Genomic DNA, 71,636 nt, shown 5'->3' on the forward strand with positions numbered 1-71,636 from the left:
GCAACGTGAGCCCACCGATACGGTACTCGCAACTGTAGAGCATGCTAGTCCTTCGGCTGCTCCAAAGGTGTCGTTCGATCTTTCTCACGTAAAATCCAGGGAGAGGGAGGCTCTGGCTGGTTTGCTGAACGACTACTCGGAGGTATTCGCCGCGTCCAACTTGGATTTGGGCTGCTGTGGCGTTATAAAGCACAGGATAGAAACCGGCACTTCATCGCCCGTTTACCAGCGTGCGTACAGGATTCCTTACTCCCAACGTGAGGAGATGGAGCGGCAGGTGCAGGACCTGATTGATCGCGGCATTGTCGAACACTCAAAGTCACCCTGGGGAGCACCAGCACTATTGGTGGAAAAGCCAGATGGCTCGTATCGATTGGTAGTGGACTACCGCAAACTAAATGCCGTAACTCGCATCGATCCATACCCCATCCCCAATATACAGGAGACGCTTTCTCAGCTGGGCTCTGCCAGGTACTTCACGGTAGTGGACATGGCGGCGGGATTCTGGCAGATAGCAATGGATCCGGCAGATGCCGAGAAAACGGCATTCAACACGCCCTCAGGGCACTATGAATGGAAAAGAATGCCGATGGGTCTGGCCAACAGCCCTGCTGTCTGGCAGAGAACCGCTGATGTTATCCTGGCAGGTCTTCTGGGGAGGCTGTGCTTCGTGTATATGGATGACATTATCATATACAGTGACAGTTTTGAGAACCATTTGCGCGATATTGAGCAGGTTTTGGTGCGACTAAGAGGAGCGGGTCTCAAGCTGAAGCCCTCCAAGTGCCAATTCCTCAAAAACGAGGTGAAATACCTCGGGCACGTTGTTTCAGCTGACGGCGTGCGACCGGACCCTGAGAAACTAAGGTGTGTCTCGGATTTTCCATCCCCGACTAGCGTCCGCCAGGTCCGGCAGTTTCTCGGCCTGATCGGTTACTACCGAAGGCACATAGAGGAGTTCGCCAAGCTCGCTAAGCCGCTCACCGCCTTAACAGCCAAAAATGTCGCCTTTCGCTGGGACGAAAACGCGGAGAATGCTTTTGGGGCCCTGAAAAGGAAGCTAATGAGTGCACCGCTGTTGCGCCACCCGGATTTTAATTTGCCCTTCGTTATGGCCACAGATGCGTCAAAGTTCGCAGTGGGTGCCGTGCTATCTCAGGTTATCGAGGGCAAAGAACATCCCGTTGCTTTTGCTAGCCGACAGCTGAGCCCCACAGAGCAAAAGTACGGAGCTACGGAAAGGGAGTGCTTCGCCGTTGTCTGGGCAGTAAAGCACTTCAGATGCTACCTTTACGGCCGCAAATTCAAGCTAGTCACAGACTGCCATCCTCTGAAATGGGTGATGAGTGTCAGGAACCCTAGCTCGCGACTCGCTAGATGGAATCTACACCTGCAGGAATACTGCTTTGAAGTTGAGCACAAGTCAGGAAAGACGCATCTGAATGCTGATGCACTCAGCCGCACAGCTGCCGTGGCAGCTATAGATGAGTTTGTCCCCGTAGTCGACCCCGCCGAATTACGCACAGAGCAGTGCAAAGATCCGGACCTGAAGCGAATAATCGAAAGCTTAGAGGACGCACCGTCTCACCCCGAACAGCTAGGTTATTTCATTGGCAAAGACGGCACCCTGTGTCGGCGCACGAGGCCAACCAGGAAAGGGAGACCAGAGAAAACCGCTTGGGAGAGAGTCGTCATACCTCGGTCGTGGACAGAAAGGGTTCTTCGCGCGTTTCACGATGCGCCATGCGCCGGTCATTTTGGCGTAGCGAAGACACGCAGGCGTGTGGAGCGTTTGTACTTTTGGAGTGGCATGCGACAGGATGTTAGAGACTACTGTGCGAAGTGTCATTCCTGTCTCGAAAGAAAAACACCCAAGGGACGAAGACCAGCTCCAATTCAGCCGTTCCCTGAGGTTTCGGCTCCCTTCGAGCGGACAGGTATGGACATAATGGGCCCATTGCCCACGACCACTTCCGGAAACAAGTACATTTTAGTATTTGTCGATCACCTTTCAAAATACGCGGAAGCGGTAGCACTCCCAGATCAGAAGGCAGACACGGTTGCAAGAGCATTTGTCGAACAGATCGTGCTCCGACATGGACCCCCGAGGCAACTCTTGACAGATCGGGGAACGAACTTCGTGTCGCAGCTAATGAGGAGAGTTTGCGAGCTGCTTAAGATCGCTAAGAAGCAGACAACACCGTACCATCCGGCTTGCAACGGCGCGGTGGAGCGACTGAACCAAACCGTGGCCGGGTTCCTGTCGCATTTTGTTTCGCGCGACCAGCGGGACTGGGACTTGTGGCTCCCGTATGCAATGTTTGCCTACAATTCCGCAGCACACGAGAGCACGGGCGAATCGCCATTCTTTCTTCTCTACGGCCGAGACCCGGACCAGCCTAGTGAAGTGCCAGAGGGCCCCCGTCGTGTCCCATACGCTTCACTGGACGACTATAAGGTTGAGCTAGAATCGCGCTTGCAAGTGGCGAGGGACATCGCAAAGGTGTCCTTAAAGAAAGCGGCGAAGCGCAGGAAGGAGGTGCACGATCGCAGTGCTAGAGACGCGCCGTTTGATGTGGGGGACAGCGTGTACATTGAAAACTGCCAAAGGCAGATTGGGCTAGCTCGTAAGTTCCAGACGAAGTGGAGAGGACCGTGCGAGGTTGTCGAGAAGCTTTCTCCGGTAAACTTCAGAGTCCGAGACGTGAACCGGCGTTTGATAAGGATACACGCAAATCGCCTCAAGTCGGCACCGGTTCAGTATTCACGAAATGAGGAAAGGGAAAGCGCGGATTTTGATGGGGACAGAAGTGAAGCGGAGCGCGCAGATAGTTCGCAAGAAACGCCCTCTCCTGCATTTGTTCGGCAGGCGCCCGAGGTGACGGCCGGAATGCCACCGGATTTACTTCATGCATTGCTAGAAGAAGAAGCGCGCGAGGTTGCCGCGCAGATAACGCCAGGAGAGGCTCCTGCCACGAGCCCTCGCGAGTCCCAAAGCAGACAAAGGGGCACAGACTTACTTAGTATGACTCATGAAGGCCGATATCCGCTGCGAAATCGGAAAGCTAAGTCGGACTAATGGCGTAAACAGAGCGGAGTTGTGAACTGGTTAGAATTGTGTAATGCCGCAGCTCATAACATTGCTATATGCGTATGTGTTAAGTTATCGGAGTTAATAGTTAAACCTTTCTGTCATTAAGTAACACCTTCACAGGAGAGCATGCGGAGCGCATGCAGAACCTGCCCTACTTCCTTTCGTTATCTATATTTTTGTCTGTGCCGTGATCGTGCTAGAAGTGGGAGCTCCTTTGTAACTGTGGTAAATTTATTTCGTCCAGTTTGGACTAGAAAGGAGAGGCTTGGGTGCTGAGTTTCATGTTTATCTGTAAAAGAAGATCAGTGCTGCCCCTGGAGACGCCAGTTATGACAGCGGAGGCATTGGTGTTGTGCAGTGGTGTTGAGTGCAGCGAAAAGTGTTTTGTCGGACGCACTGTGCGAGGCGATTCAGAAAGACAAGGGGAGCTGCAGGGACTCAAATGTTCGGAGAACATTCTTCTGGAGGGTGAGCGAGTGTGACATTCCTTGTGTGCTGCGAGGTTCCGCGTTCCACGGCGCGGCGTAGACGGAGACCCAGATGACAGCGGCATCATCAATTACCCAGCCATGCACTTTGAGTGATGACCAGAACGAAGGGACCCGCCGCCGTGACAGCGGCATCATCAATTACCCAGCCATGCTCTTTGAGTGACGACCAGAACAACCGGACCCGCCGCCGCCGCCGCCGCGGGGAAACAGGCTTTATCCTCCCCAATTTCCGGGCACATTCCAGGACAAGGGAGCTGTCAGCGGGCCAGAGCGCGCCGTACCACAGCCGACGCTATGCGCTACCGCGAAGACAACATTCTTTCCCTCCTTCCCCTTTCGACGTGGGCTATCGCCGGGAAGGCACCCACAGCTTCCCGCCGTGCCTCGTGAACAAAAGCGCATTCCCAGAAGGGCCGTGACGGACACCTGTCATGGCGGACAGGCAGTACTCGCCAAGAATGTGGAAAGACAGGCGCTAGTGAATTAGCTCCGAAGAGAGAGCCTGTGTATACTCTCACTTGAGAGAGAGTGGTGGCGTTTTTGTTGTTTATTTAGTTTGTATTGTTAACAGACTCTGGGTTCGAGGCTAAGCCCAACCCAAGGGGTGGTCCCCATCTCGCATGTTATTTTGGATTGGAGAATTGATGCTTTGGGCGGGCCACTGGAAATGACCGCCCTTAGTCCTTTGTTAATCAAGTGCTTAAAAGCACATGTAAACGGATGCAGTGGAGTCTGAGCTGGGGCTCCATGCTTAGCATGTAATGTGATGCTACTTAGGCACTAACCTGCCCGGTCGATGAGTAAAGTAGTGCAAAGTTTGTTCTTTTGTAAAATTCAGTTCTGCTTTTTCCAGTTTAACTCTCTGTATATGTATGTTGTAAAATTATGCTCTGCTGTCATCATCTACAAGCTCGCCTCCTGTTCATCTTCCAAGCCGAACGACACTAGAGGAAGGGTTTGTGAACCATCCTCGAAGAAACGGACGACTATTGAAATTCTACTGCAAGCACGCTCAGGACGACATCGTTCGCCAAGAGGGCCTTCAGCGCCGAAGCCCGTCGGCGTGCAGCTTCTGCCAGCAACCGCTCGAGCCCAACTCCGGAGCCACTCCATCGCCCCCATGAAGTCGTCGGCACGCAAGCTCGGACGCTCCAGCCTCTGATGTATAATCTTAATCATGTGTAATTATTGAATATACCTGTTTGTTTAAACTGAGCCATACGGTATCTCTTTGCCTCTCCGTCCCGTGAGGACCTGCGCATTATGGGGGTCATCACATCAGTGTGCCTGGCAGTCCACGGGTTAGCATAACAGTCTGTGCAGACAGTGGGGCAAGCATTGTGATGGCAATTCCAGTGTGCAAGAAAGGTATATGATTCAGGCAGCGTCCGATTTATCTGCTCAAATCCAAAGTTTTAAGCCTTTCCCCTCTGCACATTAATTTGACAAGAACACATGCGACAATGGGCAGTACGCATTTTCATTCTGTCCACTATGATCAGCAAGTTTTATATGTTAGCAAAGTTTAAGTGCATTGAAAAAAGTTTTTTCCCCAGAAACACTGCTAATAGTTTGAGTCCATATTAACGAGGAGTGCACTAATGATGAATTGCTGTATATGTGAAAGTATGGTTAATTTTCTTAGTTCTGATGATGACACAAGCAATTAATCTGTTATTTTGAATACGGGACTAAGAAGTACATTTATCTTGCAAATTATGAAGATGATTAGAAGGATGTGTTGTATGCCACAGCAGTTTGTTGGTTGAAGAATAGCGATTGGCTTTACCTGACACCACTTAAAACAGCAGACTGCAATATGAGCCCTGTAGAGCTGGTAAAGGTATGTTAGGAACAAAGTCGACGGAAAACAGCACCACTGCACATAGTAGCCATTCTTGATCTGTTGTCCCCGTCCCTTAGCGCAGTTTCAACATGCAAACTTACCGCCGGTTCACCCGACAGTACACTCGTACCAAGTTTTGTGAAATTTGTAGCAAACATCAACAGGACAGGAAGCACGGTGTACGCATATCTAGTGCATGCTGTGCAGATAGCTTATTGCCTCATCATAGCTTGGCTCCTCTATGTTTCTTACCCATCATTACCCAGCACCTATGGCCCTATTTATGCCATTGTCATGTGCTGCAAATCACCAAACACATTTGTACTCTTGCCCTGCTAGATTGTTTTGGCCCATTAAGTTGTTTCATCCAAATTGGCAAGCTTTTAGAAAACATTCCTGCAATAGCCAACTTGCTCTTGTTCTTCACGACATGCACCTTGACTGCAATATCCCCCTGGATGCTTTTCTTCCTGTCTTTGAAAAAGCATGCGATTCGCTTATTTATGTATGGCTTTTTTGTTGTGCTTTAACTTGTATCCAATAGCTCTAATCTGGATCCAAGCCAGCCGTCGGCAGATTTCCCTTGCCAATTCTTAAGCATCCTGCCTTTTCCTGCAGTCTTGGATGTCCCCCAAGGCATTGGCCTTGAGCCTCAGCTTTTTACTACCTACATTATGGCTTTCCCTTCACTGTTTTGTTACATGCCTTCACTGATGGCTATATTAAGGGGTCTGCTTATCTTGCAATAAACACCCATGTTTTAGTTTTCCAAAACAACATTTTGCATGCTCTAGAAAGGCCTGTTTGCTAATGTTACCAAGAATGCAGTCATATTTTTTTTATTGTCAGCAAAACTACACTTTGCCTACTAATAAGGCCTTACCGAGAAAGGTATATTCGCTGGATACTGGTTGAAACACTCAGCCATTCACATGGCTCGCAATGTAGCATGGTCTCACCTCATAATGCTTGCACGCCCGCCTACAACCTAGGATATTTACACCATAACATGTACTTAGCATCGCCGTCTTCCAAGTTACTTGCGTTCAGATCGCCTGTGTGGCATCACCTTGGGCGTTCTAATGGCGCGTGGCACAAGCCAAACTTAACTAAAATCCTAGTATGAGTTCAGACCTGAGCCCTTGTTTTGTTTTCTCAGACTATTGTTGAAGCTCCAGTTTCACAGCACCAAACGTGAATCTTCAATTTTCTTCATGTCGTGCAGAAACTGCAGGTTTTTTTAACACTTTACCGTCACAACCAACTAATATGTTCCGACTCATGTTTCCTTCTGCACTAGCCGCACAAGTACTGTTGTGCCTCAGCTAGCTTATGCCACTGCATTTCAGGATTGATTTTTGTTTTTGAAACTTAAGGCGGGAATGGCCTTCCACCTCACAAGGCTTACTAACCTCTGTACCTTTGAGCTGGTCACTGCAGAAATCCACCGAGTAAATGATGGTGTTCATCCACTGATTAAAGTGATAGTCCCAAGGCAGAGAATATTTGTAATAAGGGAGTAAATACTCATTAATGTTCACCTAAGTGCAGCCATAAGGCCACAAAGAAGAGCTACAAAGCTTTCCTTTGTAGCCGCATGGCTGTGCTTGAATGCTAACGGTTGATTACTTCTACACAAAGCTGACCACTCAAGTATTATCCTTTAGTACTGTTTAGGTATAATAAATGTTAAAATAAATTGTTCTAATGAAGTGCTTAGTCGCTTGCTCAGCTCGGCAAGCCAATGCAATGTTCTCTTACGCGTAAGAACTTTCCTCACAATCTATTTCAAGTATTATTGGGGCAGATTTACACATTAGTTTTGTCGGACGGCATACAGTTGCATTTACGCTAACTTGCACACTGTGCACAAGCTAGGTCTAGCCAACTGAACCTGTGCACTCAAAAGCTAAGCATGCATTATTGTGACTATCTAGGTCAGATTTTTCTTGGTTTCTCTCTCTTATCGTCTCTTCAGCTTAGCAACACACCGCCTTCATAACATGGCTCAGTGAGAATGCTACGAATGCATGTTTATGCATGCGACTTTTATATATTCAGGATAGTGTTAACAGGGCGGTTGGTTCATCTTGAACACAAAAGCCGTCAGCTTCAAGTTGCAGCAAAGAGACACCAGTAAAGACAAAAGCTATCACTGCTTTTCTGTTTTTATTCGGCACTCTTCGGCCTAACTTCGAATTGCTCTTTTCCAAATTTCTTATGCCTATCCATGCCTCAATTAATTTCTTCCTTTGAAAACCAGGCTGGCAGTGAAATGGGTATATTTTGCTGAAGATGTTGATAGTCGACAACTAATAGCACACCCTAAAATTCAACATACGTTGAGCGATATAAACATCAGTTAACAGCAAGCAATGCTCACTTTTGTAGCTAGATTGTGAACTGGTCACCTTTACATTCAATCAGTCTACATTTTACTAATGACGGAAAATAACTCTTAAACATTGCTTTAAAGGTGTATCAGAGAACATACGCATATTGATACGGGAATAAAAGAAGAGGCGGAGAGCGAGCGCGAGCGGCGAGCGCGCGGCTCTAGCACGAGGGAGATAGAACGAGAAAGCTTGGCCGCCGCCGGTCGTGCTTCGCCGGCTCTCCTCCGTACTGCTGCTATATTTGTCTGGGCGGGCCCGTGGCCACCCCGTGGCATCCCACACCGTAACATTTTGGTGGCAGCGGTGGGATCATGCCGCTCACCCGCTCCCAGAATTAAGCACCCGACGTGCCAGACGACAGGAGTCCACCACCAGCCGATAGCGCCGACGACGCGGCGGCCGGCGCCGCTAGACCTAAGCGCTCGGAGAGGCTCGGCTCTTCGCAGCAGCCGGACGCCGGTGTTGAGCGCCTCCTGGATACAGTCACCCAACGGATGGACGCATGGGAGGCCCGTCTGACTGCCCAGGCTGGGGAGATGGAAGCTCTCCGGCGCGAACTCCGTCGCCTGGTGCCAGCCGAGCCGAGCACAGGTCAGGTGCCTTTGGGCGTCCCCGCCGCCGCTGTTTACGGCTCTGCCGTCGCTGGGCCTGCGGTCGTGGCCGCCAATGGTGTGCTCGGCGCGGGTGTGTCCTCGCCGCAGTGTTCGTTGGACGTTGTGGAATTGCCCACATTTGACGGCACCATCTCGTGGGATGCTTACCGCATCCAGCTGGACGGTATTGCGGCGGCGAGAGGCTGGGACGAGCAAATGAAGGCATGGATGCTCGTTGCAAAACTGAGGGGCCGCGCCACCGAGCTGCTGCAGAACGTGCCGCCCGACCAGCTGGGCTCTTACACTGTTCTGGCGGGCCTCCTCGCCGACCACTATGGTGCCTCAGGTCAACCCCGTGTGCAGTACCACCGCCTGCGAGCCCGCCGTCAAGAGCCCGGGGAGACGTACCAGGACCTCGCCGCCGCCATTGAGCGCCTGGCTCTGCAGTCGCTGCCGGGAGCGCCTCAGAACGCCGTGGCCCTGGTCGGCACCGAGGCGTTTGTCTACGCCATCCGACTCCCCGAGGTGCAGCGCTTGGTCCGCTCTGGCCGTCCTGATTCCGTCCGCGCCGCCATGGCGCTCGCCATCGAGGCGGAATTGACTTTGCTGGCCACGCGGGGGTCGCCACCGTCTGCCGAGCGCAGCGTCCGGGTGCAGGCTCCTCGGTCCGCAGCCCCAACTGCGGCCTCTATCCGACGCCTGCGTAACGACGTCCGCATGACCTGCTTCCGCTTCGGCCTGCGGGGACACTACGCGAGGGACTGTGCCGGCCCTCCAACGTCGGGAAACGATTTGGCGGAACTCCGGGGGCACCGTTCGACGTCATGTCCGTCGATAAAGTCCGTCCCCACACTCCTTCGTTCTCCGCGTCCCCTCCTTTCGTCGGCTCCGATTACCACTGATGCTCCTTACGTGCTCGTCGACGTCGCCCTGCTTGACCGGCACGTAAAGGCCTTGGTTGACACTGGAGCGGCTGTCAATGTACTGCACAAATCGTTTGTTGCTAACGCGCCCCACCTGCTTCTGCCAGCCGCCAAAACCCGGCTCTTAGCTTTTAACGGCACCCCTGTGGAGCAAGTCGGACGTGTCGTCGTCAACCTGACAGCACTCGGAAATACCATCTCCACCGAGTTTGTTGTCGCAGACAGCCCTATTTGGCCAGTGGTCCTCGGGTGCGGGTGGTGCCAGCAAGCCGGAGTCGTCCTTAATTTTACTAGAACCAAACCATGGGCGAGCCGAACTCTCTGTGGGCCGGGCTGGCTTAGCCGGGTTTCCAGCCTCGGTGTCGCCCTGTGGCAGTCCCTGGTGTCGGCGACCAAGCGTGCCTCAGCATCTCTGCGTGACCTCGCGACGAAGTGGCCGTGTCGAGTCAAGCCGTTCGACGTCACTACCGTGACTGGCGTCCGCCGTGACCCTGCCACCGGGTGCGGCAACGTGGGTGTATGCCAAGCTTGACAGTCCGGTCACAGCAGACGTGCTGTTCGAACCCATCCGGTGTTCAGCTCCAGCCCGTCAGATGACCTCCCCTCGAAGCCTTCTGCCTGTGCTCAAAGGAGAGGCCCACGTATTTATACTCAACATCAGCAGCGTACCTCTCGCGCCGACTCCCGGCACGCAATTGGGTACAGCCTCAGTTTTGGACCCCGGGTCACCAGTGGCGTCTCTGCAACCTGAAGCCCCGCCTCGCCACCCTCCAGCGCCGGCGATCCTATCATGGGAAGAATTTAACTTTGGACCCAGCCTGACCTGCGCGGAGCTCGCCTCTCTGAAGACCTTGCTGCTCGAGCATCGCAGTTGCCTTGCTCTCAGCGCCGGTGAACTCGGGTGCACTTCCTGGGCTCAACACCGGATCAACACCGAAAACCGCGGGCCCGTTCATCACCAACCTCGCCGTGTAGCGCCAGCCGAACGGAGAGTCATCCAGCAGCACGTGTGCGACATGCTTGACCAGGGAATCATTGCCCCTTCTTGTAGCCCTTGGTCCTCCCCTGTCGTCCTTGTGCGCAAGAAGGATGGAACACTCCGCTTCTGCGTTGACTATCGGAAGCTAAATGCTATTACTAATTGCGACGTGTACCCGCTGCCTCGCCTCGACGATGCGCTTGACCGCCTGAAGGGGGCCCGTTATTTTTCCACGCTAGATCTGCTCTCGGGCTACTGGCAGGTGCCTGTTCACCCCGATGATGCGGAAAAGACGGCTTTCGTGACTCCCGACGGCCTTTACCAGTTCAACCGTATGCCCTTCGGTCTCTCGAACGCTCCAGCCACCTTCCAGCGTCTCATGGACCGAGTCTTAGGCCATTTGAAGTGGACTATGGCGTTGGTCTACCTGGATGACGTAATTGTCTACGCGGCTACATTTGAAGAACACCAGAGACGCCTCAAACTCGTCCTCGAAGCCCTTACCTCTGCTGGGCTTCGCTTAAAACCAAAAAAATGTTTCTTCGGTTTCGCGGAGGTGACGTACTTGGGTCACGTTGTGAGCCGGCATGGCATCCGTCCCGACCCTGAAAAGCTAAAAGCGCTTACAGCTTACGAAGCTCCCACCACCGCCAAGGAGCTCAAAAGTTTCCTTGGATTTGCTTCGTATTTCCGTCGTTTCATTCCGGACTTTGCCAAGCGCAGCGCTCCATTGACCGCCCTGCTGAAGAAGAATTCACCGTGGAGTTGGACGCAGGCCCAACAGCTCGCGTTTCTTGACGTCAAGCACGCCCTCCTCGAGCCTCCTACATTGGCCCATTACGACGAATCGGCCCCCATCGTCCTCCACACGGATGCCAGCCAAGATGGGCTCGGCGCTGTCCTCCTGCAAGAAGACGAGTCTGGTGACCACAAAGTCCTAGCTTATGCCAGCCGCCAGCTTTCCGACGTTGAGCGCCGCCGCCACTCTTCAGAACTCGAGTGCCTCGCCGTTGTCTGGGCCGTCGAGAAGTTCCGTCCCTACCTGTACGGCCGTCACTTCACCATAGTCACGGACAATAGCGCTCTCACTTGGCTGCAGTCCGCCAAACATTTGAATGCCAAGATTGCACGCTGATCCCTGCAACTTCAAGAGTACAATTTCACAATAGTGTATCGGCGCGGCTCTGCCCATCAAGATGCCGATTTCCTTTCTCGCCACCCTTGTTCCATGACGGCTTTGACGGACCTGAGGACTGCACAAACGCAAGATCCCGCCATTGCTGCCATAATCCACTCCCTTGACAACGCCGCCGGCGCAGGCCTCCGCCAACTACGCCGGGTCTATCGAATGAAGGACGACCTCTTGTGTCATGTGAAGCGGCTCCGTGGTCGACCACCCGTCTGGTTGACAGTTGTGCCGGCAACACTGCGGTCGCAAATCTTGCGCGGCTTACACGACGCTCCCACGGCTGGTCACCTTGGTCGCGGCAAGACCTACGCACGAGTGTCGGAGCGGTTTTGGTGGCCTAATATGTCCAGAGATGTCAAGGAACATGTGGCGTCCTGCCAGACATGCCAGTACAGAAAACCGTCCACAGGTGTAACCAAGCCACCCCCGCAGGCTTTTTCGCCACCAAGTTCACCTTTCGAGCTGGTTGGACTGGATCATTTGGGCCCGTTTCCGAAGACGCGTGCCGGCAACCGGTATGTTCTGGTTGCGATCGACTACTTCTCCAAGTGGGTCGAAGCACTGCCCGTTCCAGACACGTCGTCCGCTCATGCCGTCGCGTTTGTGGAACAGCATCTCGTTCTTCGGCACGGTGTTCCCCGGCGCCTCATCACGGACCGTGGGAGCTGCTTTATGTCCCATGAATTCGAGCGAGCCCTCCGCTCCTTCGGCATTGCGCATTCCACTACATCCGTCAATCATCCGCAGTGCAATGGCCTCGTGGAGCGTGTTAACCGTACCCTCACGGATATACTCGCATCCTACGTCGCTCCGTCCCACACAAACTGGGATCGTTTTGTTTCTGCTGCAGCTTTTGCCGTCAACACTGCAGCGCAAGAAACAACGCATGTGACGCCGTTCTCAGTCGTTTATGGCAGAACGCCCTCCATCCCTCTCGACGCGCAGTTGGGCCTTCCCCATCCTACTGCGTCACCAACTGAATCTGCTCAACGACTTCATTCCGCCCGCCTCGACGCCCAGCGCAACCTCCTCACGGCTCACGCGCGTGTGCAAGCGGCCAACGCGGCAGCACCACCACATCCCCCCTTCCGGCCCGGTGACTTGGTCCTCGTTCGCCGCACCATCCGTGCGACTGGCCGTGCCGCAAAGCTCTTGCCCCGATACCGCGGCCCTTACCGTGTCGTTGCCCGACTCGGCCCCGTGACATACCGCCTCGAAGACCTGCCAGAGCATCGACCATGCGGTGTGCACCACATTTTCCCAGAGCATGTTTCAAACATGAAGCGATATGTCTACGGCGCCTGCGGTGACTCCGACTTAGCTACCGGGTCCTCATCAGTGCCGTCGTCGCCTGCGGGCTCCATGCCTTCCCCACGCAATGCAGCCCCATAAACGGATCGCCGCTCAATATGCATAAAACTCCCTGAAGTTAGCCTAACCGGTGTGGGACCTTCTTCGGCGCCTGCAGACACCTTCGCCCAGCTCACACACTTCGAATTCAACGAAGAGTGTGACCGTTTCCTATCTGCGAGCCCACATTGCATCGCCCCAGGAAACCCTGCATCAAAGCACGGCCTGACAACGGCGAGACAACGTGCGAGACCTCCCGCCGACTTGGCCCTTTCTCGTTCTCACTCTTTTGTCATTTCCTGCTATGCGAAATTCATGGGCCGGGACGCTTCATTTTTAACTCTTAAATAAATCCCACCATAGTAAAACAAACTCTTAACACTCGTGATTATGAACGTAGACTGAGTGCAGCCCAGTACTGAGCGGCACTTACTGCTGGGTCAGAAAGGCATGGCTCGAAAAATAAATCCAGTCGCTCGCGGGTAAACAAGACGGGAGGGATTATTTAAAACTAAAATAATAAAAAGAAAAAATCGACCACGCGGATTCGAACTAGGAACATCAAGAATGCGAGGCTACTGCTATACCCACGAAGTCATGGACAACAGAGCACTTCATTGCTTTCAGAGGCACTTATAAGAATCACTCAGCAGTGTGACACTCGCGACAGAAGTAAAAAGCAGGCGACTCATGTGCGAAAACTCGGCCGGCGCGCTGCACCGGTCGCTGCTGCGAATTGCAGCCCCACTGCAAGCAGGGACACACAGAGCAGCAAGCATCGTTGCGCCGCTCGACTCAAGCACTCGAGCTCAAAGCGTACGCTTTGCCACTCGCAGCGGTCTGATTACTGCTTGGCTTGGTGTTGAAGTTCGCACCATAAAAGACAAAATAGCCATATTATCAGAAAGACCGTCTGCTATACACGAGCAGCGACAAAGCATGCTTGCGCTAGTAGCGAGATTTCGGCAACGGCACAGCCTGCGGTCGCGCCAGGCGACGAACTGCGCTGCTGCCTGGCGCAGCGGACGCCGCTTCGTGAGTAGCCTGCGCTATAATATCTCTTAATATCGCTTTGCTGTTAACAGTACAATCTCACCATAAACTAAAATTATGGTCAATTTCCGGGACACCTTCGGCTGCGGAGCCAGCGGACCGCTGCGGGCGACAGGCGAGCCGGACCGCAACGGCGGGCCAGCGGCAGCTTGCGAGGTGATTCTGGCGAGAACTTTTGCTCGTATCAGAGTTCTTGCTTTTACCAGTAGCTCTGTGTTGATCAGCGATCCTCAGGAATGATACATTTGGCACATTTCTCTGTCTCAGCGTTTATTGCTTACGTCAAAAACAATCTTAAGCTGATTTTTATTACGGCGGCGGACGGGATCCAGGCTCGCCTGCCGGCGAGCGGGCTCGGTTTACTTCACGTTCGCACCAAAAAAGACAAAACAGCCATGCTATCAGAAAGACCGCCTGCTATATTCGAGCAACGACAGCATGCCTGCGCAACAGCCGCGCTTCCGGCAACGACGCCGCCTGCGGGAGCGCCAGTGCGACGAACTGCGCTGCTTCCCGGCTGCCGTGCTCGTGGCTAAGCCTAGCTAGTATCACATCGATGCCGCAGCTCAGGCCGCTTTGGAACTAGCCAGAGCCGTAATAAAGAAACTTCTCTAGTCACCCCTCTACTTCCAACCGGTCCCATAATGAAATAAAGTTATGCTCGATTTCCGCGACGCCTTCAGCAGCGGATTTAGCAGACGTCAGGCGAGCCGCATGAAGCAGCAGCAGCAGGCGGCTGAAATTTGCTTGTATCGTGGTTTTCACTTCAACCAGCACCTTGGCATTGGTAACGATCCTCAGTAATACTTTTTTGGACATTCATCTATCCCAGAGCTTGCTATGAACTTAAACAAACAGCACTATAGCGGAATCGGGTTCGTGTCTGGTGAATGTTTTAGCTCGGCGAGCGATCTCGCGTCGACACGGTCGGCAGACTGGGTTTGTCGGCGTCGCGGGCGTCAAATCACGTCACACTACGAAGACATCTGGTCGTCGGACGCGGTGGTGTCGTTGTCGGCCTAGTGTGACAGCTTGGTCTGCCACAGACACGGTCTGCCGACCCGGTCGGCCGATCATCGGTGTCGTTGTGTCTGCATCGGCGTCGTGTCGGGATAGTGTGACAGGCCCCTTAGTAAAGGCTGCAAGTGCCATTATTATTTTTCTCTGTCAGCAGTGGAAAACACTGCAGTGTGCAATTTTGAATAACTGACTAAAATAGTAAGTATGTAATCTTGACTATTTGAAAAATGTGATTATCCCGGTTGTAATTACGGTTGGTGGAAAGCAGCCTGTACTGTGTCCTGACCCTATCGAGAATTCGCAATAAGAATCGCGTCGTTGATCTGAAATCCTGAGGGTAGCCTTAACTTCGTTATTTTGGCAAATCGCCGACCGTTGTGAAAACATCGCGATCGAACGAGGAGGAGTCGCGATCGCGATGTGACGCGTTTTTCGGTCTCTTGGATATAAATGGTCCACATGTCCTCTCCCAGACACATCACAGCCGACCACGATTGTACCTTCGACGAAAATCCTGCGGCAAAAAAAAAGTGTTGACGGAACGGATGTCTCGAGTACGCCGCAATTAATACGGGCTATTCCTACTGCAAGATATCTGCGTGTTTTTCTACAAGCATGCATGCCTGTACCGCTGCACGCGATTAGACGACAGGCACTGCCGGGTGCGCCAGTCGGAATGCTGGGACCATCCGCCTCGCTATAGCGCCAAAGTGATCGTACAACACCTTTCCGCCTCACGTCCGCCTGGCGGCCGAAAACTGGCGGACCGCTCGCCAAGCGGACCTTGCGGAAGCCGCAAAAAAAAAAAAAAAACGATCGTACGATGGCCCGAAGGGTGATAGTGCAGCGAGGCGGTGGTTACGAACGCTGCGCAGGTGTAGGGTCTCTGGTTACGCTAGTATCGGCGCATGCGCACAACTGCTCATCCGCGTTACCTCACATTCACCTTCGACGGTGGAGCGGGCGCGCGGCCGCGGCGGCGACGAAGCGCGCGGCGCACCCACTGCTCCTCTCCGGTTGCTATGGTAACGGCGCATGCGTACAACTGGCCTCTCGCATGTACCGCGAAATGCTTCACTGGTAGCCTAGTGTAGCTCCCGCTACAAAAACCATGGCGGGAACTACATTGTTGTCCTACATTATATGTGCATTATGTATAGACTGTAAATCTGAGCACAAACTGCGCGCCGCCCCGATACTGCTCACACATGGAGGAAGGATATGCTGCTCAATTTTGAGCTCCCTGTAGGTTGCTTCATCATGAGATAATCATGCCACGCGCGCAACCGGTACACATTTCTTGTTGTGTAAATAGTATGTGTATGTTATCTCTCCCTCTATCCTCTCTTCCTGTCCCCTCACCTCTTTCATTTCATTTCTCCATTCTGCCTGCTATCCTTTATTTCCGCTGCCCCAGCTCAGGTGCTTCAGTATCGGTAACAGATGCCGGGGCTAGCAAAAATCTTATCCTTCCTTTTCATTATTATTTTAACAAACTACTACTACTAGCCCCCTGGAGTTCCCTCGTAGTTTGAAGCTATTATGTACCTCGCATATTTCCGCGTGTATTTCCATATCAGCATGCGAAACTACTCGAGCATATGTTTAAACACAGAACTTGTTGCATGCCTGGGCCCCAAGAGCTTACGTGCGTGACAAAAATCCCGGCCACGTGTAACAAGGCAGCAGCGCGAAATAACGCACGCAGGAAGAAATAGTGTCCCGAGTCCGGCAGTTACGTGAACACCGCCAGAGATGACGGCAGGCTGAGAACCCACCGCTTCGAGAGCAAGTAGGAACCCCGCTCAACGTAGCTGGTAAGGTTGGAGCCACCTGTCATAAAAAATTAGCTGCGGTTCAGCTACTGCTGAACCTGGTTAGAGAGCGAAAGCTGCGGCGTATCGGGTAAGCAGACGCGGCTTGGCCTCTAACGTTGAGATAGGCAACGCGCCCGCCGTGCCAAGGGGCGGTTAAATTAATGGTTGATCGCGAGAGGTTGGTCATTCAATGAACGCCGCGGGTTACTGCTGCGGTGGCGCTTGTCTGCCACAACGTTGTCAGCGCTAATGCATGCAGGCCACATCTCTCCCGCCACCGCCACGTACCTCAAAGCGCGATTGAGGCGTCCACTGCCCCAGAGAGCCAGTTCTGCGCTCTTCCCTTCCTCAAAATCATTCTAGAATTGTCAATGCCTACGCCAATGAACACAATGAACGCCGACGGCTTGTAGCTTCAGTGGCGCGTTTCCGCCACACCGTTGTCAACGCAAACGCATGCCGCGCACATCTGTCACTACCGCCACGTAGCTTAAAGCGCGATTGAGCTAGGTGTCCACCGTACCAGGAAGCTAGTTATGCCCCTTTCCTTTGCTTTCGAAGAAAATTGAAGATTGGTTTTAAGGAAAGGAAGCGGTGCAGTAACTGTCTCATATATCGGTGGACACCCGAACCGCGCCGTAAGCGGTTTTACCTGTGGCTCACTTGATGGTCAATACCGCAAGCACCGCGAAATCGTTACGAGGAAGCGTAGCGAAACTTTCGCTTCAAAAGCCGAGAGTGGCTATCGAGACGAGCAAATTGAAAAGTATCGGAGAAGAAAGGGGATACCGGCCATCGTATTGCGGGCTCGGCAGGTGAGCGAGGCGCCAGCGTGAGGTATTGCTACCTCATACTGGCGCCTCGCTATGATGACCTAGCTCATCAGAGCGTGACCAGTTTTGTAAATATCAGTTAAGTGCAGCAGCGCAATGGGAAGAGCTTAACTGGGTTGGGAACGCAACGTTCGCGCCGAATCACTGTGCTCTGGCGTGTACTATTAATCCGCGGCTACAGACTGGTAACAGTATAACGCTGATCTGCTTATGTGCATCGACCAGCCCGCATTCGAAAGTGTTCGAAAGTACAAATATTTCGTTTCTGTGCGTCACGCGAATCACGACCACAGGCAACACGGTGAGGATGCAAAAGAACAAAGAGCGTTCGCGGCACCGGCGATAGGAATCACAAGAACACGCCCTTGCGGCGCCGTTTAACGCCGCAGACGGACGCGCTATGGATTGAGTTACCCAGATAAAGCTATCAGGCAGCGAAGACGGAAAGCTGATGGGAACGTGTGACAGATCGGCGGCCACATGAAAAACCCAATTGACATATTTCCATGTTCAAATGAGAAGCAGAAAAACAAACGCTCGAAATTTTGAACTTTGCTCCACAAACAAAGGAGCACTAATGAAGAGAAAGCAGAATGTTTTGTGGAATGGATGAATGTGGCAATACATTATGAATATTAGCAGCGCCAAAAATAAGTAAATAAATAGTCAATATTTGCGAATTTTTTTCCCCATTTAGAAGTTCAGAAACAAATGAGTAGAACTATATGGGAAGACTTAAAACGGCACCAGCCAAAAATCATTTAAGATGCAGTCGAAAGTTAACTGATACGCGGTGAAATGACTGCAAACAAAGCAACACTCCAATTGATGCAAACACAGGGCGAGCATGTGAACGGCGCAGCGTCCACTCGAATTCCATACAAAAACAACTGAACTGATATGTGTTGGAATGGCCAAGGATAAACAAGCATCCAGTCAATGCAATCTCCTCAGATACCGGAAAAATGTGCTGGACATTTGCAAAAATGACAAGGAACAAATTTTATAAACCAAAACAAACGCGTTCAGTACGTCAAGTAATGCTTTTTTTAAAGATAGAAAACACAGCGCTACCACAGATCTAAAAGAAGTTGACGCCACAACGCGCTGAACAACAACTTGTCCTACATTCCGTCCTAACGCTTGACATATACGAGGTGTGTTCAATAAGTTTTCTACTCCATTATGTTCTGCAAGCAATGGGGACCTAAGCTAGTTCGTCGGTGCACATGGAGACAAGTCCGGACATGAACACACAGTAGGAGTTCATTCTGAATAAAGAATTATACAAATGACGGGACGGCAAGTGCGGTTAAATGTGTACCAGAAAAAAAATCAAGGGATTGAAAACTTTGTTTTGCAATTAAATTCTTCACTAGGGAATAAAAAACCTAAACAAACCCATGAAAAGATTACTCTCGATGGTAGAGAATCACCTTCAGACCATCAAGTAAGGTTTTGGGCTAAACAGTTAAACTCTCTAGGGAGCGAGATACCCGCCGTAATGTGGAGGCCATGATTTTCAAAGATCGTCGGTGTTATGCAGGGTGTTGCAACTAAGACTTTAAACAATTTTTTAAAAATAGGCTTCTTGAGTTAGAAAAGCGCTTTTTTCGGCATAGCATTGTCAGCGGTGTAGTACATCAGCATACAGCGAAGACGTGCTAGCTAGCAGGCTGCATGGTAAGCTAATTTATTTCTTCATTCTAATACCCTCAGGGCCCGAACGCATTAAAGAGGGGAGTGGTAAGGACATACATTTGATCAGATACAGTGCAGCAGAAAAACAATAGAAGAAATTAAAACGCGGCGAAAATTGAACAAAACATAACACAAAATAAGGCAAGAGAAGGCAAAGGGGAAAAAACAATAAAGAGAACATTTCCGGCAGACAGCAATAAGACAACGAAAACGAACGCAAAATAAAACGGACTAAAATCTACAAATAAAGAATACATAGGGCAGTCTTAAAAGAACTTGGGTTAGAAATATCGACAATGTGCCGGGGAAGGTGGTTCCAACTGTCAGAAGTGTCGGGGACAAAAGAAAAACCATGTTTAGTGTGGCATGACGGAACAACTACTTTGCGAAGATGATCAATGCGGCCTGAAACATGTGTAGGGGTAGTTAGTAGCCGGCTGTTAAGGAGAGGATTGTAGTAATAGATCTTATGAAATAGGCATAAGCGCGAAATTTTTCTGCGGAGTGAAAGTGGTGGAAATGATAAGGTAGTTTTAATAACAATAACACTGGAGATACGGTGATAATTGGAAAGTATGAAACGTGACGCACGGTTTTGAACAGATTCGATTTCACTAGCTAATGATGACAGGTCAGGGTCCCAGACAGATGCTGCGTATTGCAATTTAGGCCGAACAAGTGTTTTATAAAGAAGCAATTTTATTGAAGTAGAAGAAAGGAAGAAGTTTCTACGCAGGTACCCCAAAATGCAGTTAGCATTGTTAGTAATAAATTCCACGTGCAGATTCCAAAAAAAGATTACAAGTTATGTACACACCAAGGTACTTATACGAAGACAGTTTCAAGAGAAATATTATTAAGGTCATAAGTGGCTATTCCAGTGTTACGTCGAGAAACACGCAAATGTTTACACTTATTAATGTTAAGTTCCATGTGCCATAATTTGCACCATTCTGAGACTTGGTTAATATCGGATCGAAGGACAGAAATGTCAGTCACTTAATTTCACGGCAAATAACGCAATCGTCGACAAAAAGACGCAAGTCATTAATATAAATGAGAAAAAGTAGGGGCCCTAGGACAGAACACCGGGGGACGCCTGAACCCACTGGAGAGGAACGAGAGTTGGATTTATTAGCAGTCACGTATTGAGAACGATTAGCGAGTGAGGAAGTTAGTGAGGAAAGACTGAAGCCACGAGATGATGTTAGGGTCGAGATTGAGATTATTTAATTTGAAAAGTAGTAATTGGTGAGAAACTTTGTCAAATGCTTTGGAGAAATCGAGGAATATACAGTCAGCTATGGAAACCCGGTCAAGAATGAAATGAAGATCCTGTGTAAAGCATAGAAGTTGCGTCTCGCATGAGAATAATTTACGAAACCAGTGTTGGCAACGACTGAAAAAAGAATTTGACTTAAGAAAATTGGCAAGGTGAGAGCAGATGACATGTTCCATGATCTTACAAGGGATGCGAAGAAGTGAAATGAGCTGACAATTATTAGGAGAATGTTTGACACCAGCCTTGTGCAGAGGAACCACCTTGCCCACCTTTCAGTCGCTAGGAACACAGCCAGGCAAGAGATTGTTGAAAGAGTTCAGCAAGAATAACAGCACTATACACCTTGGTATTTTTCAAAATTTTCGAGTTTATGTTATCCACTCCGCATGATGATGACGTCTTCAGCTGATCAAATATTTTTTCGATGCCAACAGAATTCATTATAATGGGGTTCATAGTCAAGAAGTCGTGGGGTGGGTACTGAGGAATTGCGGTAATTAAATCGTTAGCAAAAGAAACTGTAAATACATCATTAAGGACATCAGCACACATTTCACTGGGAATTACTTGATCGTTTAAAGTTTTAAGATTAATTGTAGATGGATCAGTCTTCTTAACCACGTTCCAAAATTGTTTAGGATTATTTAATAGCATAGACGGAAGAATATGACTAAAAATTACTCTTTAGCTTGCTTTAGTGCTGACTTGTATTCAGACGCAGCGGAGTGATAAGCACCCCACCGGGGCACAGAATTGGACAGTTTGGCGGAACGAAACAGACGTTTCTTTTTGTTTGATAGCTTTTTTAGTGAAGAACTAAACCAGGGCGAACATTTGTTAATACTTTCCTCAGGGTCACATAAGAATCTGTCAGGGACGCAATTTTCTGCTTAAAAAGGTTTCAGTTAATTTCGATTGGACGCTCGTGAAAAGGCGGTAAGTATACATCGATAACAGCAGGGAGTTCACGATTTATGGCCTCAAAGCTGGCATTTGTGTAGTCACGGACGTATTTAGAATCGTTATTTTGGCGTGTTGACACGACGCTCAATGAAAAATGAAGCATACAATGATCAATTAAGCCCGGCAAACAAGATATTGGAGCAACGAGATCAGGCGACGTGGTAAGAACAATCTAACAAGTTGGACGATGAGGATGTAACGCGGGTAGGCTTAGTAACAAGTTGGGAGATATTAAAGTCGGCACTAAGCGCAAAAAACCATCGCACTCCGCAGAAACAGGGTCGGCATAAGAACGCACATTGGACCAAATAATAGTTGGAAAGTTGGAGTCTCCTACAAAAAGAATAGGAACATTTGGAAAGCGAACGGTAATCGCGCAAACAACATCATGAAGTTCGTCAACGAAAGTGGCACTGTACGAGGGAGGGCGATAGCAAACGCCCAAAATCAATTTTTTTTCACGCGCGTGCGCAGTTCAACCCAAAGGGGTTCTAATCTGGTAACAATTTGAACAGGAGAAGAAAAAAGTGTGTCGGCAACTGCTATCAAAACACCAGCACCGTTTCTGTCGCCCCTGTCGTACCGATAAGTGGTAAAATGCTTGTGGCAATGAAAGATTTCCGAGCTATCAACTTTAGCCGAAAGCCACGCTTCAGTAAGGCAAACGATGTCGGCATCACATGCGTCGATAGTCGCACAAAGCTCATCACGTTCAGGCAGAACACTTCTAATATTAGTATACAGAAACGATAATGAGCGATTGGACAGTGACGGGTGCCCACTACCCCTCACGCATCGTTAATCTGCGGGCGATTCGGATGAAAGGCATCCAATACAGCGAACTTCAGAAACGCTATCGTTAAGCTGGTCGTAACAGTAACACCTACCGTTCATGTAAAGCTTATTATAGCGCAGCTTGAATTTAGACTTTTGAGCGATACCAAATTCAACGAGTTTTTCCGCGCCTGCCGAGTCATGAGAGAATAATCTTCACTTACACTAATGTCAGTATCTTTCAGTTGAGAACTTGATAAGAAAATTTTTTGTCCTGTTTTAAAAGATGAGAACTTCGCAATAACTGGCCTGCTTTTATCTTCGGAAAAAACTCGAAGTCTATGAGCCCGTTCAATCGATAGTTCCGATGGTGGCAAATTCAAGGCAGATGAAAGTACATTCAAAAGTTTTTCTTCAGTCTCATCCCAGGACTCAGAATTGGCGTCAGAAAGGCAATAAAACAGAAGATTATCACAGCGCTGCCTATCTTCGAGTTCCGCCTGATTAGCCCTGCATTTCTAATTTTCACTAGCTAGGCTATCAGCAAAATATCGTTGTCGTTGGCACTCCTTCTGCAAAGATTCACTGGTTGCAGTTTTGCCTTCGACCACAATTAGCCTACTATCAATATCAGATAAATGATTCTGAATTGATTCTGTAGCAACCCAAACATATCACTTAGCTGCTTCTGCTGTGCATCGTCGTCATCTCCTGCATCGTGGAAGCGGGTATTGCATCGCGGTCCTGGTTTTTTTTCACATCACCAGACAGCAGAAGCAGCTCTTTAACAAGAACGCACTCACATAGCAAAAACAAAATTATTCCCGGTTGTAGGAACAGCGACAAGCAGGCATTGTCTGATGTACTTGCGTAAAGACGAGAGTCATGACTGACCTGGGCAAAGAAACGGATGAAATTGAAGAGCCGCATCACGTAGCTGCTCCCACGCCCACTGAAAAGTTCCGGAGCACGCCAGCAGTTCTTATTGACGACGAGTGTTGATGACATAGTCGATCCGGATGCCTTCATCCACGCGGAAGTGATCCAGCAGGGTTGCCAGTGGTGGTCAAAGTCTTCACCGTGACAGCTGACGAAACGTGTTGGCGAGTCGTTGCATTCCCGTGCTTCCGAAGTATACAAGGCGCCAAGCTGAAGATATCAAGTAACCTGGGCAAAGAAACGGACGAAACTGAAGAGCCGCATCACGTAGCTGCTCCCACGCCCACTGAATATTGAATAGTTAAGTTTTTAAGTATTACTATTGGGCTCCTTAATTATTGAGAGGCGTGTAGCCCACCATCAGTAATATTCATACTAAGTTTTTTAGAATTTAGAAAACGCGGTTAACCTCGGAGCTGTGCCCAACAAATTTTGGCTACATCCCGCCAAAATACATGCGCTTTCGCGTAGCTTGCAGGCAAAGCAACCTCTCCAGCACGCGTAAATGTCTAGCCCCTAGTTATAGCACCTGATTAGGCATTTCAGTATGCGTGGTTTCCAGTATAATTCACGCTGTTTTGATCGTTTGAAAGGTCCGTTCCCGGCGGATGCCACGAATGTTAAGGCCTAGCTGAGCAGAAAGCATGTCGCCAGCAATACAGGCAAGAGAATTTAGACATGCTAATAAATATCCAGGAGATTTCTAGATTTTGTACGGGTGATGAAACAAGGGTCCACCTCCACGTTCCGGAGTTCCAACAAGAGTCTATGCAATAGAAACGCGAAAATCACAAACACAAGAAATTTCGTGCAAAGTTAAATGTCAGCCAAATATACTGTGGCAACAGCTGTTTAGCATACAAGAGGTGTTCTATTACTAAAATTCACGCATTAAATTTCATTAAATTTCATTTATTGAGCCCTCACAACCAAAGGCATTAAAGAGGGGAGTGGTTACAAGACGATAATACATAAACAGATGCAATGCATATTACAAAACAAAATATTTTCGTCCTCCTCTTATACAATGTTGGCTAGTGCAGTAAGAAAATGCTGTCTGTCAATAATGTGACAATATCTGCGGGAAGGCAGTTCCATTCACGTAATGTACGAGGCAAGAAAGACTGGAATGCCGTTTCAATGTTTCAATGCCAACTTTCTGACGGTCATCAGTGCGGTTTGACACGTATCTGGGGAATGAAATGAGGGCATGTACTGTGCGATGTCAGTGCACGTTAAAGAACCCCAGGGGGACGAAATTTCCGGAGCCATTCACTATACGGCGTTCCTCATAGTCCGAATCGCTTTTGGACGTTAAACCCCCATAATCCACAAACCAAACAGAATGAGGGCATCGCGTAGTATGGGATGATGATACAGTTTATGAAAAAGGCTCAGACGAGCTATCTGCCGGCGGGATGGTAAAAGAGGTAAACAAAGACTATAGCTTTCGTTACCCTCGCGGTGCGGTTAAAGTTGGGCAAGCTAAAACGGGCAGCGTTATTTTGGACCAGCTCAAGTAAAGTAATTAGTTTTTCATGGTAGGGATCCCATAAGCGGTGGCGAGTTCCAGTTTATAACCTATCAGTAAAGAAAAAAATTCAAGGAAGATGGGGCTTTGGGAAAGTTACGGCGCACTTAGCTCAAAATTCGATTAGCTTTGTTAGTAATGTATACTCAATATGGCGCGTCCAGTAAAGGCCAGCAGAAATATGGACACCCAGGTATTTTTATGAAGTGACCGCTTATAAGGGATAGTTACTCAGGTAGTACGCAGGCGGAGTGTTGGCACATTTTGATATTCGCATAATTTCACTCTTAATAATATTAAGTTCCATAGCCATTCATTACACTAAAGAGAAATGTTAGAGAGATCACGCTCAAGAAGATCAGCACCGTCGGGGGATTTTATTTCGCGTAAAACAACGCAGTCGTCAGCAAACAAAAGAACGTTACATGATACAATTGAAGGGAGATCAATTATGAAAATAAGAAGTAAAAGGGGTCCAAGCACGGACCCTTTTGGCACCCCCGAGTAAATTTCGCTGAAGGGAGAGTTAAAAGTCTTAGCGGGAACGAACTGCGATCGGTTAAGAAGAAAGCACTCAATCCATTTCAGAACACTGTAGTCAATGTTCAGTTAGGTAAGCTTTAAAAATAATAAGCGGTGACATACCTGGTCGAATGCTTTAGAGTAATCAAGGAAAATGCAGTCCGTTTCTGATGCGCGATCTGAAATATGGTGGTTTGATATTGAAGCTTGCAAGTTGGGTTTCGCAAGCAATTGACCTCTGGAAGCCATGCTGTGCGGGTGTAAAAACCGAACTAGACTCGAGAAATTTCACAAGGTTAGTGAAGATGACATGTTGTAATAGTTTGCAACAAGTGCTAGTCGGCGAGATGGGGCGATAATTTGTACGGGATGTTCTATTTCCTGATTTCAATAATGGAACCACCTTCCCGACTTTCCATTGTGTTGGCAGAGTGGAACTATAGAGAGTCTGCTGAAAAATCTTTGTTATTATATTAAGGAGCTGGAGGCAATTGTATTTATTAAAATTTAGCATGAATTCAGTCAGAACCAGGCGATGAATGAAATTTTAGAGCATCAATAAGTTTAGCAACACCATATGAATCGATAAAAATTTGAGGCATAGTTGGGAAATTATACGAGTGGTACCGCTATGGGAACGAAAATGGCCCCAAACTATGCCAACATATATATGCATAGCATTGAATCGGAGTTTATCCGCTCACACCCAACAAAACCGGCTTTTTTCAAACGCTTCCTAGACAACATATTAATGGTATGGACGAAAACCGAGGACCAATTCATCCAGTTTATTTCAGCATTTAACGACATACATCCAAACCTCTGTTTCACACACACTTACTCCACGAGTCAAATTAATTTCTTGGACGTCTCAGTTCGAGTGGAGAAGGGTAGCTTAATCACCAGTGTCTATAGAAAGCCCACGGATAGACAACAGTACCTTCAGTACAAGAACTGCCACCCACGCCAATGCAAAAGTTCAATTCCATATTCCCAAGCCATCAGATTCAAACGGATCTGCTCACGACCAGAAGACTTCAAAGAAAATTCTAACCGTATGCGGGAGGTTCTGAGGGAGCAATGCTATCCGCGGCCTCTATTATTGATGATGCCATTAGGAAAGCGGAAGCAAAAAGTCGCAACGAAATGTTTGGGGATCCCCCATCAGCAACCGCAAATGACACCGCTCTAATCTCGTCTTAACCTTCGCAATAAACCTTCCTAATGTCAACAAAATTCTAAAAAAAACATTTCAACATAATCGAACAAAACGATAGACTGTCAAAAATTTTTCCAACAGTTCCACACGTTACCTACAGGCTACCAAAAAAACATACATGATTATGTAGTTCACTCTACTGTCTATAAGGGAAAGCCTGTTGGTTGCCTACCTTGCAGGAAGAATCGATGTCAAGTTTTCCAGCATATGCGGACAACAACTCTAGCTCAAAGCACACACTCTAACTTCAAACACTCCATCCGTGAAAACTTGAATTTAATTGTGACAGTAGTAACGTGGTGCAGATGCTCGACTGTGGTGATTGTCAGGTGCAATACATTGGCCAAACCGAGAATTCCTTCCGAATTAGATTCAACAACCACCGCGCGCACACCAGATCTCTTCCTCTCCTCCCCCTGTCGAAACATCTTTCCCAGCAAGGTCACGAGTTTCACAAACTAAAAGTTACGCTGCTACAGAGCGGCTTCCAAAATACCCGTGAGCGCGAGCAACGAGAATCATACTTTATATGTCAGTTTAATTTTGTGCAGGCCGGTATAAATGAAAACCCTGGTACTCTCTCCGCACGAGTCCTAGCCCTACTAAAATTCACAGCACCCCGACTGCATCTCCTGAGGCCATTCCAATTTGCGTGCTTGGTTCAACATGCCGCCCTTGTCCTCTCCCTGCCGTTCTTCCTTGGTCATGACCAGAGAAGAGAGTTGTGACAGCAAAGCATATTGCCTATTCCCCCTCAACTTTTTATATTTTTATATTTTGTTTTTCTTAACACATTTTTTCCTGGTTTGCAGATAGTATAGAGCGCGATGCTCCATATAGGACAGTAACCCATTGCAATAACGGACGCTTGGGCGATTTCGCGCTTTCGTTCCCCATTTTCTTACTATTACTCTCCTCTCTCTCTCAGTTTCTAGGAAGGAGCCCTCTTTTTGTCTCCGCTACGGAACGCGGGGCGGAGGCGCCCTTCTGACGCGAGGCAGCGCGGAGACATTTGCGCTTTGCGCGCCCGGCTGCGGGATGGGGTTTCTGCGGTGCGTTTGGCCGGCCGCACCGCGGCCGTAACTTACATTTGAACTGTTAACAGCCGCACCCGCGGGGAGCGCATCGCGCTCAGAAGCATCTGCGCGCAGCGTTGTTTTCCGTTTCTTTGTTCTCTTCTTGCTGTTTTCTTGTTTATGATATTTTCTTTCCTCGTGTTCGAACCTCTCGCTTCCGCCGAAGGAAGCTTCCCCCCCCCATAATAATTCCTGGCGCCCCCCCCCCCCCCCTATTTTCCTTGCGGACAAATCACCCCTCTCCGCCCCCGCTGTCTCTAACCTCTGCTTTCTATTCCCGCGCCCCCCTTTTTTTTTCGTCTGTTCCTTTGACCACCCTACTCCTTACCCTCAGTCGAAGATAGGAGTCTGGTCGCTCGCTGTTTGTCTCTTGTGTGATCTGTTTGTTTGCTCGAAGGAGAGCGTTTTTCAAAGAAGAAAGAGAAATAAAGAGAAAAAGAAAAACGCGCTGTCGCCCCCTGTCCGCCGAGCAGCCGTGGGGAGCGGGCAGAAAAAAAAAGAAATAAAAAAAGGAAAACGAGGAGCAGGAGGTGAGAATGGTCGCCCCTCAAGGCAGAGCGGCGGCTAGTACAGAAACAGACGGTGGCGGATTCGCGGAACAGATAAGAATTATAGATGCATGTACTCGCGTGCTGCTGGCCAAAACGAGTAAACAAATAAACAGAATCAAACGCAGACAGGGCAGACTTCCCTGGAGCCTCTTCGGCAGGAATAGGCAATGCGGAATCAGCGGCGCAGTTAGCCTAACTAGAGACACGTGCCCACGTGCAAGATGCGCTTTTTTTTATGCCGCGCGCGTTGGAAAAACGTTGGGAATACCGAGAAAAACCTAAGGAAAATGCGTCCGTCTCCAACCGGACATGACGTCATTAAAGTCACGTGACCATGATGTTACAAACGTGACGTCACATTTTTGGACTAATCAGCGTTTCCAGCCTACCGACCCGCAAACGCTTGTGACCTGGCGACGTCATTGGTAGTGTGACGTCTTTCTTCCACGATTTTAGTTCCAAAATCGGTCACTACGAGCACACCAATCGGCCCGCGAATTTAAAAAAAACACGGTTGTTAAAAGTTCATTATAAATTGCCGGCTAAGTTCTGAAGACTCATACTTGGTGTGAATGCTTCTTAGCATCATTTCTAAGCATTTAAAACATTTACAAGTGACTTTTTATTCGTTGTGTAGTCCATTTAAATCCAGGCCCCGGATCCTGGAAAATCTTTCTGGGCTACGGTCGGATGTAATGCATCTTCAGCTATGCCGAATAGGGGTCTCCCCTAGTGTTAGCCAGTTCCACCCTCTTTCTTTTGTTTAAACTATTTTGCTACTTTAAGTTGTCTCCTGTATATCAACTAGTTTTTTTTTTTTTGTACATAAAACCTCAACTCTTACTCCATTTATACCTGCATCCTAATTCGTCGCAAGATCGTCTCTCACAGAGCACCCCTGGTGCGAAGAAGCCTTCACTCAGACAAATCAACGAAACGTCTCTGGCGGTGGGCACCACTGGTGCCAAGAAGATAAAGAAAAAAGTAGGTCAGCAATAGATCGGTACATCTTCACTTCTTCATTAATCGTGGCCGCGTGCAAATTCTGCCACATCTTTCTAGATTGCTGCAGTTGCTATTGGTTCTTTATCGAAGGTTCCTTGCTAGATTTAAATTGAGCGCGGGCAAGAACTTCAGGTATTCAGTTCAATGACCGCCGAGCACACTTGTGGCTATTGCCGCCGCCGAGTCATACATTTCTTAGTGGGCGCGAGCCAGCCCCTTAAACAGTTTCTTTTGGAAGCCTTTTCGTTGTCTTTCTGACTGCTGGAGTGTCGTCATCAGAACTTGACAATTTGCATCGACCTTTGAACACTTAGAAATAAAAAAAACAATAAAAATATAAAATTATTATATAAATGAGCATTAAAAAATAACAAAACAAGCCCGAAGTCTTGCCGTATTGCCACCCCCCCCCCCCCTCGAAAAAAAAGTTCCGGAGTCGCTGGCCACATAAGCAACAGGAAGGGCGGTTTTTAATTGACGACTTATCCGTTCTCAAAAGTATTGCAATTTATTCGCGCATGCGAACAGCAACAGATCGCGCGTTGATTATTGTCTGGCAGTGTTCGTCAGGAAGCGGTAGCAAAGCTTCGTTACTTCCTGCACAACAGAACAACTGACAGGGCTAGTGACAAGCATGCTGCCATAAAGCGTGCTTTCCAAATTAAAGAATTGGTCATGAAAGGATAACTGCTTAAGCTCCACATTGGCGTTAGCTCTCTAAAATGTTTACCGCTATGTAGGAATGATCAAATCTAAACAGAAGACAGTGAAGCTAGCAGCCAACCTGTGGTTGGTGCAAGAGAGCAGTTGATTGCTGTTTTTTTGTGCAAAATTCGGTCTCCTGAAGCAGGCATGATATTCCGTACTGGCATGAGCATACAAACTATCGGCATTTTTGCTTACTGCGTACATTTTTTTCCACGATGTGACTTGCTAGTTCAAATCTCAATACGAAAATCAATTGAAACTCTCTCATCGCACATGCCAAATTTTTAACGCTGCCTGCCTACCAACCTGTCGGTGAGTGGAGTGTAAAAAAAAATGATTTTTGAACTTCTGACTACATAGAGAGCGACAGTTTTAGCTCCCTTAAGAGCCGCAATACGGGAAAACCGCTGCTGGAAATAGCTCGTTTCTCGCTGTCCGGCCCTTGGCACAAAATCAGTCAGATTACAAGACGAAGTGGCTTATAAAGTGGCTGTTATTTCTTCTGAACGTTAGTGACTGCGACCGTTGACACCCCGGCAAGTAACGACTGAGCCGCACTAATTAAAGCCAAACTGCGCGTAAGACTCGTTCGGGCGGCGGGGCCGCGCGCGCGGGAGCCTCACAAAACGACGCTCTCTCGATGGCTTTCACTTTCACACTGACTTTATTTACACGGGTCGAAGTTTGACACAAAACACATGGATACAAAAGGGAACAGTGGGAAGGGGAGAAAAGAAGGCATCTCGAGCGGTTGGCCTCGGGCAGTCGGGAGAAAGAGAGATAGAGAGCCACTTGTGACCTTGGTCAGACCCGGCGCGAGGGCGGGTGTCGCGTTGCCCCACGTTGCGCGTCTTCCCGTTCCGTCCCTTCGGGGCCGTCTCCTATTTTCCACATCCTCCCCCGCAATGAGCTATTTCGGCTCATTGTGCACTGCGTGACACGTCCCAACCTTGAAGTTCGAGAGGGAAAAGGGCTTGCACTGGCCGACGCATCTCCCCTCTGTTTGGGAGCACAATCTTGCAAGCGCGCACATTACCGTCCCTTCCTGGGAAGGTCTCCTTCACTCTCGCCATCGGCCACATCTGGCGGGGCGTCCGTTCGTCGCCGAGCAGCACAATAGCGCCTTCCTGTATGCTTCGCTGCTGTGTAGGCCGGGTGAAATGAGCGGACCTCAGTTCTAAGAGATACTCCCGCCTCCACCGTTTCCAAAACAAATCCACAAGTGCGACGCGGTACTTCCATTTTCTTTGCAGCGTTCCACGCGTCGACTTCGCAGAAGTGGCCGCAGTCGTGGACGGCAAAGCTGTTAGCCGTCGTCCAACAAGGAAATGAGCGGGTGTTAGAGGAGCTGGCTCCCCCGCATCCGAGTGGACATATGTGAGGGGACGGGAATTTACGACCGCCTCGACCTCTGTGAGAACTGTGTGGAAGCTGTCGAAATTCAGGCTGCTTCTGCCGAGTGTTTTGCGAAGGCACGTTTTCACGGTCCGAACCATTCTTTCCCAGAAGCCGCCCCACCAGGCCGCTCTTTCCACAATGAATCTCCAGGACATTCGGTGTTCGCTGAGATATGCCTGGACCTCTGTTCCCCTCGATGCCCGAAACATCGCTGCAATGTCTTTTGACGCTCTTTTAAAGGTCAGAGCGTTATCAGAATATATTATTTTGCACATCCCGCGTCTGGAAACAAACCTTCTGAGAGCCCTCAGGAAAGAGTTGGATGTGAGGTCTCTCACGAGCTCGAGATGGACTGCTCTGGTTGTCGCGCATGTAAAGAGAGCGATGTACGCCTTGCGAGTCACTCCATTTTCACTGCAGAATAGCGGCCCCGCAAAGTCGACACCTGTGATCTGGAAGGGGTCAGCCTTGGTGACGCGTTCAGGTGGAAGAGGGGCTACGGGTTCAGCTGCGGGACGGCAACTTTGTCTCTGGCATGGAACGCAGCGCCTAATCACCGACTTTATTGCTTGTCTTCCTCTCAGCACCCAGTAGCGCTCACGGAGGTGGCATAGGGTGTCTCGCACTCCAGCATGCAGCAAGCGCATGTGCTCGCGCGCGATGAGCAATAATGCGAACCGGTGTGCGCAAGAGATTACTACTGGATGTTTTGTTTCTTCCTCTTCGGCGCTATATTGGAGTCTACCACCTACCCTGAGTAAACCATCAGCATCGAGGTAGGGGTTGAGAGCTAGGATGGGTGATCTCTTGTCGAGTGGAGTTGACGACTGAAGTGCGCCTATTTCCTTCGAGAAGCTTGTCATTTGTGACAGTCGAAGCCAGTAGTTCTCGGCCTCCGCCAGTTCTGGTGCTGTTAACTCTCCTTCTCGTTTCAGTGAGGGGTTCCGAGAGTTATGCAGAAAGCGCTGAATCCAGGCTGTTACGCGAAGGACTCTGGTCAAGGAGCTGCTGTTTTCAATATCTAGCAAAGGCTCCGATGCACTGCAGCTCACTGTATTGAGCACTTGCACGACTCTTTCCTCCTCTGCGCAAATCTTGTTATCGATCTGTGGCAGAACAGTGGGGTACACTGTTGAAATCTTCAGCCAATCCGGTCCGGTCCACCAGGTTTTACTGTCAATCAAGCTGGATGGCATTATGCCCCTTGTCAACAAGTCCGCGGGGTTTTCCTTTCCAGGGCAATGCCTCCAGACTAAAGGATCCGTCAGAGATTGAATCTCTTGCACTCGGTTGGCAATGAAAGGTTTCCACCTCAGAGCAGAGCTCTTTATCCAGCTCAGTGAAACAGTCGAGTCACTCCAGCAATGGACTGAAAGAGCTGCCACATTCATCTGCTGAATAAGCGTTTTGGCCAACCGAGCTCCAACTAGAGCCCCCATTAGCTCCAACCGCGGCAATGACAAGCGCTTTAACGGAGCCACCCTTGACTTCGCCATCAAAAGGGATACAGTGAAGCTCCCGTCTTCATTTTTTGTCTTCACGTAAGCTACGGCACCGTAAGCTTTGGGGCTGGCATCACAGAAAACATGTAGCTCCGGCTCGGCATGTTCTCCCTTCAAGGCGATTTTGCGAGGCACTGAAATGCAGCGAAGCTTAGTAAGCTGCTGGCACCAACTGTTCCATTTCTCTAATACGTCTGTTGGCAGCTTCTCATCCCAGTCTGTACCGCGCTCCCAAAGGGTTTGAAACAAAATCTTCGCTGTAGTGGAGATCGGGGCGAGGAAACCGAAAGGGTCGAAAATACGCGCTGACGCTTGTAGCAAAGACCTCTTCGTATCCTGCCGCGTTCTCAAGAAATCTATTAGGGTGTTCATCTCAAACACGAAGTCGTCAGCGTGAGGCCTCCATTCGACACCGAGGATCTTTGTCGTCGTGAGCTCCGGCAAGCTGCCTCGTGCGTTATCACTTTCTAATATCATCGTTGTAAGCTCTGCCGCATTCGATCGCCACTTGCGCAGATGCATGCCGGCCTTGTTCATAATGCACTGCGATTCTTCACAGATCCGCTCCGCCTCCTCTATGGTGTCAGCGCCCGTCACTAGATCGTCCACATACAGGTCATTTTTGAGTACATTCGCAGTGCTGGGATAAATGTCTTGCATGGACCCTATATGGTGTTTGAGAGTTGCCGCAAGCAAAAAGGGACTCGATGTTGCTCCGAACGGCACTCTCGTCATACGATACGCTTTGACAGGGGGCAGAGGTTCCGACTGCTTGGGCGCTCGTTCATACCACAGAAAACGCAGGGCGTCGCGGTCACTTTCGGCGAGCTGCACCTGGAGGAATGCCTTTTCTATGTCTGCCATGATAGCGATGCTGTGGGTTCGGAACCTGATTAGGATGTCTGAGAGATTTGGATTCAAATTTGGTCCCGCAAACAGAACATCATTGAGCGAGAGCTGACCTTGTGCGCTCGAGGACGCGTCGAAAACAACTCTCAGCCTGGTTGTCTCACTTGTCGGTCTGACAACGCCTCGATGCGGGAGGTAATAAATAGGTCCCTTTGGGGACTCACCATTTCTGTTGACCTCCTCGGCGTGTCCGGAAACCAGGTATTCTCGCAGCGCTTGGTCGTAAGCTTGCATGATGTCGTCACTTCTCAGCAGCTTGGCCGTTAATGACCGAAGCCTCTGCGCAGCTGCCCCTTTATTGTCAGCTAAATCTGACGCATTATGCTTCCAGGGCAGGGCCACCTGATAACGACCATCTCTGTAAGTGACGGTTTCTTGGAAGTTTTTAAGAACTTCGTCTTCCTTGTTTGTGGCTTCTCTGTCGACTATCCCAAGGTGTTTCAGCTCCCAAAATGATTTCAGCTGTCTGGATAGGACGTCGTTGTCCTGTTGGGTGGTCACCAAGATGCGCATGACTCCGGTGGTTGTCGTCAAACACGTCGTCGCCGTTGTTTTAGAAACTATACCTTGTAATGTCCACCCAAAGATGGTCTCCACGGCAACGAGCTTGTCGCTGACACGCTTGACTTTTCCGGTGGTGACGTCCCAGTATCGGTCAGCGCCAATCAAGATACAGACGCCGGTGTTCTGTCGATGGTCGCCAGGAGCCAGATCAGCGAGCTGGAGCCCTTGGTCTGCAGCCAGGCTGGTAGCGGAGGCGTCCGGTGGTAGTAGAAAGTCCCCGGAAATCTCAGGAACCTCGAGGGCCTCGAGTCGAATTATGTTGTCGTTATGCCGGCTTCGTAGCCATAACTCGACTCTGTTGCACGTTTTGATGCTTGGCTTCGTGGTCCCAAAGGTGTGAATGGCGAGACGTTCTTTGCCCACCACTCGAAGCTTAAGACGCCGGGAAACTTCTTCTTTTACGAAAGTTCGTTGGCTGCCACCGTCGAGCAGTATTCTAACCAAGGCGCGATTCTCTTTCGCTTCTGCCCAGGCTTGTGCTGTCTGCAGGAGCACGCTCGGAGTGGAGTTCGTCTGTGCCATCTGTAAAGATGACTGCACGGTAGTCTCAAGAGGTGCAGGGACGTTTCTTGCATGAGATGGTGTCGGCCTGTTTAACTCGCAGACGCCTGTAGCGTGCCGGGCGGAGCATTTCGCGCACTTAAGCCACTTGGCTGATCGGCATTCGGTTGCCCGATGGTTCCTTTTCGCGCATTTGAAGCACCTTCTCTCTTTGGCCATGATTTCCTTCTTCATTTCTAGCGGAACGCTGACCACACAGTCCTGCGGAAGGTGATCTTCTGCACCACAAAATGAGCACTGCGACTCTCTGCCTTTTACAGCGAAGACTGCTGCGGAAGGCGTCTTTCCCTTTAGGCTTGAATCCCTCGGTTTGAGAACAGTGCTCTGCGACTGGCGGCTGCTGTACTGTGCTCGTTCTCTGCTCTCCACTTCTATTCTTAAGAAATCTAGGAAATCCTGGAGTTCGTCTTGGGGACTGGCTTTAGCGGTAGCTTTCTTCCGGCAGTATTCAAGGCACAGCTGATCAGGAATGCTTTTCCTTAAGCCAGTCAGCAACAGCACGCCGTACGTACTCGACGTCACTCCCAGTGCCTCGAGGCTTCGGACTCCCGACTGGATTTCATCATAAAGGGTCCTAAGCCTTTCCGTGTCGTGGAGGTTGTGTACCGGGCGAACACCGAGCAACCGTGACATGTGTTCTTCGATTATGACGTCTTCTTTCCCGAATCTTTCTGTCAGGGTCTTGATCGCTACTGCGTAGTTTTCATTGCTTAGGGATAGCCCTTCGATAGCCGCGGCCGCCTTTCCTGTGAGGTAACTCGTCAAGTACTGGAATTTAGCGATTGCTGAAAGAACTTCATTCTTGTGAATTGTTGATTCGAACTGATTCCAAAATCTCTGCCATGATCGCAAGTCTCCGCTGAACTTGGCGATTTCCAGCTTCGGAAGTTTGGTAGTTGCTGACGGTAGCTGGCTCGTGGGGATGCCGGTGTTCACTGAAGACTGCGAATTAGGCTCGGGAAGAGCCCCCGTTACTGACGGAGTTGTCGATCTATCTTCGCTCGAGGTTTGGTTACGTAGGGCTCTTTTGATGCGTGTTTTCGTGACGCTGATTTTCTCACTGAAGACAGATACGGCTGCCAATTCGGCGTTGAGTTCCTGCAGGTCTACCCTCTTCTCGATGCTCTCATTAACTGCTTTAAGTTCTTCTGATTGCTCGACAAGGAGGTAAAATTGTTCTTCCAGCTCACCGCTCTGGACTGCAGGCTCTTGTAGGAGTGTGGTGGCTGCTGTGATGATCCTGTCGATCGCTTGTCGTAGTGCGGCTTGCTTCTTCTGGAGTCGTTCCATGGCGTTCTCGATCACTGTTAACTAAGTTTCCCGGGTTTCGGCACCAAAAATGTTATTTCTTCTGAACGTTAGTGACTGCGACCGTTGACACCCCGGCAAGTAACGACTGAGCCGCACTAATTAAAGCCAAACTGCGCGTAAGACTCGTTCGGGCGGCGGGCCGCGCGCGCGGAGCCTCACAAAACGACGCTCTCTCGATGGCTTTCACTTTCACACTGACTTTATTTACACGGGTCGAAGTTTGACACAAAACACATGGATACAAAAGGGAACAGTGGGAAGGGGAGAAAAGAAGGCATCTCGAGCGGTTGGCCTCGGGCAGTCGGAGAAAGAGAGATAGAGAGCCACTTGTGACCTTGGTCAGACCCGGCGCGAGGGCGGGTGTCGCGTTGCCCCACGTTGCGCGTCTTCCCATTCCGTCCCTTCGGGGCCGTCTCCTACTTTCCACAGTGGCCTTGAAGCTAGCAATAGCGTGATAGCAAAAAAGGTTTCTGATTAGCAACGGATACGACGGAAACCGCTACCTGCGCTCGCTATCTCGGGAGCCCCCACTCATTTCGGCTGCGTGGATCATGAACAATGATTTAGTCACTGCTGTTTACGAATCAGACATCGCGTTTGGTTCGCAATAGTCGGCACATTGTGGGAATCGATTATGCACTGTATGCTAATTACCAAGAGTTTTATTGGTGTCGCATATATCAGCACTGAGAGTGAAGGCTATAGCGTGATAGTGGTTTGCTCTCACACGTTTACATAAATAATAAACAATTTTTTTGCAATTGTCTATGATTGTAAAGTACATCACGCATGCATTAAATTCCGTGCGCTCACTGTGCGCAGACTGATTCTTCTGTATTGCATGAAAATTATGCAAGAATGATCGCATGTGTATTGCGTGAATGATGCACGAAATGAAGTACTGAAAATGTCAGTTGCCCTTGCGATAAACTTGACACCTCTGGTGCGTCGACACACATTAGTTGTATTGTTAGGAATGCTGTAACCTTTACGTGTAGTGTATTTTGAGGAATATCTCTTTTCGACTGAAACTAATAGGAAGGATATATGTGTCAATCAAGACATGAAAGATATTTTCTGTTCTCCATACATTGACCCAACTCTGCGGTTACCATTGTTGGACGGCAGCACAGCCAATTTTAGCATGCCACAACAGCAAAGGAAGGGTGTAAGAAAACCCAAGTAAAGCACGGCACGCGGCCGAGCGCAGCAGGAGGACGACTATACATCCACCCACCTCCCCTACGGGGCCCAATTTTAGACCAGTCCGAGCGTGAAGCAGATGCCATGCAAACACCCCCCCCCCCCTCCCCCCCCTCCCCACGCGCCCGCGTGTTTCGGTCGTCTGTTGTCATGGTGATAACTGGTACACCAAACGCTATGAACGCAACTCAAGGAGGAATTGACGCTACTGTCTTCAATTCGTCACCACTGGGAGGTATACGAAGTTTCACCTCCAGGCACAGGTTGGTGATTTCAGATTGCTTAAAAGCGTGTAGCTGTAACAGCAAGAGAATACGTGGATTTAAAGGACGTTACTGCGTAAAAAGCTGTCACGAAAAATTCATAGGTTAATATGTAATATTTCATAACTGCCAGAAACGTAGCCAACTTTGGAAAAAACCGAGTAAGGATACCTCGCAGCTGTTAAGACAACCTAGTGCCAAAAGTGCCCCATGCGTCCTTCCTGTGTCTTCCCCCTCTCCTGAAAAAAAAAAGAAACATGACAATGGCATTGCGATGGCTGTTCGCGGGGAGGCGAACACAGACATAATACAAATATTAACGAGTGCAGCTTTGACTGTGATCACATCCGTTATGTGTCCAAACTTTAACTCCGCTCAGAAAAAGCTTTTTTATCAGAATTAACGCGCTATGCTAGGAACTCACAAGACAAAGGGGGTGCACATGACAGGCGCGAACTGCAAATTTTTCCATTTTGTCATACACTAGCAACTTTAAGGTGGTGCTCTTCAGAGAGTTCAGCGTTTCTCCTTTGGCTCATACTGTCTTGTTTCGAGGAGAATACCTCATGACACACCGTACGTCTTTCACTGTACATCCAGCTTACTGTAGTTTGCCCCCCCCCCCCCCCCCCGATATTGGCGTCTGCCGCACTCAAAAGTTATTCTGGGGAGGTACGAATGCGACTGGCGAATTTAGGCCTTTTGCCGACCAAGCTCTCATCTCCATTGGTTGCTGCAGGCCAAGGTAAGCCCAGATAGTCGTGTTTTTTTTTCCGGTGTCTTTTCCGTATAGTAGCCTTCGCAATGCTGAGTTCCACAGCACTTCCGCCTAGGAGTCTGCCAAAAAATCTATCAAATAGCGGGGCATTCAGCTTGCCTTTTATCGTTCACAACCGCACTGCAAGTAACTTGTATTTCTAGGATCTATTCTTGCGCCATTGTTCCCAGCAATTCCTCAATTAGGAGAGCTTGCTTGGCGGATATCTTCTTGCCACTAGCCCCGTGAGGTCTTTCCTTCTGCAGAAAAAAGTGGATCTTCGCTACCTCTTCCTCACGGACACTGGTATTATGTTGCAGCGTTTAGTTTTGCTGTTGGAGCTGTTGACGCTTAGCCGCAAGCTATGCAGCACTGTAACAAAATATAGCCTCAGATGCTCGTCCTATAATATATGCGTGGTTGCTGTCTGGAATGAAGCCACCGCGAAGGATTATGGTTGCCTGGTTAGGTAATGGAGATTTTACGTGATGGTAAAGACAGGCGAGGTAAAGTGAGACCAGCTAGATATGAATTCATTCTAAAATTGGGCATGAAAAACGAGGAGTCCAGGACGGTACTTTGAAAGACCTTGAAACAGGAAGGTTGTCGGGACAGCGGAAGGTGTACCGTGTGCAATGAGGTGCTCTCATTTAAACAAGAAAGTATACGCCACTACGGACACGCTGGACTTTCCGAAGAGCATCAACTTAGCGTTACTGCTGTCGGACAAAACCGGAAATTTTGTGGCCCGCGCTTGTCATGTCCACCCTGTTTCCTTCAATTCTTTGTGTACCGCGTTATTTCGGCCCTAAATGACAATAAAACAGCGACTTGTTCCCTTGCCGATTTCGAAACATGCATTAAACATGAATACGACGAAAACAGCGCTTACTTTGCTCCCATTCAGCTTCAGTCGGGACGTAGAAGAAGAGTTTGTGCTGGATGCTAAAGCCTGGTGGCGCCGCCGCGATGCACTTGACCCGTAGTCGTTTCCCAGCGGCTGGCAAACATAATGAAGCATTACAAACAAATGACCGTATTCTAAGAATGTAGTACTAAAATTAATTAACGGTTTTAAACAAAGCGGCACATGCGGTATGAGGTACGCCGTAGTGGGGTGTTCCGAATTCATTATGGTCACCTGGGTCCTTTGAAGAGCGCTGACGTAGCACAGTACACGGGCGCATTTCGGGTTCCGCCTCCATTAAAAACCGGCACGGAAGCCTTGATTGACACCGTTTCCTTCGGCACAGTTACAAAGTGCCCCAACAACTCAGCCACCGCGGCGGGTCAGAAAGCGGTATTATTACCCGCAGTTCCAACAGCTGTTCGTGTCCCATACACTCAGTGTGTAAAGATAACGAGGTGGGGGCGCATATATCATTTGCGCCGACTTGTGTTAAATGCGCTCCACATATCTTCTGAAGTTTGGAAGCGACAATGGTCCTCCTGGGCCTTGCCGATTTATCCTGGGTACCCATTCTTGCTTCACATTCTTGTCTTATGGGAGTTCTTGGAACGAAACTTGAACGCCCTTTCTTGTGTTGTTATCACAGTTAGGTAATCGCAGACACGACGCTTGTCGAAACAGCCACTCACAAATATTAGGGAGAGAGAACCAGTTCGCCGGTTGGAATGATAGCTGTACCCTATTGCTCCTCTGCCTAAAAACATGAACACGTAACCAGTGAAGGATAAAAAGATAGATTTCTAGCGCTCGAAACCAGCGGCGCGGCGCGCTAAACAGAAGCGAGAGCGGTCACTGCGCTTTCCTATCTTGATTTCCGCACATCTGCCGGGGGCTGACAAGGTGCTGCAATTTGTGAAAGGTTGAGTCACGCATCTGCCTGTAGCGACGTACCTGCTGCGCTATGAAGTGCACTTTATTGTACCTCTTTCCTTACAAGCTATGGAGCAGCAAGGCACTTGTATTTGTCTCAAATGCATTTGATAACTTGTAGGTGAATATTTTTCTGTCTCCTGGTTTGAAAAAAGCATTTATCAGCCATGTTATTAACAGTTTTCTGTAGTTCTTTTGACATGGTCCAATTTGATATTCCTGTCACAACTCCTTTTTAGAAGTAATCCTTGATTTTTGTTTGTTTTTTGTGAAACCTGTTCTCCGGTTATTACTGGTATTTTTTCCCTTCATTGTTCACCGTGAAATTACACACCTATATATAATTTATCAAATCGACGATGCTGAGTCAAGTTGCACAAACAACGACTGGCTTCGATGTGCTTGTTTTGCTGAATATATTTCCTTGTGAGGTCATCAAGACCATTATCATTAACGACATTCTTGAAGTAACGGCCAATACTTTTTTTAGGGCTGTTTTAAGAAACGCGCTACAAGTGGAAATGTGGTCCAGCGTGGAATTTACTGTCTTTTCTCTAAACACGAAGAGGCTGCACATCGCAAGGGCCACGTTTTTGGGTATTGCTAGTACCAAAAGCTTACAGAGATGCAATTGCGGCCACAAAGCATTAGGAACCCCTTATGGCACTGCTTATATAGCGCACATGTGCTCAAATAGCACGCTTCGACATTTCACGAAGTGGCCGCAGGAACCAGTTACCGAATAAATCGTGAAACTTGGAGGGAGGTCAGGAGTGGAGCCCAAGACATTGGTTACGTTCGGGAAGTCCCCAAAATAATTGAACCCAGCGTTGGCTCGGCAGAAGTCTCCTGTTTTGGTATTTCACCATGACTGTGACAATGGCAACGCGTGCGTTTGTAGAGCATTGTTAGTTTAGTAAGGTGGGGCGTCGCGCAACAAACCCTGCCTTTCTTCGATATTCCACAGTGTAGTTTGGCGGCATCACTAATTTCGCGCGCTCCTTATTGCTTAACTTCCATACCACTTCTGGTTCTGTGTTCTGAGATCAATCCTTTCGGTCAGCTTTTTGGGAAGCACCACACCGATGGCCATCGAAAAGCTCTTGAGCTGACAGAAAAAGATTGCAGCCAAAATTATAATGGAGAATTTACCCTAGGAAAGAGGCTCAGTGCACCACTCTGTGCTTACCTTTATATTTTTGTAGGTTCCTTCCTGTTCTAAGATGCCACACGTATTATGTTTGGCAGGGAGCTGATATGGGAATAGTGTGGCGTGGAAGAGCCACTTCCTAAGGGTACAGGGAGATGGGAGTTCTGACCAGGGGACCGAGGAGAATGATCTCACCTCTTATGTATAGCACCCGAGCTAAAACATACAAGGGGCAGTAAAAAGTGCCCGTAAATATTTCTGAATACAAAGCAAAAGAGAAGCACAGCTGTGCAGTTCGTTGTGTCGGCACTGTGACAGTCAGGACCAATTCCGCACAAGAGAGCCGATGTGGCATTTATTCGTGCTCGTTTTATACCCGCAAGGGGAAAGGGCACACAAGTTCTGAGCGTGCACGCCGCAGACAGAGAACGCGAGCACGCGTCGCACTCGAATTGCATAGAACTGCCGGACCGCGTCGCCTTCGGCTTACCTACATGATACAGTAGCAAAGATAGAAACGCAGCGAAGCCATAGCTGGACCACCTTTGCAAGCAGCGGCCCAGAAAGGAGAAGCGAAGAACATCGTATACTGAGGCGTCCCACCGCGGAGTGCAGCGAAACTTTAACGACGCTCTTGAACAATGTATATTACCGAGTGCGCAGACAAGATGCATAAGTAGTAGCACGTGAGAAGACGCAGAAAGAAGAGAACAGGCCGTGGACCTTTCTTCCCACTTTAAACAGGCCAATATCACTGCCACGTGCCTATTGAAAGGAGTTTAACGATGCACCGAAGCGATGACGGCGGTTGAGTGGAACAGAAACGGCGCGCACGCCTGATAAGAGAATGCCTGCTGCTTCCAGGGTGAGGTGGTTGCGAGGGCGCCATGAAATCGTGAACTAAAAAACGCCTTCACTGCAGAAACACAGCGCTCAGAATTGAGAAATGGAGGCAAGGCGGAAACGCAGTGGAGCGACCGCACGATCGAGTTCGTAACCAGCGACTGAGAAATGGGAAGCCAGGAACAGTATATGCAGTGCCGTCTTCAATCTGGAGTGTAGCCAGGTCTCGCAGTGCTGGTTAACATTCGCAGGCGGAGGAAGCCTTGCCGATTCACGAACGTTCGCTTGAGGTTGGCATTGATCCCTTGATCGCAGTCCTGGATGACAGCGCGAAGGACAATCGCAATGATACGTGTTCATAAATGTTGTTTGCTGACAATGCATAGTGCTAATGCATGGCCGCACGTCAATGCGCAGTAAACATATGCGTTCCTGCAGTTAGGTACTCCAGGCGTAGCACAAAGAACACTGAACTTTTAACTTTTTGTTTTGTTCAACACCATTGCCACGAACCACTAATATACTGGACTCACACCGGCTCGTACGCTTAGCAAACAGGAGTTTTGGGGCAAGTTTGTGATTCATGATTTGCAGGTTGGCTTAGCTCGAGACAAACGAGCAGAAGAGAGGGACACAGGACGAGCGCTCGTCCCGTGTCCCTCTCTTCTGCTCGTTTGTCTCGCGCTAATCCTACCTGCAAATCGTGCGCTTAAACCCGCAGCATTACCCTTTCTCTGTTTATTGCATGCAGTTCACTCCCCCGACATTAGCAGCCCCACTTGGTCACATTTATACACGCATGTCATCGTCTACCTTCTGTTTTTTTAGGGTCAAAATATTGTCACGGGTGGTACAGCTCGGTTGGATACGTCAAAGTAGGTGACTGCAGCGGACGTCAGTAGCAGTCCCAAAAGCGGAGCATTAGCAGCCAGACACTTCGGCTTCTTCTTCTAAGGCCAGCTCGCGCGCGCATTCCGCGCTCTCGTGGTTCTAGTAGGACGACGACGATGAATGGGCGGTGTCATTACTCCCCGGCAAAAAGAAGCATCGTCCCGACGCTGGGAGTGAGTGGAGAGGTCGGAAGGACTGAACGGGGTTAGTGGGCGAGGCTACCGATCGTGATAAGGCTTCAGGCGGACCACGTGAACCACTTCAGGGCACGGGGACCGTCGGGACTTCTGAAATTCATCGGGAATGACCTCGTAGTTGAGGTCGCCCAATGACCTGACCACGCGGTATGGTCTGAAGTAGCGATGGAGGAGTTTTTCGCTCAGTCTTCGTCACCGAATGGGGAACCACACCCACACACGGTCGCCAGGCGCATAATGGACGTCGTGACGGCGCCGATTGTAGCGATCTGCATCTCGAAGTTGTTGGTCCTGAATTCGAACTTTGGCCAGTTGGCGAGCAGCTTCGGCGCGTTCCAGGAACGTGTAGGTATCAGTGTGAAGGCTAGAGTCGTCCAGTTGTGGTAACATTGCGTCGAGCATCGTCGTCACTGCACGGCCGTAGACGAGTTGGAATGGGGACATCTGCGTTGTTTCTTGCATGGCTGTATTGTAGGCGAAGGTGAAATAAGGAAGCACTTCGTCCCACGTTTTGTGTTCAATATCGACGTACATGGAAATCATGTCAGAAAGGGTTCGGTTCAGTCTTTCAGTCAACCAGTTCGTTTGAGGGTGGTACGACGTTGTTCGGCGGTGGTCGGTATGACTGTAAACCAAGATCTCCTGCAGCAGCTCAGCCATGAACGCAGGGCCTCTGTCAGTGATCAGCACTTCAGGTGCCCCATGGCGGAGTACGATCTGATGCACGAAGAACTTAGCGACTTCTAAAGCAGTGCCGCTGGGTAGAGCTGACGTTTCTGCATAGCGGGTAAGGTAGTCCGTCGCGACAATTATCCATTTGTTGCTAGAGTTCGAACGTGGGAACGGACCCAGCATGTCCATTCCTATTCGTTGGAAGGGCCTTGTGGGTGGTCTAATGGGCATCAAGAACCCAGCTTGTTTGGTTGACGGTACCTTGCGACGCTGACAGGCTCGGCACGTTCTGACGTAGTGAGTGACATCAGCACGGAGACGAGGCCAGTAGTAATTCTCTTGGATTCGGGCTAGCGTACGGGCTATGCCCAAATGTCCAGAAGTGGGTTCGTCATGGGAGGCTTGGAGGATTTCATTGCGCAGGCTAGGCGGTACGACGATTAGGTATTGCGTATTGTTTGGAGCGAAATTTTTCTTGACCAGAAGACCATTGCGGATGCATAAAGATGGCAACACGCGCCTGAAAGCGCGTGGGGCGGTCGTGTTGCTGCCGTTGAGAAATTCCATTACGTCTCGAAGTTCGAGGTCGGCGCATTGTTGGTCAGCGAGGCAGGAGGCGCTGAGAGCAGTCAGTAAGATGTCGTCATCATTACAGGCGTCGGTAGAAGGATCTACTGGGGCGCGGGACAGACAATCGGCGTCAGAGTGCTTGCGCCCGGATTTGCACACGACAGTCATGTCGTATTTCTGGAGCCGCAGACTCCATCGGACGAGGCGAGCGGACGGGTCTTTAAGGCTTGCGAGCCAGCATAAGGCATGATGATCGGTCACCACCTTAAAATTTTTGCCGTAAAGGTACGGTCGGAATTTCGAAGTGGCCCATACAATGGCAAGGCATTCTTTCTCGGTAGCGGAATAGTTTGATTCGGCTGGTGACAAACATCGACTTGCGTAAGCGATGACCCGTTCTTGACCTGCTTGGATCTGGACTAGGACAGCACCTAAGCCGATGTTGCTGGCATTAGTATGGAGCTCCGTGCCGGCGTTTACGTCGAAGTGAGCCAGAACGGGAGGCGCCTGCAGGAGGCTTTGAAGGCTGCGGAATGCATTTTCTTGCGCTGCTTCCCATGTGAAAGGTGTGTCCGACCTTGTTAGGCGCGTCAGCGGCTCGGCAATGCGAGCAAAATCTTTCACGAAGCGACGGTAATACGCGCACAATCCAAGAAAACGGCGGACAGCTTTCAGGTCTTGCAGCGGCGGAAAATGGGCAATAGCTGTTGTTTTTTCAGGATCAGGCTGAACACCGGCTTGATTCACAACGTGGCCTAAGAACTTCAGCTCTGTATACGCAAAGTGGCATTTCTAATTTTTGAGCGTGAGTCCAGAAGACCTTATTGCTTGTAGGACCAATTCGAGGCGGTGAAGATGCTCCTGGAAAGTCGGGGCGAAGACGACAACATCGTCAAGATAGACGAGACACGTCTGCCATTTTAAATCGGCAAGGACGGTATCCATGAGGCGTTGGAAAGTTGCCGGTGCAGAGCACAGTCCAAAGGGCATGGCCGTAAATTCATACAGGCCATCTGGAGTAATAAAAGCTGTTTTTTCAAGGTCCCGCTCATCGACCTCAATTTGCCAGTAACCTGACTTGAGGTCCATCGAAGAAAAGTATTTAGCGCTACAAAGGCGATACAGAGCGTCGTCGATCCGGGGGAGAGGATAGACATCCTTTTTGGTGATTTTGTTTAAGCGACGGTAGTCTACACAGAACCGCAATGTTCCGTCTTTCTTCTTCACAAGGACGACTGGCGCTGCCCAGGGACTCCGGGAAGGACGAATTACGTCGTCGCGGAGCATTTCCTTGACTTGGCGGCCAATAGCGTCGCGTTCAGCGGGAGACACTCGGTAGGGAGACTGTCGGAGAGGGTGCACGTTATCGTCCGTAATAATGCGATGCTTCGCTAGGTGAGTTTGTCCAACACGCGATGATACCGAGAAGATGTCGCCGTAGCGCAGAAGAAGATCTTTAACTTGTTGTTGCTGCGTCGGGGAGAGTGCTGGATTGACGTCGAACGTGAAACCAGTGACTGGGCTCTGCTCTTGCGACAACGACATTGTGGAAATACTGGGTGTGCTGCTGACATGGGCGATGGCATCAACGTGAGCCACAACGGTTCCCACGTTCAGATGTTGGTGTGCACCACCGAAATTGGTTATCAGCACTTCTGTTTCTCCGTCGACGAGATTAACGACTCCTCTGGCGACAGCAAGGCTCCTGGCAAAAAGCAAGATCTGGTTGCCTTCCGCGACGCCTTCGAAATTCCGCACAGTCTTGGCGCCGACAGAAACCATAATACTCGAACGAGGTGGGATGGTGACGTGGTCATCCAGGATGCAAAGTGCGGTCGGATGGTCTGGATCTCTGTGTATTGCGTTCTCTGTGGAGAAACACACGGCCTTTGACTGGAGGTCGATGACCGCTCCATTCTCGGTCAAGAAATCCATCCCGAGAATGACGTCACGTGAACAATGTTCGAGTATAACGAACGTTGCCAGGTAGGTTGCGCCTTGAACTGCTACTCTTGATGTGCAAGTCCCGGTCGGTGTAACTAAGTGACCCCCGGCTGTACGAATCTGTGGGCCCATCCACGGAGTGGTGACCTTTTTCAGAGTGGCGGCGAAATTTCCACTGAGGATAGAGTAATCCGCCCCTGTGTCGACGAGTGCAGTGACGTCTGTTCCGTCGAGGGAAATGCTCAGGTTTGCTGTCATAGACGGCGTGTGAGCGGTATGGCGCGGTGTTCGGTCACGGCTGCGGTGCGGCGCGGGTTCATTTCGATACGTCAGGTGGCATTCCCGTCGAGTCGGCGTTTCACGGTGTTGGACGGCATTCGGTCGTGGCATCGGGTGGCCACCTAGTTGCGGCGTAGGAGGGTCTGTTACATTTCGTCGGTGAGCAACCTCCCCCTCAAAGGTTGCTGCTTTTAGTTTTCCTGGCGGGGGCTTGGCGACCTTCCCCGAGGGAAGTCACCGTAAGACCGACGACGTGGGGATGGCGACCTGCGGGTCCCACCGGCAGATTCGGCCAGATAATCGTTGATTTCTCTGGGTCGCTGCCCAGGCTGCGGACGTGGTGCATCTGCAGGGAACCCCGGCAGGCCCATCTGACGATACCTGCAGTTGCGGTACAGGTGGCCCGGCTCACCGCAGTGATAGCAGAGAGGACGGTAGTTGGGAGTGCGCCAGATGTCACTTTTACGGGGATACGATGGAGCAGGACGAGCAGGTGGTGGCGGCCGAAAAGAGGCCGGGGTTTCCTGAAGACGAGTCGGCGGCGGTTGTGCGCGACGAGCAACAGCGGCGTATGTCATTTGCGGTGGGGCTGTGGACGGCTGAAAGGGAGCTGGTGTTGTAAGCGCCTGTTGCACCTCTTCCCGAATAACCTCGGATAGAGCAGTAACCGTTGGCGCAGGCGGCGTAGCCGGGAACAGCTTTTGGAGCTCCTCGCGAACGATAGCTCGTACGGTTTCGCGAAGCATGTGGGTGTTACTGATGTCCGTGGTTGCCGCAGTCATGGCCAAAGGTTGACGCTCGTATTGCCGCAACCGCATATCGAGTGTCTTTTCCATGGTGGTTGCCTCCGACAGAAACTCTGCGACCGTGCTCGGTGGATTGCGAACCAGTCCGGCAAAGATTTGCTCCTTGACACCTCGCATAAGGTACCGGAGTTTCTTCTGCTCTGTCATGTCCGGGTCAGCTCGACGAAATAACTTTGCCATCTCTTCGAAGTATACCAGTATGCTTTCATTTGGTAGCTGGGTTCGGGACTGAAGGAGCAGATCGGCCCGTTCTCTTCGAATCACCGTAGTGAAATCCTTCAGAAACTGGTCTTTAAATACGTTCCACGTCGTTATGGACGACTCCCGGTTCTCGAACCACGTACGAGCTGCGCCCTCCAGCGAAAAGAACACGTGTTGAAGCTTGGAGTCTTCCGCCCATCTGTTGTACCGGGCCACGCGTTCAAATTTCTCCAGCCAGTCTTCCGGGTCTTCGCCTGGAGAACCTTGGAAGATCGGTGGCTCCCGAGGCTGCTGCAGCACAACAGAAGGTGAACTAATCGTCGTCTGCATGCCTATTTCGGGCTGGACGGTCGTCGACTCCAGAAGCCCAAACTCGGGTTGAAGGCCTTGGAGCCGGCGGCTGCCGTGGTGTACAGGCGTCACCTCGATGGCAGATGACCCTCGAGGACTTGAATCCCTGCTTGCTGAGGGAGTCCGAGGCATGGAATGCGCAACCCCGCACCTCCACCAGATGTCACGGGTGGTACAGCTCGGTTGGATACGTCAAAGTAGGTGACTGCAGCGGACGTCAGTAGCAGTCCCAAAAGCGGAGCATTCGCAGCCAGACACTTCGGCTTCTTTTTTTTAAGGCCAGCTCGCGCGCGCATTCCGCGCTCTCGTGGTTCTAGTAGAACGACGACGATGAATGGGCGGTGTCAATATATCTTGCTTATTAGCCTTCCTGGTCCTTCCGATTCTTGGCTGATCCCTCAGTGTGGGATGAGTACCACTCTATACGCCACGAGAACAATATCTACCACCATAACCAGTAACGCTAGAGCACCCGTTGACAGCTCTGCATTTGACGCTGTACCTTGTGTTTGCATGCGCTTAACATGCATCCGCATAGGCTTTATGTCCACTGGTGTACTGCGCTGCCGCGGTGGCTCCGTGCTTATGGTGCTCCGCTGCTGACCCGAAAGACGCGGGTGCTATCTCGCCCACGGCATTTTGAATGAAGATGCAGGCGAAATGCTAGAGACCCGTGTTCTGTGCGATGTCAGTGCGCGTTGAAAGATACCCTGATGGTCAGATTTATCCGCAGCCCTACGCTAAGGCGTGCCTGACAGCCTGAACAGCTTTGGTTTGCTAAAATATGCTTTGGAAAGCTTTTGTTTTGGCGTACGAGAAAGGCGGAGTTTTTCAAGGTCAATACAGTTAATAGTTAACAGAACATACAATTAACAGGAAATACAATTAACAGGACGGAGCTTCTCCGAGGCAAATATACTTCCGACATTCGAGTTCAAGGTGCTCCTCTTCAGAGACAAATATTGAAACAAGTTACCGAAATACGGCTGGGGTTCCCAATCTACTCTACTTGTTAGGCAGAGACGTCGATACACCTGTCTAGAGCATTCGAGTGGCTTGCTGTGGGGGGATGTTAGCCTCTGGTTTAGACAGCTTTTCTCTGAGCTTTTTTTTTTAACGTTTCGCGCCATTTTTCCGCGCGCTACGTTCGCTGCCTGAGTAAATTCCCTTCATCTAAGTAGTAGTGACATACGCCCTGCCCTGCCATTTTTCACCTGTAACCTTCTTGCCCATTATCGCCTGTGAGAGTTCTTCAACAAGGGTAAAAACTTTTCCGATGACTTTGAAAACTCGAGGCTCCTGCACTCGTTAGAGAAGAGATAATTATACATGTTTTAAGCAAAACTTTATTCCATTCAGTAGATCACGATTTGCACAGTAGCTAGAGTCATGTCCCAAGCATAAGCCAACGTGCTGACCCTTATCTCAAATAAAATAAAAGCGACAGATACCCGTGGCCGGCATCAATTGCGCGCACTCGTCCAATTTGGACGACCTGGAAAGGGGAGAGCATGTGTAAAAGCGAGAATGCAAGAGGCAAGGTGAAAGAGGGGGCTAACTTTAACGCAGAGGCACCTGAGGCCAGAGACGCTGTTTCTAATGACGGGCTCACGAATTGGCTGATATCGCGGGGGACGTGCATTTGCAGGGGCACTGCCGCGACGCCGTCTCTGCCCGTCGGTAATGCTAATGCCGGGGACTACCTAGGGCACTTCAGATTCCGCCACTCGAGACCTGCAGCCAAGTCTGTGGACATTTGTACTTACTCCCGAATGAGGCAAAATTAGTCATACAATCACGCACAACAAATCTGCGCATCTAAAGCTGACTAATATATAGGAGCGTGATATCTAGCCTGAGCTCACCTAAAACCCTGTGTGTGGCGCTCTTTGGCCTTAGGCGCCTTTGAGCCAAAAATCTCATCATCATGAATATGATCTCAACGATTGCGGACGAAGTAAAGTTTCTGGTTCAAGTGGAAAGCGCGTCGCTTCCCATCTTTCGTTAATAAGTTCGTCATTGTGCTTACGTATTTCGTACTTTGATACACCCTACATTGGAGTGAAGCATTAGAAAGCAGCAACACAGTGAAAAGAATAATCGGGCTTCAGTACGGCTGTATCAGAATACGAGCCTACGCGCCGCAAAGAAGACCGTGAAGAGAGCAAACAAGAATGGCTCGTGGTCTTCGTTTTTGCTTCCACTGTTCTGAACGCCTTCACGCAGCCACACTGTTGAACATTTTAGTGTCAAAGGCACGCGACCATCCTGTGCGCGTCTTTCTAGGGAATGTGGAGCGAACTCAGTCTCGCCGCCATGGCGCCATCGAGGTGGCTGCTGATTCCGGCGTTGGTGGCGGAATGCTGTCGGGCGTGGAGCCGGCTGCTGTCGCGAGGGTAGCTGGAACATCGGCACCATTGGAAAGCGGTCACAAGGGCTTCCATCGGTCGACATCGGCGCCTTCATCCATTTCGTCTTCTCGGTCCGGCACTGCGACAGCCCGCCCGGAGTGGTGGGGTCTGGTGACGGCGGCCGCCGTAGCACGCAACGTGAGGGGCACCCGAACCCTGCAGGAGCGCCCCCCAGAGTCTGCGTCCAGCCCTTCAGAGCTGTCACACATGCTTTTAGCGGCCCGCACGGTGATTTCCTCTCGAATTCTCGTGTAGGAGTACTCTCAAATACGCCGGTCTCCTGATAGTTATGTGGACAGCCTGTGACCTAAATAATACAAATAGCTGCATTCCTAGAAAAGTGGGCAAACGATCACGCCAGCGCTGGAGCTATGCCACATGACTCGTGCTTTGAGCTCGCAGTGTCGTTACAAGGGCATTATCGCTTGCGAAAAGGCTTACGAGTGCACTGCGCAGCAATTTTCGAGTGCTGCCAGTCAACCAAATTCAAATTCAGAAAACTTTAACCCGGAAACAAGCTCTTGCGAAGCTGTGCTGGTCCTTAAAACAGGTTTCGAAGCCAGAGCGGACGCATAAATACCTTCCAAAGGACTACCAAGAGACACACCGTACACGGTAATAAAGGAACCGAAGAATCAGTGGCGCGAGAAGGATAGAAGGTCGGAGCGGAACCCGTTAGTTTGAACCATGTGATGGGGGAAGTAGAAGGAAACGGAAATGCATTACAGAGGGAGGCGATGGCCCGCGAGCGACGTCTCCTCAGATGCACAGTGTGCCCAGTGTCCGAAGTAGTTCATATGGAAGTCTGCGTGGAAAGACATTCTTAGCTGGGAACCGAGAGCTCACAAAAGTGGACAACGAAATCTATGTCGAGGTTAGGTTTCAATTATCAACAGGAAACTGCAAGAAAACGCTAGAATGAATTTCAGTAAGACGTTAGAGGTGTAAACCGGTCAATTGGTGGGGTCATAAGACGGCATGATGACTCATGCGTAAAGCAGTAATGTTATTGCGGGAGTATCTTTTATTAGCTGTAGTATCTATCCAGAGCGCGCTGTTGGCATCAGCGTATCACCTCCGCGGTAAAGAACAGAAAGGTGCGGTAACTGTCTGACTCTAGGTTAAGCAGTGACAGCTCTTTCACGTTCCTTGCAACCTCTTCCTTTTGCTCATTAAGGATATAAAATACTCTTTTCCTTACGGCAGTAAGCATATAGTGGTCCTTTTCAAGTGATTCTGTCGGTTGGCGTGCATGCACGGCTTTCATTTATCTTTTTTTTTGTATTTTATTCTTCCTACGTTTTGTAGCAGCACTTCTTCGGACTTTGCTTCCAAATCTACTTTATTCATATCTTTCCCCGGTTGCCTCCTTTCCTTTGGTCAATTATACAGTGCTTTTGCAGTGATTCATCTTTACGGAAGTAACCTCGAAACCACACGGTTTAACAACACGCGCCAACGAGAGTAAGACGAACTCACGCGTAGCTGTCAATCCATGCAGGTGCACCTGTTAGCTCTGGATCTTGCAGATAACCCGTCGACAGCGAAGCTGGCTTTAAGAAGAGGCGAGGAAGCTCAGCCTTTGTGTCAACGATGCTCCATTTGGCTATCGGTCCACCGGCTGACCACGGCTTGGGCGGCTCCCAAGTTTGCCGTTCGCGGTGCGCTGTCTTCGGAGAGTCAGCTAGCTACTGTATCGAGAGCGGCGACTGCACATCCCCGTTGTCTGGACTGGCGTCAGTCGCCGAAGACCACGAGTGCGTAATTGTTTGAATATTAACGCGTGATCGAGTGCGTCCAGCACTAAGCTGGGGTAGCTTCTTCCGACGCTGACCGCGAGATCGACCGAGGCACGCCGGCGAAACAAAAATCCCGGCGTATACACAAGAATGCCACCTAAAGGTTTCTATTCCAAGCGCTTGGCCCCGCAGTCGCGCTCTTTTTATTAGAAAACGTGATAACCTTACATTTTAAATATAGGTAACCGTTAAGATTGCATAAAAGTTGAACCGAAAGAGTTCTAACTACAGTTTATTTATTCCCCGTGTTTAAGAATGAAGGTGCCGACAGAGAATGCTTTTGTCTGGGTGAACAAAATCACTCTAGCTAGAAGGCTACAAGCTTTTAGCTACCATCTTCGAGCTACAAACAAAAGAAGAAAGAATCTACTGACCACTTAAGCCGGCAGTCATTTTAGGATGAAGTGCAGGGCAGGCCGGGATTACGACAACGCACAAAATTTTTCAGTTTACTCCCAAAGCAAAACAGTCGAAATGTGAGCGCAGGTGCAGGATTTCAGACGCATTGTTTTTGTGCAGCTACACCCACATACGACGCAGATAGATATGAACGCGCCTCCGGCGCAACAGCACTTGGGTTCATATTTAGCTCCTTCATTCTTAGCGCAATCCTGGCAGGCTTTCTGCTTCTGTGATGCCTCACCAGTTTCAATAAGCATGCTCCGGTTATCCATTTCTCTGTTCCAGCATGGACGACCGCCTCAAGCCCCGAGCCCAGCAACGAGTGCGGTGAACGAGCCAGCTAGGAGGCGTAGAATCACGTCGAGTCGGCGTTGGTAGAAATGGGAGTGGTGGCAAAGTTTGAGGCGGCCAAGAAAAACCCAGCAGACCGCCAAAGCGCAAGAGAGCTGCGGTTGCTGCTTCAGAGGACACGGGTGCCGACTCGAAAAGTGCCCGGGCAGCGCCTTTATTGTTCATACCCTATTATACACCGCCATTTCCTTAAATGTACACATGTCCCGCAAGATTATGGATTAAATAATATTTACATCCGAACGTTTTCTTCTTGTGCGATCCATTTTCATTAAGTTTGACTAGCATGACCGTGAGGCGGAGGTTAAACGCCAAATGTGAGGGTATTTTGTTTGGAAGAGGCTTTCCCGAAGCTGCAACGATTCCTTACGTTAAGCTGGAGTAAGTTTTACCTGTGCAAGGTACACGTGCGTTAAGAGAGAGTAGCACAAGTAACGGGCCACCTGAGAGTCAGATGACAACGCATGAGGCTGCGGTATACGGACAGGGCGATAACAAGAGCTCCACCGTTCATTGTTAGAGGGTGTTCCGCCGATAGTTATTGTCTTGCAGAGATTTCTCTGCCACTGTTTTTTTTTTCTTTGAAAAAAAGCTTGGTGGCCTAGGCGAGCGGTCAAGAAGGTCATGTGTACAGTCACGAACGGCTGGCCAACGCTGAGGCGCGACGCTGAGAAAGCGGCGCGAGGTGTTCGAGAAAGTTTGCTTGTTTTGCGCAATTTACAAGAATGTGGAATGGACGAGTGCGTACCAAACAAAGGTTCTCGTTGTGGTGCATTTCGAGCCACTTCCATTGTTTTGTTATTATGTGCTCTTTTGTACTTCAAGGGGCAGTATTGTTAGTAAAGTTACCGGTACACTCTAAAAAAAAAGGTAGTTGCAGTTATTAACCGTTAGGGTAGTAACTGCTTGTCACATATGTTACTACCTAGGTAGTAACTGTAGGTATTAACTGCAAGGTAGTGGTTGTTACTACCTCCAGAGAGGTAGTAACAGGAACTACCCTATGTAACAGTTACTACCCTTGGGGTAGTAAGTAGAGCTACCTTTAATGTAGTAACGGCAACTACCTATAGTGGCATTTACTACCTCTGGAGGTAGTAACAGGTACTACCTTAAGTAACAGTTACTACCCTTGGGGTAGTAAGTGGAGCTACATTTAATGTAGTAACGGCAACTACCTATAGTGGCATTTACTACCTCTGGAGGTAGTACTGGGAACTACTTTTAGGAATACTTACTACACCCTGGATAGCAGTGATCGCAACCACCTTTTGCAAACAGCTCTGCTTTGTTGTTGATGAGGCAACCACCAGCCTGAATGTTGGCTAACAAAAGTTACAAGCAATATGAAGAAGGGGGCTTATATGGCTGCTCCAAAAAGAACCAAGCAAACAAATTTTCTTGAAACGATGCAATGTTTATTTCTTGCTGGAATGGCTTAATCGGCTTTTTCCAGCAAAGCAATCGCCCGCAGAGTGACTGGCTTCAGGGGAATTGATTTTAGGCCACAGAAATGCTCTAAAACAGCAAAGGTGTTCTTGTTTTTTTTTGGAGTATTCGATGTTCATGAACCAATATATTTCCATGACTGTGGCGAATCCACTTATCACATCTATTGCTTCCACTTTCATGTTTTCGAATGTTGCACACACATTTGTTGCAGTATGCGGCTTGTCATTCATGACAATGAAAGGGTAGCTGTCCTGTAATCAAATGGAATTTATAGAAAACAAGGCACTTTCAAGCAAGCCAAAAACCAAACAGGAAATCAAGTAAAATCTTACCGGTCCTCTTAGGTAGAATGCCTCCTCTTTCACTAAGTGTGGTAGGAGTTGAAGTACGCCAACAGTAAAGCAATCTGTGCGCAAGGAAAAGGAAATTCGTAGAAGCGGACAATTACAGAAACAAGAAAATAAAATGCAAGAAATTAGAATGAATAAACAAATTTCTCAAAACGTACATTTCTTTGCGTCACCTTCACTGTCAGCAATTGCCTTTTGTACCTCGCTGAAAATTTTTTGTGCTGCGCATGATGTTTTAAGGATGCTGAACAATCTTTGTCCATGACCATTTATGAAGCCAAGTAACTTTCGTTCGAAGTCAACCTTGCAGATTTCCATTAACTCCTGGTGAATCTGAAAATTATGAATGAAAACTTAGCCACAAGTTAACAGTACAGTCTCAACGGATTGACAATTCAAAGCAAGCAGAGAGAGAACCTAATCAAATAAAACCCCGGTGCTAGAAAATTCAACACTGGGATATTTAGTCACTGTAATAATACATCACCATCACAACACTAACACAGCGTTGTAATCATCAAACTATGCCCACTGCAGAATAAAGGAGTCTCCCACTGACTGTGTGACCATTGTCCTGTGCCAACAGTGGACACCCCATAACCAAACACAGTAACACCTCGTTAATTTAGATTTCACGAGATTGGAGGAAATGCCCATCATAATTATGTGTCAGAATTAATGGCAGGGAGAATCAATGAAAATTGTAACGGAGTGTCTCCATCAACATGCTTTTATGTAATGAAAAACTCTATAAACACCGATTGCTTTGTGTGAGAAATTTCAGTGAAATAACCATGCAGTGCCGGTGATTTTTTGCTTCTGCCCCCAGTGTGTACGATACGTGCTCTTTAAGGGTGTGCAAACAGGCGCGGCAGAAGTGTCGTAGCAAGATGACCATTAAAGTTCATATGACAGTGCATTTCCACTGCTCCACCATTCAGCAGAACTGCTAAATATGGTGACTGGTTTATGAGAGTTTAATGTCCAGAAGCAACTCGGGTATAAGGGGCGCGCCATAGTGGAAGGCTCCGGATAATTTCAACCAACTGGGATTCGTTAACATGCACAGACAACACGCAGTACACATGCGTCTTGTTTCGCCTCCCCTGAAATGCAAGACACCTGTGTACAGTGCACTGTCAGCGCATGTTGAACAACCCCGGGTGGTCGATACCCAGAGCCCTCCGCTGTATACGGTCTCTTTCATAGCCTGAGTCACTTTGCGTTGTTAAATCCCCATAAACCAATAACAATATTAAGCAGTTTTTCTGAATGGTGCAGCAGTAGAGACACACTGCCATATGAACTAATACTCATCTTTCTACGACACTCTTCCCAAACTCCCTGTTTGCACACCCTCAAAAAGTGCATTTCGCACACACTGACAGCATAAAGGAAAGAAATCACGAAACACTGCAATAAGAAGATAGCTCACAGCATGACCAGTGATGCACAAAGAAAAAAAACAAAAAAAAACAAAAAGGCAGAGTGCAGCACAAAGTAGAAAAAGCATCCCGACATACCACCTCGACTGATATTCATGGGGATGAATACAATGTCTTTACACTCAAATTATATACACCCGCTACTTATGACACGCTTCAGAGTGACCAGAGTCGGGTGAAACTCAAGAACAACGGGGCAGATGCCCTCCAGCCAGTTGCGTCAACTGTTATGACCTCGCAGTCAACCTTTCTTTTTTAGCAGCACATACGTACATAGAACACAAAAGGACAGAAAGGACTGCGATGAAACAGAGATGCTTAACTTCAACCACAGCTCAAAAAATGATTGTCAGGGTTGCCTCTCACAATTGTCAGCCCACTTTTGGAATTTTGACATCAAAAACAATGCTCCTATGTTTTTGAAGGAATAGTTTTGAATATATTCCACAGTGAGGTTACTCATGAAACAGTGGAAGCCGCCAAGATTTCGGGGCCCAAAGGTGATTATGTCAATACATCCGTTTTTCTTTCGATAAAGAGGTCCTTCCTTTTTGCTTTTATCTGAGTTTACATTGGTTTCACCAGCATGCTTTACATCCCTCCAATTTATTTTATTGCCACTCACCTTCCCCTTTGGCATTTTAGTCCTCACCCCTTTTTACTGTCTAATTTATATATTTTTTAGTGTTTTACCTCTACCAGGTGCCTTCATTTCAAATAATGCCTATTTTACCTTTTAGACAGGTCTATTCTCTGCATTTAGTTTTGTGATTTTTATACAGGAGCATTATTTTATGCATTTCATAATACCAATAACTCTCATGCTTTCACGTAGTCTTATACATTCCTACGGACTGAATTTTTTGTGTTGGTTTTCTACTAAAAGTTCTAATTCTTTCATAAAATACAAAAAATCCTATTCACACCTGCTGGCCATGTTACCTGTTGGCCTGTTGTATAAAAATAAATCTATATTCACCGCCACGATTTTCCCCTTTGGTAATGATACTAGGGGCTGGTTGCAGTCTGAATATAGGTTGCAAGTTCTTCTAATTTCGCAAATACTTGGAAATAACTTGCCGCAACACTACATTGACCGTCTCTAACAGATAATATATGCGAGAAGTTAATCGTTCACCGCTATGCACTAATAAAAGCTTGAAGACTTTGGAAAACTGATATAACACATGATGTTTGAGCGTTTTCAATATTCATTTAAAATATTATACTGAATATTGGCGTTGCAGCGCCATGATACAAAAGTTGTCATCCTCAAGAAAAGGGCTATTGGAATGTAATCCTCACCAACAACTGTTTAAGGAGCTAAACGTAATACCTTTCAATGTTGTCTATGATTACAGAACTACCATTTTAGTCCACCGAACAATTAACACTAACACTCTTTATCCCTCGGCCATATTCATTTACCCCACCAACCCTCTCAGGTGTTCCTTTTCAGAATAAAGGTTCTAAATATTTCTTCTAGTGATGACCGCACCTGCTTAGATGAAGACAAGTTCTTTACTCGAAACGTTGCCTGACGAGCAAAGTTTATCGCTCCCTCTTCCTGCTCATTTTGTTTTGTTTTCAAAAATGCAACCTTCTACAATTTATCTCCACATCCTGGTTAGTGCAAGCACTGCTTATGTTTCAACTGAATCTAATGCTTTCTCAATTTATTTAGCCTCTTACAGCAGCTGGTTGTATTTTTCATATCTCTGAAACCTGAAGGATGGAATGAGTATTACTGCTTGTTGAAAACCTTTTCAGTAAACCAGCCTGATGCTCAACTTTTTGGAAGCTTACCATTTCCCGAAGTGTCAGGGCTGGATACTTGTCCAGCAATTCCTCCGTTGATGGACTGTTTATTTTTATCCATTTTCTCCTTGAGGGGAGAGTTGTCTCCATGAAAACTTTCAATTTTTGTATATCTGGATTGCACCGCTTCATTTCCTTTGCCATGAAGTCTACATGAGCAGCTACGACTCCATCAACTTCTTCTACTGTAGTTTCCAAGGTGTCTCTTGGCTTGCAACGAAAAATTGAAAGCATTAATACGGTTGAGCACAATATCACGAGTAAGGGCTAGCATAATTTAGGTAACACAGACCTGCTCTTCTAAAATCCTGATTATGATCTATGACCTCAGCAAAACTTGACAACTGGATATCAGTCTGTCTTGTCAGCACTCTGCAGCTTTTGTATTGAGCTTTATGAAGTGCTCTTTCTTTAGTCAAAGCCTAATTCCCTAGAGTACCTCCAATGCATGCCTTTGTAGCTATTGTAATTAACTGCCTAGTCCACAGTTTCCGACCTTGATAGCTTTGGGGAACCGCCCAGAGTTTTTGAAAGGTGCTGCAAGACCTTGTGTTTTTGTTTCTGTCTTGTTTTGCTTGATGTGTGCAAAGTACAGAACCATGCATATGCAGGTCCCTTCAAGAAATCCAGAAATAGATCGATGACTGTTGAATATCAGCAGTTACATTGCTGCAGTATGATTTGTGCCAAAAAAGTGATTACCTACAGATCACTGAGCAACCACTGGGCTCGATGGAACTAACTTTGAGAAACTATTTGCTACATTTGAATGGTGCAAAGGAACACACACAGGAAGAGAATGGAACAGGAAGAGCGTCCCCTTGTTTTCCTGTCTTTGTTCCTTTGTGCCATTTAAATATAGTATGAACAAGCTAGCCCAACAGCAAGTACTTCTCAAATAGACTCCAGTGCAAAGGCTGACGGGGCCCTTATATAAATGAAGGGTCCTCCTTCAAGGAATGCTAACGAGGAATACTAAGTTAAGCTATACAGATAAGCTAGCGTTACCTGATAGAAAGTGTTATTTTTACCACACACACAAAAATATTTTATAACCCACAATATTGTGCAAAAGCAAAGCACCCTTGGTGCCACTACTAAGAAAGACCAGCTGCCATGGGTGATGTCAGTACAAGCTTTCTTAAGGAATGCTATATCGCTCTCTTGAAGTGCGATCACCATCAAAATAAGAGGAAAGCAGCATGGCGGGCATAGGCAAGAATATGAAGAGTCCTGTACTTGAAACAGCACTGAACAGATGACAGAGAGTAAAGGCTACATGCGAACACGAGCACTGAATTGTTCACCTTGAATTCCGTGCACTCAGGCTGCATGTAAGTGTTGCAAGCTCGCAACAGCATTCGCGCTCTGTTCGGTTTGCTGGGTGCTAGGTGGCCAGTGAAGCGGTTTCGTTCTTACTTCAGCCGTAAAATCGGCTAATGCTTACTGTGGGTGGTATGAAATTGCATGGTTTTGTTTCTTTTTCAACACGTGCTTTTGCAGACACACTCATGCATGCATGTATAACAATGTTAAAGCAGTCGAGAAAGCATCTTCAGAACTAGTGTTCCTCGTATGTATGGGAAAAAAAGCCGCTGCTTCAAACAGGATGAAGACGAGAACTGGACAGGATGAGTGGTAACTTGCAACTAAGGTTTATTGGAAAATAGAGTAAATTGCTGGGGCTAGTTGGTTCATAATACGCAACGGTGGAACCAGCGAAATGGACGCAGGACAAGAGCAAGAAGGCACACACACAACACCGCTGGACCTACAGCTGATTTATTATGAGGAATTAAGCCACATTTATACATGCTTCCTGCACGCATGCACACTTTGACATTGTGAGGGAAAGTTTAGGTTGACAGGAACTGATACTCCTTTTCAGTGAGCCGCCGCGGTGGCTGAGTGGTTATGGCGCTTGGCTGCTAGCCCGAAAGACGCGGGTTTGACCCTGGCCGCGGCGGCCGAATTTCGATGGAGGCGAAATTCTAGAGGCCCGTGTGCTGTGCAATGTCAGTGCACGTCAAAATTTTCGGAGCCCTTCACTACGGCGTCTCTCATAGCCTGAGTCGCTTGGGGACGTTAAAACCCCCATAAACCATAAACCATAAAACCTTTTCAGTGACTATGTATGATTGACGGATCGCTTACGCATATCTGCTTATTTTTCCTGATTAAGAAAGCTTCTAGTAGCTCGCGCTCATGTCTTGACTTCCCCCGACCGATAATGCTGACCAGGTGAAACCGAGGGAAACAGTGGCAGTCCTTGATATGCAAGGCTAAATTGCTTCCCATGCCCAAAGTTCTCATCTTCGTCCTGTTTGAAGTAGCGGCTTTTTTTCTCCACACGTATGTCAGACCAACTGGTCCAAAAGCTGCCTTTGTTGTTCCTCAGTTACACATCGGATGGTATCAGCTATAGCTGTAATATTTGGAGGTCATTGAAAGAGGCCGTTGTACTTTCCTGAACTGCACATAGATCATGATCATAGTGGTGATGATGAAAAGCTAAGCAAAAGCCGATAGTTTGGGTTGCCAAAGCTGGATACGATGTGAATTTCTAAATTATTCTGATCCAATCAAGAAATACCTCATGCAAAAGAGGTATTAAAAAAGAATGAGTCTATGCCATCTTTGCATCAAATTTGAGCACAAAGAAGCTAGCGGTTTAACCGAGAGAAGGTTTTTATAATGCTTGCAGTTGCGAACTTGCTGCATTCAACGGCTCCACGAAGCTTGAGTGCAGAGAATGCCAGGAGAAATTCAGCTTGCAGTTTGAGTCTAGCCTTTCTCTCCATCATCTGTTTTGTGCCACTTTAACTACGACACTGTCTGTATTCATAGCTATACTTCACTCTCGTTTCGACGGTAACTGCCCTGCCCATTGAGACAATAGGTCTGTTCGATTCGGCCTGCACGACGTGCACCAGTTCACGTCAGTTCAGATGAAGTGCCGTGCTCATGCAGCGCCAGTTCAGCAGTGCAGACCTAGCGCCGATTCGAAATGAACGTAAAAGTGCAGATATCGTGCGAGCCTTCTGCTTTTCCTGCTCTCGTTGGACGTCGGTCGCAGTGTTGCTTCATATGCGTGTTTTCTGTGCGGAAGAGAAAAAAATGAACTGCGGCTTACTGCATGTTGTGAAGGCAGCTATGGACGTTATCGATTCCGACAGCGACGAAGAGGACTTCAACGACTTGTTCATGATTGCAATGAAGTTAGTGAGGCCACTGAGGAACCGTGGTACTGCGAGGACGTTGTCAACAGATATGAATTCGAGTTCCAGCGTCTTTTACGTTTTTCAGGGAGCACGTTTGATTCTCTGGTGGGTAGTTTTAAAATATCGCCATTTTTCCCGCACCCAATGGGAGGCCGTCCGCAAATAAGCCCAGAGAAAGCGTGCCTCATCGTTCTGAGTTACTTGGGCACGCAAAGCAACATGTACTCTCTAGCAGACCGTTTTGATATTTCTGTGTCCTCTGTGCAAAAGCGCATCGAAAGAGTCTTGGACTGTTTGAACAACATTAGCTCGTTTGTCATCACCTGGCCGAACCAACAGCAAGAACGAAGCAAGGCTGGCTTAGCAAAAGCCGGTGGCTAGGGACCACGGAATACAACCGGCTGCGTGGACGGTTGCCACATTGAAATCAATAAACGAGCTGTGTCACCACAGTCCTATTATAACCGGAAGAACTATCCATCTTTGATTCTGCAGGGCATATATGATGACCGCAAAATGTTCATTGTTGTGTTCATCGGTTTCCCGGGCTCGGCACACTACGCTAGGGTTCTTCGTGAGAGTCCATTTTTCGAAGAGGCCACCGACAAATGCGCCGATGGATACATCATAGCATCACGCATACCTGGTGTTGAGTAGGAGTACCCGTTGTCTGCGCGAACAGGTTGGCCATCTTCACCAATCACAGGAATAATGAACGTGTTAACGCCATTCAACATCGCATACATGCCGCCGTCGTCTGCTGCCATTTTGCTCTCTGCTGCTGAACTACTGCACGAAGTCGGCACTGCCGGCCGAGGAAGTGCAGTGTTTAGCTGAACTAGGCCTGCACGACGCCTGCACTTGCTTGAAACGAACGGTGCCGTGCAGAGGGCAGAAGGCTGCACTCGTGAAACGAATGGCGAAGTGCAGCACGAAGATAACTAGTTCAGGGAGTGTAGGCGAATCGAACGGACCTAATGACAGTGTTTCTCAAGAATGCTTGTACCGTCGTCACCCATGGCAGATGGTTGAATAGTAAGCGGTAGCTCAACGAGTACTTCGCTTTTGTGCAATTTTGTAGGTTACAAAAGTATTGTTTTCAGTGAAAACGACATCTTTTATAAACTTTTATAAACCCATCAGCCTAGCCTTAGCGCTCCCCTTCAGTGTGCCTTTAGTAAACAATTCAGCTTGGGAGTCAAGGTGTCCACATGAATGATTGAGATGTGTGGGATTTCACCTCCTAAATCCAGACATGTGCTAGTAAACAGTTTGGGTTGGGGATCAAGGTGTCCACATCAATGATTTGAGATCTGTGGGATTTCGCTTCCCAAAGCCAGATATGAGATAATGAAACAGCATCTATAGCTGCAATCAAGGCTTAATGGGCACAACCGAGTCCCACTTAAGGTAGCGCATTATATACAGCTGCAACGTGGTGAATCTTGACAAAAAATTCAATATGCGCATGCCCAAAACTGATCAAAAATGCAATTAACTATGATGGAAGAATGAGTTTTTTTATCTGATGTTCCAGCATACCTCTAATCCACAAAACTCATTTTAAAAACTGAATGGTTCTGTTAACTCTATTTCATGTACATTTTTGCTAAAACAGACTCAGCACAGTCAATGGGACAGTTGCATCTGCTAATGAATCCCTCCTATACAGGCTATATAAGGAAGGTGGCATACCAGGCCCCACAAACCGGTGGCAAAATATATGTGGAACAGGCGAAACACCTACCAGCACGTCAAGTGACTACCTAGGTACACATTGCCAGGATTGTGGTGGTGTTTCAAGCCTAGCAAAGGTACTCCATGACATGGTTCACATGGCCAAGAGTGTATAACCTCAGTAGTTGTAATAACAGTCATCGTTTGGCTCTTATTTTTTGCTATCTTCTGTGCAAGGTTTCAAATTAAGCATGAAACACCAACTTGCATTGAATGCAGCTATTTTACAGCTTTGACGTTATTGTACTTTAAGTCCAAGTCAGGTCTGCTCGTTATATTTTCTTTACTCATTTCTTTTAGAGATGCATGCCCAACTAGTGGTCTGCACTGATTTGAAGCCCTCCAATTGCTTTCATGGCTATGTTTTTTTGTTTCGTTAGTAAAATAAGATGGTAGAAATTTTTTCTTGTTATAAAAGATCTTTACGGGGGCCAATATTGTTACTTCATTACAAAGCCCAATTATTATAATTTTCTTGCCCACTTGTGCGCAATGATCACAGTAAATTTTAACATGCAACTCCCCTTCGCAAACTGAGCGCAACAGAATACTTTACTTTTAAGAGTGTTTTAAATACTAATGTTTAGCTGTAGTTTCACTTACCACGCGGCATTGCTTCTTCAGACCACTTTTGTCTTGGAAGTTCCCCTTCCTTCCAAACTTCTTCCTCGCCTCTTCAACATTAGGATCATTGTCCGCGGATTTTCGGATATTGCCCATTTTGTACTTAATTGCAACCCTCCATGAATCCTGTAAAACAGTGCCACTGCATTATAAATTCAAACTGACCGAAATGGCCGCCTAGCAGCCATCAGTCACAAATACAGATTTGCCTTGGAGAAAGGGATGCAAGAGGGCATAGGTTCCACATATGCCTGTGCAGTGGCCACTTGTGCTTTTTGTAGGAAAAGTTAAAAGCAGCACTGCCTTGTTCTAGCCAAAGCAGATATGCATGAGCAATCCGAACGCACCTGCTGCCCAGTGCATTATTAGCCCTGTACTTAATGCCTTAATCAAGGATGTTTGTGAACAATACGCTGTGCTCTTGATTGATGCATGTGCATGAGGGGCCCTCAAGCACGCCTGTACGGGCACAAGAAAGTTTACTTCCGCACTTTAAAGGGGCTCTGAAAGGGGCTGTAATGAAGTTGAGATATGCCTGGAATGTTAAAGCACCCCACATCACGAATAATGTCCAGCAAGAATTTTTTAATGCATTTCACGAAAGCTGAGTTATCTGTAGTCAAAATTTGAATTTCAGCATCTTCGCGCTTTTCCCTCTCCTCTCAGCCCTTTTTGCACGCTGGAAGGTAGGCGCTCCTCCGATTCCTTACCCAGAGCAACGCGGCTTATTGGCCGTGGCCATAGCTGCCCGACGTCTGAAAGAATCTAACCAATAACCATCTCCCAACTGCTATACGCTGGTGCAAGTGACGGAGTACGATGCGGGCATGGAAAATTCGCTGGAAAGGGCTTACCAGCTTTCGTGCGTGATTGTGGATTCTCTGCTGCATGTAGAAGTGAATTATTTTGGTCAGGTTTTATTGCTAATAAAAACACAATGCAGTGGTTGGGTGAGTTTATGTGCTGTCCTCGAGAGGTGTTTCAGAGCCCTTTTAACTATGGTAGTACATTTCCCATCAATGGCCAAGAAAAGTTTGTTCATGAATAAGTGCAGCAACCTGACACATCACAATACACTTACACAGAACACTCTGGTATGCCAATTTGTCCATGAGCATGCACAGCAGTGACGTTGCACACGAGAACAAAACCATCCAAGATAAGATTACCTCAAGAAAATGAGCCACCTGTCAAGAAAGAAAGCAGCAAGGGAAATATAGCTTGCTAGATAATCCACGAAAAATATGTAGCAAAAGCAGAAAAAACAAATGCTGACATGACGAAGAAATGAACACAAACCTGTGCATTGCATGCATTGTGCTCCGCCGGTCATTTTATCGCAAATGAATTTTTCTCTCTGCTTTTCAGAAAAAAAAATTGTAATCTACCAACCACAAAGCATTTACTCATTTTTTTTGTTTGAGAAGACGGTTCACTTTATAATTTTATAGTAGGCATCATTTTCCAAAGTGTTTTTGTGTGCCAATATTACCAATTCCTCATTTAGAGTGACTAGAAAGCAAGCATGGCGATTCATGTACTTACATAACCTGTCCCAATCCTATCCCTGAGAACAGGATACTTCAGAACAAGAGCCTTGGCCGCAGGCTCGTAGAATTTTCCAGGGTACCTGTGAGCACATTGCAGGCGTAGCATCAGAAATCGCGCACGCACCAATACTAGGCAATACTTACCAGTCAATTGTCAGCAAATGTGCCGTGATCCAAGACACTATACGGTTTTTCGTACGACTCGACACTTCTCCTAATGCTGTACCCTCAATGTCTGCCTTGATATCCAGTGGAATAGGAGGCAGTTCATACAGCGGTTGCTGAACAGTGAACAGGTGCTTGTCTGGCTCACTACAACTGGGAGCCAACACCAATGGTCCATCATCAGTACTAAAAAAAAAGAAGACAGGGGACAGAATTTGGTGCAACATAAGTGCATTACTACAATGTACCACGTAATAGTTCTAGCATTTAAAGCTGGCCTACTCACCCAGTTTCGAGTGGCAAGTTTTGTTCATCACTGCTGCTACTGCCAACGAAGTTTATTTTATCTCCATCAGAAAATGTGTGCCCCTCTGGAACCTCGACATATGTGTCGAAACGTGAGTTGTAGACCTACAACAAAAATTACCTTGTGAATCAGAAGCCACAAACACATGAAAGTGAAGACAACTAATTACACAAATTATTTCACTGCGGGCACGCTGAAACCTTTTAGTTTACCATCTGTTTGGAAGACTGTCCTGGGCATAAAATAAATTAACTTTTGTAACACAGGCAAAACCCATGTTAACAGAACCTTTCCAGAAGTAACACTAACGAGTGAAAGGCTGCAGATGCCCAAATTCTGAAGGTTGAACAATGCCTGACCCCAGATGCGCATCATATATACTGCAGTTAACAGCATGACAGACATCGTTGTTGCAGGCTCATCTTTGCTCACAACTAAGATACATGCTCTAATATCTAATAATTGGGTAATTCTAGGCAAAACGTCTCAGATGCTGTGCTCTACAATATCTGATTTGTTCAAAAGAATTCATGGAAACTAATCCGAATGTGCATAATAGAAGACGAAATTATTTTTGCCAAAAAAATTTATTTGTAGGTGAGCGCAGAAAGATAAGAAACCAGACACCGCTCAATAGTTAACAAACAGTCCAAATTTTTAGTAGTCACTCCAGAAATTTTTAAGCGACATTTGCTGATTCCGGCTTTTTATCAGATTCGGAGCATTTATGCCATACAAAACTGTATGTTCCGAATCTTATTGAAAGCCAGAATCTGTGCAAATGTCATTTAAAAATTTCTGCAGTGGTTTCTAAAAATCTGTATTTTTTAATAATTATTGAGCAGGGCCTGGCTACTCACCTTTTCGAATGTTGAAACTGCGCTCAATAAATTTTTTTGACAAAAATAATGTAAGCTTTGCTTGCGCACACTGGAATTAGTTTCCATGGATTTTTCCGAACAAATAGGAGATGGTCGAGCGCAACATCTGGGACGTTTGGCGTGGAATGACGCAAATACATTTGGCGCCTGTGTCTCAAGGTTAGAAAGTAAATTTTCGACACAGCCTAAAGCCTATTTCACATGCGAGCGAAAATGCCAGCCAATCCTGCCGCCGCGGCGGAAAAACCTGTTGCGAGTCGTCGAGGCGAAGAGCGGCGAGGTTCCAACAAGTAGTAAATTTTCGCTGCGACGCGCCGCTCAGTCGCTTGGATGTGAACCAGCCACGATATTATGTTGCCCTTGCGCGCATAGCCAACTACGGCCGCGACCACGTGCGCGCGAGGAAGAGCCCCGAAAGCACCGAGCGATTAAAATAGCAGCAATATTTGATGGGAATAACGCGCTACACAAGAAAAAAGACAACTGAAACGTGTCCGCTTCTGTGTGTAGCGCGTTATCCCCATCAAATGTACAAGCAACTAGCCCACATTGCTGCCTTGTTAGCAGCAATATATCGTATGAAAATAAAATGCACGCACCTCTATTCGGTCGCACTGCAACGAAGCCCATGAATCTGCTAGCATGGCAGCATTGATGACATCTGACTTCTTGCGGTCTCCACCGACGAAGAGAACCTGTTTTCTGCCTTCCCAGGTCACAAGGCATTCAATGGGCGCCGATGACATTGCGTATCGCAGGATAAAGGACAGTAGGCAGTTCGAAAGGACGGCTGAGGTAAACAGTGGTACTCAACAGCAAAAACGAGTCGAAGCACACAGCGAAGCCTTTTTACCATCGCACGCAGGCTGCGGGCGCGCTCCTATTCTCTACACTAGCCACGATCTGTCGGCGCGCGCGGCGCGGTGGACAGAAAGTGTCATATATGCGAGCAGTTTAATCAGTGGGGAAACAAACCTAAGGCTGCATCAAAGGGTGCAAAGTACGGAGAGTGCCTTAGATGTAATATATAATATATAAAGCCATAATCTGTACAAATGTCATTTAAAATTTTCTGGAATGATTTCTCAAAATTCTGATTTTTTAATAATTATCGAGCAGAGCCCTGTTTCTCACCTACTCAAAATGTTCAAACTGCGCTCACCTCACGAATAATTTTTTTTTCAGCATAATATTTTAGGCTTTGATTACGCACATTGGGATTAGTTTCCATTAATGTTTTTGAACAAATTAGAAATTGCCGAGCGTAAAACCTGGAACATTTGGAGTGGAATGCCCCAGAAGCACTATATAGTGTTTTTTTGGGGGATCTTGCTGCATGCATGTACTTTAGAAAAGCCTTTGCATCATAAAACATATGGAATCGGGCAGCAAAGCCATCAGGAGTGTTATATATACTATCATTCCGTGGTCATGCATGATATTGGGCATTTTCTGTTCAAAGTAGTAACGTTTACTACCTAAGCCATGTTAGTTGCACCCGCATTTACTACCTACGCTTCTTCTGAGGTAGTAGAAAGGTAGTAACAAACGGAAAAGGTAGTAACGGCAGCAGTTACTACCGATTTACTACCTCTTTCTTCTTTGAGGCAGTAACTAGGTAGTGAAAAGGTAGTACAAAGGTAGTAACAGCGAAAAAAGGGTAGTAACTGCAGCAGTTACTACCTTTTTACTACCTTTTTTTCTAAGAGTGTACTTCTCTACTTTTGCAGCAGGGGTCCGCCGTGAGAGACCGTTTTCTGACTTGGATGCTCCTTTCACCTCAGGTGGCCCATCGGTGATGGTTTAATAACGACTTACAACGGCGGGAAATGACTAGAAAATGAACTGAAGTTTATAAAGGAGATTCACGAAATGTACAGCGTATTAAATCGAGTGGAAAAATAGTTGGTACTGGCTAACCAGGAAATCTTCCCTCCTCGGCATAACCGAAGTTGCAGAAGATCTAAACCCAGCATAGAACGGGGGATTTAGCTGCCAGGCTCGGTTTTAAATCCTCGGGAGTATATCTCGCCTCCAGGAAGCACCGAATAGCAGCAAGCCTCAGCACGAATGGTTGCTTTCTGCGTGCTGTCTCCTTCAACTATGACAGTATTAATAGCTCTTGCCCAAAACACAAAATCCAAAAAAGTAATATTATTTACAAATTGCGATTCACAGAGCAATCTCCGCAAAAGCGATTCGCTCTCCGTATCACGCATCCCTGCCTTCAACTCAGATAGACGCACAACGGCTAAATGCGGGGAATGGCCACTGTAAGTGCTAGTGCACTGAAAGCTATTTGTGCGCTAGCACTTATAGTGGCCATTCTCCCCCCCCCCCTTTTCGCCGTTGTATGTTAGTATGTTTGCATCAAATTGGATATTATGCAAGCCATGCCTCATAAAGGTTGGCTTTGGAAAATATGCAATAATGCCCGTAACAATGAAGCGCTCCGTTTATGACATGTTTGCCGACACCAATGGCGCTCTTCTCCGCGCTGCAAAGCGCCGTTTTTACTATCACAGATTTAATGATTTTTCCGAAAGGTACTGTTAAGTCTTCTCTCTCATATAACACCTCATAGAGACACCGGAAACAGCCAAATCTTTTGTGAAACATTTTTCCGGACACCAAGGCGTACTAAGGCAACTAATTTCAGTTTTTCTTTTGCAAGGTTTCAAAAGGGCGCGATCACCTGCTTGGTCTTGTTGGTTTTCTATCCTTAAGTTAACAACGCAGAAGATAAACGGGGGCGCGAGACAAGCCTCGTATACATGAACCCGACGTTGCGGGTCGAGTCGGGGCTCGTCAGATGTCCGGCTGACTCAGCCCGACCTGACCGTGTATATATGAACCCGTTTTCTGTCGGGCATAGATCGCCGCTACTCGTAGCGTCGAGCAAGAAAACCACGCGCGCACGCTGGAAGAGGAGGCACGCCCAGACGGGGTTTCCTTTCCCGTCTCTTGCTGTTTCCGGTCGGTTGGTTCATGGTTGGTTCTCCCATAACGTGCGCGCACCCTTCAAGACCGGCCGTGGCTCGCTTTGATTTCCAAAGTGTGTCTCCACTGCTGTGTTGCTTTATGTTATGTTTGCATCAGCTCTATTTTGTGGCGCTTTTAGTGCCATAGATTAATCTGCACAATATGATGCCTGCCATGGCACTCTACAGTCAAAACGTTCGCTTTACGTTGCCATCTTGGGCGCTGTCGACGTCGATATTGGTTTCCACAGCGGAGTCCACGCCATAGTCGCAAGCTTGAGCGAGTGGTTGGTGGCTCAATAAATAACTTATGCGTGCGAACCATTTTTATGTAGACGGGGACGCTGCACCCTTGCTATATTACTAGAGCTCCTAAAATCCAGGAATTTACCTTGGAGGTCACACCAGGACGATTTTTTTCAGCACCTACAAGAGTAAACCTTTTCATCAAGTTTTTTTCAGCAGGCGTGCAGCTGCACTCAGGTAAAGTTGCAGTCCATCGCGCGCAGAACGTTCCAGTTCCTTGAATACGTCCTGGTTCCTCAGAGGCTTGATGTCCCATGCTTCACTGACTCTTTTTGTTGCTATAAGCGCCAAGATCGACTACATTGAATCATCGCTCCACACCGCGCATCCAATTGTACTCATTCTTGCCGCCATTTTGACATATCACTATACCGGAAACAGGTTATCTCCGAGTTTCTGCAAACGCTGCAGCAAGACCAGTAACGAGGCAATAGAGGAGACGGTAGCCCGACGCGTCAGGGTACACACGCTCCTTTCAACCTTGTCGGACCAAGTCAACCGTCCCCCTGCAGTCATGCTGGCCCAGCCCGGCTCGACGGTAGCTTAGCTCGACCCCCTAGCGTATACATGAGCGCGATAGCCGGTTTTCAGCTCGACAGCCTACTCGACCTGACTTTTGTCGTGCTCATATAAACCCACAGTGTTCAAGTCCTTCCCCGACTGGCTCAAACAAATGATCGTATTTGCAATGATCCGTTTGCGCAGGAATGTAGTCGCTTTGTTAATTCAGTTGGGTTTGAATGAAGAAGGCGGCATCGGAAGACGGTAGAGGTTACCATGCCAGGCGCTCTTGTGCTGGTGGATCCCAGCAAAACAGGTAAACAACCATCTACGTAAAATGAACGTCCGACGTGATTCGTCAGAAACAACTTTATGGTTGTGACTTTTGCCTTAGGTTTTGTACATCAACTATACGGTGGCCTAAGCAGAAAATGCATCTAGGAGCTCATAATGACAGGAATGGGAAGTGGAATCTCAGCGTTCTGTGCAGGGCAATATTAGGAGAGAATGATTGCTTCTGATATTGCAGTGAATTTTGTGGAGTGCAATCCTTGCGAAGACTCATTGTTTTCCGGGGCTAAGAAAAATTGCATCACGCTGCGGAAATATGGGAGACCGCCTTCCGCCCCCGCACTCCCACAACGTGGATGAAACGTTTCCGCTCGCTAACCGCGGAGGGGTTCGTGCTCGAGGGAACAAAGGGAGGGACGAGAAAGTGGTAGCACTCATATGCTATTTATTACACTTGCAAATAATACACAGAGCGGGCCAGCTAGCTAAGGAACATAAAAGAGGCATTCCTCGGAAATAGAAGGCTACGTAAGGAGGGCTTCCGACTTAAGGCTGTGGCAGGGGCGCGACTTCGGAGGTACGGGCGGCGAACGTTTGTATGCGCCGATAATAGTGGCCGGGTTTTCCAATGCCCGCCGCATTCTTGGGGCAAAGCCATCCCTGAGCATTTGCTGGGGAAGGTGACAAGAGCGCGTGTTTGCTGCGCTCGCTTCGCTGCCTGGAACCCGAAATCCAGCGGCAAGGCAGGACGGATCTCCGTGCGCCTGCCGCGGTAGGTGACGAGAGCGTGCGGCTGCAACCGCTCACGACGCTGGCCGGATCCCGAAGAGACTCTCAACGGCTTCGCGGAGTTCCGCTTAGCCTTCGCTACCCCCATGAGGGATACTTTCCTCCTCGCCCAGCCGGTGCTGTCCTGACGCGCGATGGTGAAGATGGACCGCGTCGAAATGTGGAGGGAAAGAGGTTCTCCACAACGC

At 48.4% G+C, this 71,636-nt stretch overlaps 2 protein-coding genes across 2 annotated transcripts; both read right to left on the reverse strand.

Annotated features, from left to right (window-relative positions):
* Positions 1-16,669: 16,669 nt before the first annotated feature.
* On the reverse strand, positions 16,670-36,079 carry LOC144111873 (uncharacterized). Its single transcript, XM_077644901.1, has 2 exons — positions 33,829-36,079; positions 16,670-16,767 (listed from the first exon to the last, which is right to left on the reverse strand). The coding sequence occupies exons 1-2, from the start codon at positions 36,077-36,079 to the stop codon at positions 16,670-16,672; spliced, it is 2,349 nt and encodes a 782-aa protein (XP_077501027.1).
* An 18,723-nt stretch (positions 36,080-54,802) lies between these two features.
* LOC144111870 (uncharacterized) lies at positions 54,803-67,266 on the reverse strand. Its single transcript, XM_077644898.1, has 6 exons — positions 67,180-67,266; positions 65,372-65,803; positions 65,223-65,307; positions 63,657-63,803; positions 58,084-58,305; positions 54,803-55,165 (listed from the first exon to the last, which is right to left on the reverse strand). The coding sequence occupies exons 2-6, from the start codon at positions 65,617-65,619 to the stop codon at positions 54,980-54,982; spliced, it is 888 nt and encodes a 295-aa protein (XP_077501024.1). The 5' UTR covers positions 65,620-65,803; positions 67,180-67,266; the 3' UTR covers positions 54,803-54,979.
* Between the last annotated feature and the right edge of the window lie 4,370 nt (positions 67,267-71,636).

The sequence above is a fragment of the Amblyomma americanum genome, unplaced genomic scaffold (assembly GCF_052857255.1).
Source record: "Amblyomma americanum isolate KBUSLIRL-KWMA unplaced genomic scaffold, ASM5285725v1 scaffold_12, whole genome shotgun sequence".
NCBI classification, from domain to species: domain Eukaryota; kingdom Metazoa; phylum Arthropoda; class Arachnida; order Ixodida; family Ixodidae; genus Amblyomma; species Amblyomma americanum.

Coding starts and splice junctions, on each gene's coding strand:
- LOC144111873 (XM_077644901.1), bottom strand. CDS start 36,079: ATGGAACGACTCCAGAAGAAGCAAGCCGCACTACGACAAGCGATCGAC. Junction 16,768..33,828: donor CGAGGAGGTCAACAGAAATG/GTGAGTCCCCAA, acceptor TTTTTATGACAG/GTGGCTCCAACCTTACCAGC.
- LOC144111870 (XM_077644898.1), bottom strand. CDS start 65,619: ATGTTGCACCAAATTCTGTCCCCTGTCTTCTTTTTTTTTAGTACTGAT. Junction 65,308..65,371: donor CATTTGCTGACAATTGACTG/GTAAGTATTGCC, acceptor ATGTGCTCACAG/GTACCCTGGAAAATTCTACG. Junction 63,804..65,222: donor ATAGGATTGGGACAGGTTAT/GTAAGTACATGA, acceptor ACTGTTTTACAG/GATTCATGGAGGGTTGCAAT.